Source organism: Ascaphus truei, chromosome 22, assembly GCF_040206685.1.
Source record: "Ascaphus truei isolate aAscTru1 chromosome 22, aAscTru1.hap1, whole genome shotgun sequence".
Classification (NCBI taxonomy): domain Eukaryota; kingdom Metazoa; phylum Chordata; class Amphibia; order Anura; family Ascaphidae; genus Ascaphus; species Ascaphus truei.
Genome location: NC_134504.1, coordinates 14,499,242 through 14,569,910, shown reverse-complemented (window position 1 = coordinate 14,569,910; position 70,669 = coordinate 14,499,242). Strand labels below are relative to the sequence as shown.

The following is a 70,669-nucleotide window of genomic DNA, read 5'->3' as shown; positions in this document are numbered from 1 at the left end:
CGTAGATGACACTGAAAAATCTTGCAAAGTGCTGTGTAGCTAGAGCACCTTATTGCCACTGATACCGGGCTCGCTCCGGGAGTGCGCGTCCGCTCAGTACTCCCACCGCACACGTGCAGCGCTGCCCGAGGTCCGGTGTAGCAGGGATTCCCCTGCGCCTCTGGTATCGGGCGCGCTCCGGGAGTGCGCGTCCGCTCAGTACTCCCACCGCACACGTGCAGCGCTGCCAGAGGTCCGGTGTAGCAGGGATTCCCCTGCGCCTCTGGTATCGGGCGCGCTCCGGGAGTGCGCGTCCGCACAGTACTCCCCCTGCACACGTGCAGCGCTGCCCGAGGTCCGGTGTAGCAGGGATTCCCCTGCGCCTCTGGTATCGGGCGCGCTCCGGGAGGTGCGCGTCCGCTCAGTACTACCACCGCACACGTTACGGTTCCGAAACTTGAACTATTCTGTGTCAATGTCCAAATGTTACATCAGTGATCGCACTGTATAGAATATGGCTCCAGAACCAAGAGCAGTCCTATAGCGCAGCCCCACCTACGCGTTTCGTCGCTAGGGCTTGCGACTTTGTCAGGGGAACTCTAGCTTTACCTCCGTTCCCTATAACATTTGTTAATGGGTAGATATTTTGCTATATTTTAGTCTATTTGGGCGCAGTACTTGTGTCGACAAATCCTAAAAATAAAAACACTCGCCCACTTGGACCCTCAGCTCTCACGTGGACCCAGTGGAACCCACTTTTATTTTCTTATATGTAAGTTCACGTATTTGTTGTGTGTTTTTATATTACATGTATTACTATTCACTTCTGCTGTGCGGGGTCTTTTGTTTTTGGGGAGAAGGGGCGGCTCAGTGATTTTAAAGACACTGACTGGCACTGAGTGTGAAGCAGGGGAGTCTGGTCGGCTCCTTGTGACCTTGGGCAAGTCACTTTATCTCCCTGTGCCTCAGGCACCAAAAACATAGATTGTAAGCTCTACGGGGCAGGGACTGTGCCTGCAAAATGTCTCTGTAAAGCGCTGCGTATTATTATTATTATTATTTTTGATATAATATACATTTCTCTCCCTCCTCTGTCGCAGCTGTTCCCTGCTGAACTGTGAAGTGGTGTTTGAGATGCTGAACCGCTCCCTGGAGGAGGAGAGTGGCTGTGTGCGGATGGTGAGACTCAAATTCAGGAGCATTTTCTTCCCCTCCTTTCAATGTCCCTGCACCCCATAGCTGCTCCCAGCCCCCCGTTATATATTGATGCACAGGATTAGCGCGTTGTGTGTTTGCGTGGCATTGCAGGCCCCGCTGGCGTTATATATTGATGCGCAGGATGACAGCGTTGTGTGTTTGCGTGGCATTGCAGGCCCCGCTGGCGTTATATATTGATGCGCAGGATGACAGCGTTGTGTGTTTGCGTGGCATTGCAGGCCCCGCTGGCGTTATATATTGATGTGCAGGATGACAGCGTTGTGTGTTTGCGTGGCATTGCGTTATAGGGGGTTAGAGCGCTCTGTGCAATCCCATTCGTACAGCATAAAAGCGACACAAACCCCTGTAATACTCTGGGCTCGGAAAAGACGAAATGCACCATTGTTAATGCACAGAGTAACGGTACCTGGGGTTTTATAGCACAGAGTAACGGTACCTGGGGTTTTTGTAGCACAGAGTAACAGTACCCGGGGGTTTTGTAGCACAGAGTAACGGTACCCGGGGGTTTTGTAGCACAGAGTAACGGTGCTCTGGGGTTTTGTAGCACAGAGTAACGGTACCTGGGGGTTTTATAGCACAGAGTAACGGTGCTCTGGGGTTTTGTAGCACAGAGTAACGGTGCCCGGGGGTTTTGTAGCACAGAGTAACAGTACCCGGGGGTTTTATAGCACAGAGTAACGGTACCCGGGGGTTTTGTAGCACAGAGTAACGGTGTCCTGGGGTTTTGTAGCACAGAGTAACGGTACCTGGGGGTTTTGTAGCACAGAGTAACAGTACCCGGGGTTTTATAGCACAGAGTAACGGTACCTGGGGATTTTATAGCACCGAGTAACGGTGCTCTGGGGTTTTGTAGCACAGAGTAACGGTACCCGGGGGTTTTATAGCACAGAGTAACGGTGCTCTGGGGTTTTGTAGCACAGAGTAACGGTACCTGGGGGTTTTATAGCACAGAGTAACGGTACCCAGGGGTTTTATAGCACAGAGTAACGGTACCTGGGGGTTTTATAGCACAGAGTAACGGTGCTCTGGGGTTTTGTAGCACAGAGTAACGGTACCCGGGGGTTTTATAGCACAGAGTAACGGTACCTGGGGGTTTTATAGCACAGAGTAACGGTGCTCTGGGGTTTTGTAGCACAGAGTAACGGTACCTGGGGGTTTTATAGCACCGAGTAACGGTGCTCTGGGGTTTTGTAGCACAGAGTAACGGTACCCGGGGGTTTTGTAGCACAGAGTAACGGTGCTCTGGGGTTTTGTAGCACAGAGTAACGGTGCTCTTGGGTTTTGTAGCACAGAGTAACGGTACCCGGGGGTTTTGTAGCACAGAGTAACGGTGCTCTGGGGTTTTGTAGCACAGAGTAACGGTACCTGGGGATTTTATAGCACAGAGTAACGGTGCCCGGGGGTTTTGTAGCACAGAGTAACGGTACCCGGGGGTTTTGTAGCACAGAGTAACGGTGTCCTGGGGTTTTGTAGCACAGAGTAACGGTACCTGGGGGTTTTGTAGCACAGAGTAACAGTACCCGGGGTTTTGTAGCACAGAGTAACGGTACCTGGGGATTTTATAGCACCGAGTAACGGTGCTCTGGGGTTTTGTAGCACAGAGTAACGGTACCCGGGGGTTTTATAGCACAGAGTAACGGTGCTCTGGGGTTTTGTAGCACAGAGTAACGGTGCCCGGGGGTTTTGTAGCACAGAGTAACAGTACCCGGGGGTTTTGTAGCACAGAGTAACGGTACCTGGGGGTTTTATAGCAGAGAGTAACGGTGCTCTGGGGTTTTGTAGCACAGAGTAACGGTACCTGGGGGTTTTATAGCACAGAGTAACGGTGCTCTGGGGTTTTGTAGCACAGAGTAACGGTACCTGGGGGTTTTATAGCACAGAGTAACGGTACCCGGGGGTTTTGTAGCACAGAGTAACGGTACCCGGGGGTTTTATAGCACAGAGTAACGGTACCCGGGGGTTTTGTAGCACAGAGTAACGGTACCCTGGGGTTTTATAGCACAGAGTAACGGTACCCAGGGGTTTTATAGCACAGAGTAACGGTACCTGGGGGTTTTTATAGCACAGAGTAACGGTGCTCTGGGGTTTTGTAGCACAGAGTAACGGTGCCCTGGGGTTTTGTAGCACAGAGTAACGGTACCCGGGGGTTTTATAGCACAGAGTAACGGTGCTCTGGGGTTTTGTAGCACAGAGTAACGGTGCTCTGGGGTTTTGTAGCACAGAGTAACGGTACCCGGGGGTTTTATAGCACAGAGTAACGGTGCTCTGGGGTTTTGTAGCACAGAGTAACGGTACCTGGGGGTTTTGTAGCACAGAGTAACGGTACCTGGGGGTTTTGTAGCACAGAGTAACAGTACCCGGGGTTTTTGTAGCACAGAGTAACGGTGCCCGGGGGTTTTGTAGCACAGAGTAACGATGCCCTGGGGTTTTGTAGCACAGAGTAACGGTACCCTGGGGTTTTTTAGCACAGAGTAACGGTACCTGGGGGTTTTACAGCACAGAGTAACGATGCCCTGGAGTTTTGTAGCACAGAGTAACGGTGCCCTGGGGTTTTGTAGCACAGAGTAACGGTACCCGGGGGATTTGTAGCACAGAGTAACGGTACCCTGGGGTTTTATAGCACAGAGTAACGGTACCTGGGGGTTTTATAGCACAGAGTAACGGTGCTCTGGGGTTTTGTAGCACAGAGTAACGGTACCTGGGGGTTTTATAGCACAGAGTAACGGTACCCGGGGGTTTTGTAGCACAGAGTAACGGTACCCGGGGGTTTTATAGCACAGAGTAACGGTACCCGGGGGTTTTATAGCACAGAGTAACGGTGCTCTGGGGTTTTGTAGCACAGAGTAACGGTGCTCTGGGGTTTTGTAGCACAGAGTAACGGTACCCGGGGGTTTTATAGCACAGAGTAACGGTGCTCTGGGGTTTTGTAGCACAGAGTAACGGTACCTGGGGGTTTTGTAGCACAGAGTAACGGTACCTGGGGGTTTTGTAGCACAGAGTAACAGTACCCGGGGTTTTTGTAGCACAGAGTAACGGTGCCCGGGGGTTTTGTAGCACCGAGTAACGATGCCCTGGGGTTTTGTAGCACAGAGTAACGGTACCCTGGGGTTTTTTAGCACAGAGTAACGGTACCTGGGGGTTTTACAGCACAGAGTAACGATGCCCTGGAGTTTTGTAGCACAGAGTAACGGTGCCCTGGGGTTTTGTAGCACAGAGTAACGGTACCCTGGAGTTTTGTAGCAGAGTAACGGTACCCTGGAGTTTTGTAGCACAGAGTAACGGTACCCGGGGGATTTGTAGCACAGAGTAACGGTACCCTGTATATCCCCAGCGCTCCATGTGTGCCATCTCTTCCCTCATGACCTCTGACCTCCTGTCACATGACCACATGATGGCGGTGGTCCGGGAAAACCTGCAGAAGCTGAGCCAGGAGACCCCGGGACCCGTGACCGACAAGGCCACCAAGGTGAGAGCACACACGGCGCAGCCTCAGCTCCCGAACGCGTGTGCAAAGTGGCGCTTCCCTTTCTCACCCAGGCGTCCCGCTATCGCACACTCGTGGAAACCCTTAGGGTTCCTTTCTTGGGGCAGATTTGTCCCTTTTTTGGGGCAGTGAGGGAGTAGGGAAAATAAAAGGCACAAAAAATGTCAAACTAAAATTGTGAGTGTGCGTGCAGGTTCCACTGCATTGTACACACACGGAACGTTCCGGGCAGGGGAGAGGCCAGAATTATCCGCAGCTTTCTGATCATTTGGGTCATGCAGAATGTCACAAACCATCGCTGATTTGCCTCCTTATCCCACCGCAGCCTTTCCCAGGAGACCGGAGCCGCTACGGTTTGGGACATTAATGTCTCTTCGGCCTGTTGGAGGTGCAATCCCTCCTAGCTGGCGAGAACAACTCGCGCTCTCCACAATCGAACCGTTTTATTACCTTTCCGTACACACACAGATCATCGGCTGAAAGCCACTATTTCTGCTCCTGCTGGCGCTTCCGTAACGCCCGGCCGTGCGGAGTAGCTGGGTCACGCGGCGGGCGTACGCCTGTCGGGGATCCATGTTACAATGGACAAGAAGTAACGAGAGACGCACAGCGAGGGCTCATGTGCACGTCCTTTCCCAGAATCCCTGGCTGCAGTGTATGCTCAGGGATAATGGGGAAGGGCAGAGGTGCACACCTCTCTGAGACACGTGAATGCACTCACAGGTAGGATTTTTATGCGCTGTCCCCTTTGGAAAGTAAATAATAATATATTTTTGAATCGGGAGCAGCCCCCATCGTCTCTACCAGGGGACAAGGATAGAGAGAGGGGATGGGGGGGGGGGGGGGTTGCCTGCGATTGATTGCTCAACCCACCGTGATATCGGGGAGCAGCCGGAAGGGGAGACCCCCCTCCCAGCCGGGGCTCACCGGGTCATTTTAACATTCTCTGAGGTGTCTGATTTTGTAAACGATAATAAAAAAAAAAGCATTAATCACCCAGGTTTCTCCCTTAAAATATGTCGCTACCATTGGTTCATTTTTGTTTTTCACCTCCCCCCTCCCCCCTCCCTCCCCATCCTCCCCCCTCCCTCCTCCCTCCCCACCCTCCCTCCCCCTCTCCCCCTCTTCCCCTTTCCTTCTCAGATTCTGTGTCAGTTCGAGGCGCACACCCGAAATATACCCGTCCGTCGGGCTCTGCATCATGTGACCGGGCACTGCCGCCTGCCGCCGCCCCCCCGGGACCTGCTGAGTGACGTCGCCCCCCAGCACGCAGGAGGGGGTCTGCTGACACCCGTCAGTCTCCCCTCCTCGCCCACCACCGGCTCCGACACCCCAAACCCTGCAGGGGCCGATTCAGCCGTCAGCGGCGGGTGCGAGGGGAGCTGGAATTGGAACGCAGAGAGCGCGGCCGCAGAGGAAGGCTCGCCGGGTCAGAACTCCGGGGGCACGGAGACCCCCGGGCGGGGGCGCGGAGATGGACACTGCCCCGTGTTACTGTTTGACGGCATGGAGCTGGTCCAACCCGTGAGAAGCAGAGACAGAGGGGACAGAGCGACGGCGAGACCCCCTGCAGCTACGGGAAACTCTGACGCGGCGCCCGAAGAGGAGAGACCCAAGCCAGGGCTGCCGTCCGCCTTCTCCTTCCTGAACTCGTGATGCGGTGTGAGAGGAGGACTGAGGCGGGACGTATTGGGACTGGTTTACAGCCGCCATCCACTTCACTTGGGAATATATATTTATTTTTAAAGTGCGTGACCGGGTTATTGACAGTGGGGGGGCATTTAAACACCCGTGTGAAAAATCTGCGGTTGAAATGGCTTAAAGTAGAGGAAGGAAGAGGTTAAAACGAAGGTGTATGTGTGATCTGGTCCCATCTCGCTTCTCCACTGACTTACTCTGAATGATTTTTTAATGACACGTATTGTGCCCATTACCCCTTCCGCAATGCCCCACACACCTACCGGGCTGCAGTGCAGGGCTGGCCAACTCCAGTCCGCAAGGGCCAACAACAGGTCAGGTTTTCAGGATGTCCCTACTTCAGCCACAGGTGGCTCAGTCAAAGACTGATTGATCCACCTGTGCTGAAGCAGGGACTTGATTGATCCACCTGTGCTGAAGCTGGGGTATATCCTGAAAACGTGGCCCGTGGGACGTGGAGTTGGCCACTCCTGCTGTAGGGGCGTCAGAATGACATTTGTTGCAAGACTCTCCAGCATTGAGGGACATTATTATTATTATTACTATTATTATTAATGCCGTCTCCAGACAGTATTCAGGTAACGTCTTTCGGCAAGGAAAGGGTTAATTTACCATGCGCCAACAGAACCTCATCTTCCGTTATTTATTAGGGTCACAGTGTGTATCGATCTACAAATGTAGTATAAGCCCCTCATTAACCCCTCACTGCCCCTCATTACCCCTCACTGCCCCTCCTGTGCGTGGAGGCACAAACACTAAAGGGCAGATTTACTTGTGCGCGTGTGTGTGTGTGCGTTCGCGTGTGTGTGCGTTCGCGTCTGTGTGCGCGTGTGTGTGTGCGTGTGCGTGCGTGTGTCACCAGATTTACTGTCCTTGAGTGAGCCTGTATTAACCCCTCCAGTGCTGGAGGGGACTGTACCTTTAAACAAGAGGACGTCATCCATCTCTCGGCTTCAATAAAAAGCCGCGCCTGTTTTATCAAAGGAGAGGAAATCCGAGGGGCCGCGCGGTGATTTTTGAACGTAATAAATCTGGTCCGTTTTCCCCGTATTGCGCTGGTTTGGGAGTGCTGAGATTTGTAATATATAACGCTCTCCTCCGCGTGGGGTTCTCCTCCGCGTGGGGTTCTCCTCCGTGTGGGGTTCTCCTCCGTGTGGGGTTCCTCCTCCGTGTGGGGTTCTCCGTGTGGGGTTCTCCTCCGTGTGGGGTTCCTCCTCCGTGTGGGGTTCTCCTCCGTGTGGGGTTCTCCTCCGTGTGGGGTTCCTCCTCCGTGTGGGGTTCTCCTCCGTGTGGGGTTCTCCTCCGTGTGGGGTTCCTCCTCCGTGTGGGGTTCCTCCTCCGTGTGGGGTTCTCCTCCGTGTGGGGTTCTCCTCCGTGTGGGGTTCTCCGTGTGGGGTTCTCCTCCGTGTGGGGTTCTCCTCCGTGTGGGGTTCCTCCTCCGTGTGGGGTTCTCCTCCGCGTGGGGTTCTCCTCCGCGTGGGGTTCTCCTCCGTGTGGGGTTCTCCTCCGTGTGGGGTTCTCCTCCGTGTGGGGTTCCTCCTCCGTGTGGGGTTCTCCTCCGTGTGGGGTTCCTCCTCCGTGTGGGGTTCTCCTCCGTGTGGGGTTCCTCCTCCGTGTGGGGTTCTCCTCCGTGTGGGGTTCCTCCTCCGTGTGGGGTTCTCCTCCGTGTGGGGTTCTCCTCCGTGTGGGGTTCCTCCTCCGTGTGGGGTTCCTCCTCCGTGTGGGGGTTACAGAGACCCCGCGCTTCCCCGAAGGCATTTAAATGAAATGCTGGGGATCGCGCCAGGCCTTTGTAAGGCCGCGCCGACGGCGACACGACGGGTGACGTCACCCGTCGCCGTCACCACCGGTGAAAGTTATATTTCGCCGGGCGGCGGCGTCACAGGTTTCCGGCCACTTGATTGGTTCAAGGGCTGTCACATGAGGCGACAGCCCTTGAAAAATCAAACTTTGCCGGCTACCAGTTTTCGCGACGGCGCATTGTCGCTGTCGCGCTTACTATAAGCGCACGTGGCGGCCGCAATGCATTTGTTTTTGGGAGACGTCACGTCGCCGGCACTATAAGCGCGGCTTAGGGCTGGGAGCTCGAGCGCCATTGGGCGCCATTGGGGGCAAAGGGCAGGGAGGGGCGGGGGGGCAAAGGGCAGGGAGGGGCGGGGGGGCAAAGGGCAGGGAGGGGCGGGGGGGCAAAGGGCAGGGAGGGGCGGGGGGGCAAAGGGCAGGGAGGGGCGGGGGGGCAAAGGGCGGGGGGGCAAAGGGAGGGGTGGGGGGGGGCAAAGGGCAGGGAGGGGTGGGGGGGGCAAAGGGCAGGGAGGGGTGGGGGGGGGGCAAAGGGCAGGGAGGGGTGGGGGGGGCAGGGAGGGGTGGGGGGGGGGCAGGGAGGGGTGAGGGGGGGGCAAAGAGCAGGGAGGGGCGGGGAGGGCAAAGGGCAGGGAGGGGTGGGGGGGGGGCAAAGGGCAGGGAGGGGTGGGGGGGGACAAAGAGCAGGGAGGGGCGGGGAGGGCAAAGGGCAGGGAGGGGCGGGGGGGGCAAAGGGCAGGGAGGGGCGGGGGGGGCAAAGGGCAGGGAGGGGGCAAGGGGCGGGGGGGGAAAAGGGCAGGGGGAGGGGGGGCAAAGGGCAGGGGGAGGGAGTGCAGGGGGCGGGAGGGCAGTGGGCAATGGACAGGGGGAGGGAGGGCAGGGGGCAAAGGGCAGGGGGAGGGAGGGCAGGGGGCAAAGGGCAGGGGGAGGGAGGGCAGGGGGCAAAGGGCAGGGGGAGGGAGGGCAGGGGGCAAAGGGCAGGGGGGATAGGGGGCAAAGGGCTGGGGGGCAGGGGGCTGGGGGGGCAGGGGGAGGAGGGGCAGGTGGAGGGTGGCAGGGGACAAAGGGCAGGGGGGGAGGGAGGGCAGGGGACAAAGGGCAGGGGGCAAAGGGCAGCGGGCAGGGGGAGGGAGGGCAGGGGGCAAAGGGCAGGGGGGATAGGGGGCAAAGGGCTGGGGGGCAGGGGGCAAAGGGCTGGGGGGGCAGGGGGAGGAGGAGCAGGTGGAGGGTGGCAGGGGACAAAGGGCAGGGGGAGGGAGGGCAGGGGACAAAGGGCAGGGGGAGGGAGGGCAGGGGGCAAAGGGCAGGGGGAGGGAGGGCAGGGGGCAAAGGGTAGGGGGAGGGAGGGCAGGGGGCAATGGGCAGGGAGGGCAGGGGGAGGGAGGGCAGGGGGCAATGGGCTGGGGGAGGGAGGGCAGGGGGCAAAGGGCAGGGCGCAAAGGGCAGGGGGAGGGAGGGCAGGGGGCAAAGGGCAGGGGGGGCAGGGGGCAAAGGGCTGGGGGGCAGGGGGAGGAGGGGCAGTTGGAGGGTGGCAAAGGGCAGGGGGAGGGAGGGCAGGGGGCAGGGGGCAAAGGGCAGGGAGGGGCAGGGACAAAGGGCAGGGGGAGTCAGGGACGCGTTAAATAACCCATTCCCCTGCGTTTCCTCACCTTGCACACGGCCGCCCTCCTCCTCCACCTCGGGCTCCTCCGCGGAGAGGCTGAGACGCTCCGGTGAGGAGGTGCTGGGCCTTTCGCGGGGAGAGGGGGAGACAGCCGGAGGAGCGGCCTCTGGGACGGGGAGAGCCGCATGCTCTGTGTGTGTGTGGGGGGGGGGAGGGTGAGCGGGGGGGGGGTGGTGAGCGGGGGGGGGTTACGGGGAGCGGCCTGTGTGAGGGTAGAGCCGCAGAGAACGTGCTCTGTGTGTGTGGGTGGGGGGGGATAAGTGGGGCGGGGGGGTGAGCGGGAGAGAGCGGGGGGGAGGGGGGGAGAGCGGGCGGGGGGTGAGGGAGAGCGCCGGGTGAGGGAGTGGCCTATGGGTGGTGAGAGCCGTGGGGAGCGCTCTCGGGGATGGTCAGCTGGGGGAGCGGCCTATGTGTGTGCCCTTCACTCCGCCTCAGGCCAATGAGAGGTGTGCGGGGGCGGGCGGCCCAAGGGAGCAATCTCATTGGCCTGGCCCAAGGTCCAATGGGATTGCCGCTAGGGACACGGGGAGGGGCACAGGGAGACACATACAGACCCGGACACATAGGACACTTTCAGAAATATATAGTAGATACACAAACACATAGATATATACATATATTCTGTACATTACACACACCGCAACACTTTATATATAAATCATCTGGTTACAAACCGCTGTAGCCCATTTCTTTATGAGAGGCTTTATTAGTGTGCTTGTGTGTGTGTGTGTGTGTGAGTATGAGAGGCTTTATTAGTGTGCTTGTGTGTGTGTGTGTGTGTGAGTATGAGAGGCTTTATTAGTGTGCTTGTGTGTGTGTGTATGAGAGGCTTTATTAGTGTGTGTGTGTGTGTGTGTGTGAGTATGAGAGGCTTTATTAGTGTGCTTGTGTGTGTGTGTGTGTGAGTATGAGAGGCTTTATTAGTGTGCTTGCTTGTGTGTGTGTGTGTATGAGAGGCTTTATTAGCGTGCGTGTGTGTGTGTGTGTGAGTATGAGAGGCTTTATTAGTGTGCTTGTGTGTGTGTGTGTGTGTGAGTGTGAGTATGAGAGGCTTTATTAGTGTGCTTGTGTGTGTGTGTGTATGAGAGGCTTTATTAGTGTGTGTGTGTGTGTGTATGAGAGGCTTTATTAGTGTGTGTGTGTGTGTGTGAGTGAGTATGAGAGGCTTTATTAGTGTGCTTGTGTGTGAGTATGAGAGGCTTTATTAGTGTGCTTGTGTGTGTGTGTGTGTATGAGAGGCTTTATTAGTGTGCTTGTGTGTGAGTATGAGAGGCTTTATTAGTGTGCTTGTGTGTGTGTGTGAGTATGAGAGGCTTTATTAGTGTGCTTGTGTGTGTGTGTATGAGAGGCTTTATTAGTGTGCTTGTGTGTGAGTATGAGAGGCTTTATTAGTGTGTGTGTGTGTGTGTGTGTGTGTGTGTGAGTATGAGAGGCTTTATTAGTGTGCTTGTGTGTGTGTGTGTGAGTATGAGAGGCTTTATTAGTGTGCTTGTGTGTGTGTGTGTGAGTATGAGAGGCTTTATTAGTGTGCTTGTGTGTGTGTATGAGAGGCTTTATTAGTGTGTGTGTGTGTGTCTGTGTGTGTGTGTGTGTATGAGAGGCTTTATTAGTGTGTGTGTGTGTGTGAGTGTGTGAGTATGAGAGGCTTTATTAGTGTGCTTGTGTGTGAGTATGAGAGGCTTTATTAGTGTGCTTGTGTGTGTGTATGAGAGGCCTTATTAGTGTGCTTGTGTGTGAGTATGAGAGGCTTTATTAGTGTGCTTGTGTGTGTGTGTGTGTGTGTGTGTGTGAGTATGAGAGGCTTTATTAGTGTGCTTGTGTGTGTATGAGAGGCTTTATTAGTGTGCTTGTGTGTGAGTATGAGAGGCTTTATTAGTGTGTGTGTGTGTGAGTATGAGAGGCTTTATTAGTGTGTGCGTGTGTGTGAGTATGAGAGGCTTTATTAGTGTGTGTGTGTGTGTGTGTGTGTGTGTGTGTGTGAGTATGAGAGGCTTTATTAGTGTGTGTGTGTGTGTGTGTGTGTGTGAGTATGAGGCTTTATTAGTGTGCTTGTGTGTGAGTATGAGAGGCTTTATTAGTGTGCTTGTGTGTGAGTATGAGAGGCTTTAATAGTGTGCTTGTGTGTGAGTATGAGAGGTTTTATTAGTGTGCTTGTGTGTGAGTATGAGAGGTTTTATTAGTGTGCGTGTGTGTGTGTGTGTGTGTGTGTGTGTGTGTGTGTGTGTGTGTGTGTGTGTGTGTGTGTGTGAGTGAGAGGCTTTATTAGTGTGTGTGTGAGAGTATGAGGCTTTAATAGTGTGCTTGTGTGTGAGTATGAGAGGTTTTATTAGTGTGCTTGTGTGTGAGTATGAGAGGTTTTATTAGTGTGCGTGTGTGTGTGAGTGAGAGGCTTTATTAGTGTGTGTGTGAGAGTATGAGGCTTTATTAGTGTGCTTGTATGTGAGTATGAGAGGCTTTATTAGTGTGCTTGTGTGTGAGTATGAGGCTTTATTAGTGTGCTTGTATGTGAGTATGAGAGGATTTATTAGTGTGCTTGTGTGTGAGTATGAAGCTTTATTAGTGTGCTTGTATGTGAGTATGAGAGGCTTTATTAGTGTGCTTGTGTGTGAGTATGAGGCTTTATTAGTGTGCTTGTATGAGAGGCTTTATTAGTGTGCTTGTGTGTGAGTATGAGGCTTTATTAGTGTGCTTGTGTGTGAGTATGAGAGGCTTTATTAGTGTGCTTGTGTGTGAGTGTGAGAGGCTTTATTACTGTGCTTGTGTGCGAGTGTGAGGCTTTATTAGTGTGTGTGTGTGTGTCTGTCTTTATTAGTGTGCTTGTGTGTGTGTGAGGCTTTATTAGTGTGCTTGTGTGCGAGGATTTATTAGTGTGCTTGTGTGTGAGTATGAGGCTTTATTAGTGTGCTTGTGTGTGAGTATGAGGCTTTATTATTGTGTATGTGTGTGAGTATGAGAGGCTTTATTAGTGTGTGTGAGTGTGAGTATGAGGCTTTATTAGTGTGCTTGTGTCTGTGTGAGGCTTTATCAGTGTGCTTGTGTGTGAGTAGGAGAGGCTTTATTACTGTGCTTGTGTGTGAGTGTGAGAGGCTTTATTAGTGTGCTTGTGTGTGAGTGTGAGAGGCTTTATTAGTGTGTGTGTGTGTGTGTGTGTGTCTTTATTAGTGTGCTTGTGTGTGTGTGTGTGTGTGTGTGTGTGTGGCTTTATTAGTGTGCTTGTGTGTGAGTGTGAGAGGCTTTATTAGTGTGCTTGTGTGTGTGTGTGTGAGGCTTTATTAGTGTGCTTGTGTGTGAGTGTGAGAGGCTTTATTAGTGTGCTTGTGTGTGTGAGGCTTTATTACTGTGCTTGTCTGTGAGGCTTTATTAGTGTGTATGTGTGTGAGTGTGAGAGGCTTCATTAGTGTGCTTTTGTGTGAGTGTGAGAGGTTTTTATTAGTGTGCTTGTGTGTGAGTGGCTTTATTTGTGTGTGTGTGTGTCTTTGTGTGCTTGTATGTGAGTATGAGAGGCTTTATGTGTGTGTGTGTGTCTGTATTAATGTGCTTGTGTGTGAGTGGCTTTATTAGTGTGCTTGTGTTTGAGTATGAGAGTCTTTATTAGTGTGTGTCTCTGTGTGTGTCTGTGTGTGTTCCCTGTAATAACAGGTAATGACTGTCCCTGGGGAATAGGAGCCATGTGCAATACAGGGAGAGAGGCCACGCCCCCCTCTGCAGCGTCCACCGAGCTGCATGTCTCAGCCCCGCTCCTCCACTGATTGACAGCTGGCAGACCAATGGGAAGAACAGATGTAGCCACAGGCAACTGCATCAACCAATAAGCGGCGGGCGTGGGCAGGTTAGGTTGTGATGTGCTTGTTTCTTCAGAGCATCCCTTGTATGTTACATTGTGTCAGTTACAAGTGATTCTCCTGAACCTGTGCCCCCCACAGCCCCGGGAGAGGAGCCTGTGCCCCCCACAGCCCCGGGAGAGGAACCTGTGCCCCCCACAGCCCCGGGAGAGGAGCCTGTGCCCCCCACAGCCCCGGGAGAGGAACCTGTGCCCCCCACAGCCCCGGGAGAGGAGCCTGTGCCCCCCACAGCCCCGGGAGAGAGGAGCCTGTGCCCCCCACAGCCCCGGGAGAGAGGAGCCTGTGCCCCCCACAGCCCCGGGAGAGAGGAGCCTGTGCCCCCCACAGCCGCGGGAGAGGAACCTGTGCCCCCCACAGCCCCGGGAGAGGAGCCTGTGCCCCCCACAGCCCCGGGAGAGAGGAGCCTGTGCCCCCCATAGCCCCAGGAGAGGAGCCTGTGCCCCCCCACACAGCCCCGGGAGAGAGGAGCCTGTGTCCCCCCACAGCCCCGGGAGAGAGGAGCCTGTGCCCCCCACAGCCCCGGGAGAGGAGCTTGTGCCCATCACAGCCCAGGAGAGAGGAGCCTGTGCCCCCCACAGCCCCGGGAGAGGAGCCTGTGCCCCCCACAGCCCAGGAGAGCGCGGAGCCTGTGCCCCCCACAGCCCCGGAAGAGGAGCCTGTGCCCCCCACAGCCCAGGAGAGCGAGGAGCCTGTGCCCCCCACAGCCCCGGGAGAGGAGCCTGTGCCCCCCACAGCCCAGGAGAGAGGAGCCTGTGCCCCCCACACACCGGGGGAGAGAGGAGCCTGTGCCCCCCACAGCCCAGGAGAGCGCGGAGCCTGTGCCCCCCACAGCCCAGGGAGAGCGCGGAGCCTGTGCCCCCCACACACCGGGGGAGAGGAACCTGTGCCCCCCACACACCGGGGGAGAGAGGAGCCTGTGCCCCCCACAGCCCAGGGAGAGAGGAGGCAGTGCCCCCCCACCCCCCCGGAGAGTTGCCCCAGGACCCTCTGAGGGATGCCCCTTCCCGGTGCTAGGTCACCCCTTGTCTGCGGTGGCATCATTCGGGCCTGTCACTTGTAGGGGGCTTTGCAGGGTAAGGGAGGGTCACCTCCTCTCACCCACCCAGTGACTTCAGAGACAGCTGCCAATCTCCCATATTGGGAGCAGACACACAGGTGAGACCTGTATGGGCACCTGAGGTGAGACCTGTATGGGCACCTGCCCCGGGGGCATCACATGGGGGGGGTGCTTTTAGGGGAGGGAAATGCTTTGTGGTCAGTGGCTGCTATTTGTTATTCAGCCCTACACTGCTGTAAGTGCATGCAATGTGTCTATCACCAAGGGGTTAATGCTTTACACCTGCGCCAAGATCCTCCCCAGGGTGGGAGTATAACCCCTGCAGTCCCCCTAGGGTGGGTGTATAACCCCTGCAGTCCCCCTAGGGTGGGTGTATAACCCCTGCAGTCCCCCTAGGGTGGGTGTGTAACCCCTGGAGTGTGTGCAGAGCTGCACATAGGAGGTAATGACACTTTTTAGTTTCATATTCGCCTCCGCAATGCGTTGCAGGCTCATTTGGCAGTGAATGGGTTACTTTCATATAGTGTCCTACATGGGCACTTTAAAGACTTCCTAAATCCTTGACTGGAGAACTAACAATCTCCTTTTTGGGAGGTGATGCCCGAGGCACAGGGAGAAGGAAGCAAGGAGCCTCCACGTCTCCCACTTCCAAGGCCGTGTGCCAGGGTGTGTGAAAGCAGGAGGTGCCCACATCCCCATATTCTGGCTCCCTGTTCCTTAAGGGGTTTAGGAGCAGCTCGTGTGCATGTGTACTGTATATGTGATAATGCACGTGTGCATGTGATAATGCACGTGTGCATGTGATAATGCACGTGTGCATGTGATAATGCACGTGTGCATGTGATAATGCATGTGATAATGCACGTGTACATGTGTACAGTATATGTGATAATGCAGGTGTGTATGTGATAATGCACGTGTGCATGTGATAATGCACGTGATAATGCACGTCTGCATGTGATAATGCAGACGCACGTATGTATGTGATAATGCACGTGTGCATGTGATAATACAGGTGTGCATGTGATAATATAAGTGTGCATGTGATAATATAAGTGTACATGTGTATATGTGATAATGCAGGTGTGTATGTGATAATACAGGTGTACATGTGATAATGCAGATGCACGTGTGTATGTGTACTGTATATGTGATAATGCACGTGTGTATGTGATAATGCACGTGTGTATGTGATAATGCACGTGTGTATGTGATAATGCACGTGTGTATGTGATAATGCAGGTGTGTATGTGATAATGCAGGTGTGTATGTGATAATGCAGGTGTGTATGTGATAATGCAGGTGTGTATGTGATAATGCAGATGCACGTGTGTATGTGATAATGCAGGTGTGTATGTGATAATGCAGATGCACGTGTGTATGTGATAATGCAGGTGTGTATGTGATAATGCAGATGCACGTGTGTATGTGATAATGCAGGTGTGTATGTGATAATGCAGGTGTACAAGACTTTTACATTGAAGTCCCTGGGTGTGTTGTTGTCTCCTGTTACTCCGGTTACTGATGCCTTAGTAACACACGGGGTGTGTATCATTTCCCAACTGTTTTTTTCTTTCTATCCTTCTGGTTTAATTTCCCCAGCTCTGGTAACCCCATCTGCCACATCCAGCGCTGAAAGGGTTAACTGGGTCAGTGTGTAATTAAATACAAAAAATAATTTTCTCCTGGCCCTTTTAAAATATGTCTACCCTTGAGGGTCTCTAAAAAGTGCTTTTCTCCCTGGGCCCTGCAGCGTGTGAATTATTTTGGTTGTTCCCGTGTTTTGGGTCCGAGCGCATAACGAGCGCGGCTTGCGCCATGTGATCGGTAGGATTGCTTGTGTTTAAATGTCGGGCGTTGGAGATGTCTGAAGATCTGTTGCCATGTCCTAGTGGGGTTTGCACCCACACATCCTGCTAAATGGTAAATAGTCTGTTCTCTCTTGTGTTAGTGTTTAAAGCTGAGCACGGTGCTATGCCAGGCTGTGCCCGCTCAGACAGAGGTGCAGTGGGACTAACCCTCTCTTCTGCACGCAGGTACCCATGCAGAGTTCCTGTGGTGCCCCCTGCCATCAGGGTGGGGGAGATAATGGCGATCTCGCCCTCACGGGCTCCCAGCTCTCCGTGACCCGGCGCCCGGGCAGTGCCGGCAGTGCCAGGCACATCTCACGCTCAATCTCCGTCATCACTGACCGCAGGAGCAAAGGGATCTCGCTGGTGAGAACCTGGGACACTGCCATAGCAGCAAGTCACCCACATAGTGTTCTGTGCCACCTCCTGACTTCCCTGTGTCCCCTGTACAGGAGGACCCAGCCAGAGCCATCAACAACCTTCGCAGATCCAACAGCGCCACTCAAGTGACATCAGGGGACGGCACAGCGCCCAGGTAACACGGGAGGGGGGGACGCACAGACTGTATAACACGAACATATGCAGTAAGGCTGGTGAGGGCATTCTCCCACTTCAAAGACTGTGTCTGTGCTGCGGCCGGTAGGAGGAGGCATTGTAAAGTGAGTTTGCAGCTCAGCTTTTGTCCCTGGGGCAAGTTGAGAAATGTGGGCACCTTTTGTATTCTTTGCCTTCACATGTGTTTCCAGCTGCTGCTCCCAGGGGGGGAAGGGGGGGGGGGGTATGATGAGGGTCCTGGGAGTGAGGAGGGGAGGGGGCTTCAGATCTCTCTCTATGCGATGGAATGTGACAGATGTCCTCCTGTGGGTGGAGGGGACCTCTTTGTCCTGCCCTGTGGATTATCCCTTTTCGCTCTTTACACAAGAGGCATCTCCAGCGGCTTTGTTATCTTGGAAGAGAGCGAGTAGAAGAGAGGGGGGGGGGGGGGGGTGCACCACTGCTTTCTTTCCCTCCATCCCCCATAACATATTGTCTTTGTGACGCATGTAACATTGAAAGGTGCGAGTAGCTGTGTTGGTCCCTGGAAGCGTATGATTCTTTGTGGGCTGTGATAGGAATAAGGGAGGTCTCTTCTTCACGTGTACAGAGCTTTCCCAAACCTTACAGGTCTCTTCTTCACGTGTACAGAGCTTTCCCAAACCTTACAGGTCTCTTCTTCACGTGTACAGAGCTTTCCCAGCCTCACAGGTCTCTTCTTCACATGTGCAGAGCTTCCCCAACCTCACAGGTCTCTTCTTCACATGTACAGAGCTTCCCCAACCTCACAGGTCTCTTCTTCACATATACAGAGCTTCCCCAACCTCACAGGTCTCTTCTTCACATGTACAGAGCTTCCCCAACCTCACAGGTCTCTTCTTCACATGTACAGAGCTTCCCCAACCTCACAGGTCTCTTCTTCACATGTACAGAGCTTCCCCAACCTCACAGGTCTCTTCTTCACACGTACAGAGCTTTCCCAACCTCACAGGTCTCTTCTTCACATGCACAGAGCTTCCCCAACCTCACAGGTCTCTTCTTCACATGCACAGAGCTTCCCCAACCTCACAGGTCCCTTCTTCACATGTACAGAGCTTCCCCAACCTCACAGGTCTCTTCTTCACATGTACACAGCTTTCCCAAACCTCTCTACACACAATTGCACTTGAAGAATTCTTACATTGGTCCCTTAGAAAGTCTCACAGCCGTCGGCGAGTCTCCCCTTCTCCAGGCGCTGCGTGGCTGCCGGAGTCTTCCCTTCTCCAGGCGCTGCGTGGCTGCCGGAGTCTCCCCTTCTCCAGGCGCTGCGTGGCTGCCGGAGTCTCCCCTTCTCCAGGCGCTGCGTGGCTGCCGGAGTCTCCCCTTCCCCAGGCGCTGCGTGGCTGCCGGAGTCTCCCCTTCTCCAGGCGCTGCGTGGCTGCCGGAGTCTCCCCTTCTCCAGGCGCTGCGTGGCTGCCGGAGTCTTCCCTTCTCCAGGCGCTGCGTGGCTGCCGGAGTCTCCCCTTCCCCAGGCGCTGCGTGGCTGCCGGAGTCTCCCCTTCCCCAGGCGCTGCGTGGCTGCCGGAGTCTCCCCTTCCCCAGGCGCTGCGTGGCTGCCGGAGTCTCCCCTTCTCCAGGCGCTGCGTGGCTGCCGGAGTCTCCCCTTCTCCAGGCGCTGCGTGGCTGCCGGAGTCTTCCCTTCTCCAGGCGCTGCGTGGCTGCCGGAGTCTCCCCTTCCCCAGGCGCTGCGTGGCTGCCGGAGTCTCCCCTTCCCCAGGCGCTGCGTGGCTGCCGGAGTCTCCCCTTCCCCAGGCGCTGCGTGGCTGCCGGAGTCTCCCCTTCCCCAGGCGCTGCGTGGCTGCCGGAGTCTCCCCTTCCCCAGGCGCTGCGTGGCTGCCGGAGTCTCCCCTTCCCCAGGCGCTGCGTGGCTGCCGGAGTCTCCCCTTCCCCAGGCGCTGCGTGGCTGCCGGAGTCTCCCCTTCTCCAGGCGCTGCGTGGCTGCCGGAGTCTCCCCTTCCCCAGGCGCTGCGTGGCTGCCGGAGTCTCCCCTTCTCCAGGCGCTGCGTGGCTGCCGGAGTCTTCCCTTCTCCAGGCGCTGCGTGGCTGCCGGAGTCTCCCCTTCTCCAGGCGCTGCGTGGCTGCCGGAGTCTCCCCTTCTCCAGGCGCTGCGTGGCTGCCGGAGTCTCCCCTTCCCCAGGCGCTGCGTGGCTGCCGGAGTCTCCCCTTCCCCAGTAGCTGCGTGGCTGCCGGAGTCTCCCCTTCCCCAGGCGCTGCGTGGCTGCCGGAGTCTCCCCTTCTCCAGGTGCTGCGTGGCTGCCGGAGTCTCCCCTTCCCCAGGCGCTGCGTGGCTGCCGGAGTCTCCTCTTCCCCAGGCGCTGCGTGGCTGCCGGAGTCTTCCCTTCTCCAGGCTCTGCGTGGCTGCCGGAGTCTCCCCTTCTCCAGGCGCTGCGTGGCTGCCGGAGTCTTCCCTTCTCCAGGCGCTGCGTGGCTGCCGGAGTCTCCCCTTCTCCAGGCTCTGCGTGGCTGCCGGAGTCTCCCCTTCTCCAGGCGCTGCGTGGCTGCCGGAGTCTTCCCTTCCCCAGGCGCTGCGTGGCTGCCGGAGTCTCCCCTTCTCCAGGCGCTGCGTGGCTGCCGGAGTCTCCCCTTCTCCAGGTGCTGCGTGGCTGCCGGAGTCTCCCCTTCCCCAGGCGCTGCGTGGCTGCCGGAGTCTCCCCTTCCCCAGGCGCTGCGTGGCTGCCGGAGTCTCCCCTTCCCCAGGCGCTGCGTGGCTGCCGGAGTCTCCCCTTCCCCAGGCGCTGCGTGGCTGCCGGAGTCTCCCCTTCCCCAGGCGCTGCGTGGCTGCCGGAGTCTCCCCTTCCCCAGGCGCTGCGTGGCTGCCGGAGTCTCCCCTTCCCCAGGCGCTGCGTGGCTGCCGGAGTCTCCCCTTCCCCAGGCGCTGCGTGGCTGCCGGAGTCTCCCCTTCCCCAGGCGCTTCGTGGCTGCCGGAGTCTTCCCTTCTCCAGGCGCTGCGTGGCTGCCGGAGTCTCCCCTTCCCCAGGCGCTGCGTGGCTGCCGGAGTCTCCCCTTCCCCAGGCGCTGCGTGGCTGCCGGAGTCTCCCCTTCCCCAGGCGCTTCGTGGCTGCCGGAGTCTTCCCTTCTCCAGGCGCTGCGTGGCTGCCGGAGTCTTCCCTTCTCCAGGCGCTGCGTGGCTGCCGGAGTCTTCCCTTCTCCAGGCGCTGCGTGGCTGCCGGAGTCTTCCCTTCTCCGGGCGCTGCGTGGCTGCCGGAGTCTCCCCTTCCCCGGGCGCTGCGTGGCTGCCGGAGTCTCCCCTTCTCCAGGCGCTGCGTGGCTGCCGGAGTCTTCCCTTCTCCAGGCGCTGCGTGGCTGCCGGAGTCTCCCCTTCCCCAGGCGCTGCGTGGCTGCCGGAGTCTCCCCTTCCCCAGGCGCTGCGTGGCTGCCGGAGTCTTCCCTTCCCCAGGCGCTGCGTGGCTGCTGGAGTCTTCCCTTCCCCAGGCGCTGCGTGGCTGCCGGAGTCTCCCCTTCTCCAGGCGCTGCGTGGCTGCCGGAGTCTCGACTTCCCCAGGCGCTGCGTGGCTGCTGGAGTCTTCCCTTCCCCAGGCGCTGCGTGGCTGCCGGAGTCTCCCCTTCTCCAGGCGCTGCGTGGCTGCCGGAGTCTCCCCTTCCCCAGGCGCTGCGTGGCTGCTGGAGTCTCCCCTCCAGGCGCTGCGTGGCTGCCGGAGTCTCCCCTTCCCCAGGCGCTGCGTGGCTGCCGGAGTCTCCCCTTCCCCAGGCGCTGCGTGGCTGCCGGAGTCTCCCCTTCCCCAGGCGCTGCGTGGCTGCCGGAGTCTCCCCGTCCCCAGGCGCTGCGTGGCTGCCGGAGTCTCCCCTTCCCCAGGCGCTGCGTGGCTGCCGGAGTCTCCCCTTCCCCAGGCGCTGCGTGGCTGCCGGAGTCTCCCCTTCCCCGGGCGCTGCGTGGCTGCCGGAGTCTCCCCTTCCCTGGGCGCTGCGTGGCTGCCGGAGTCTCCCCTTCCCCGGGCGCTGCGTGGCTGCCGGAGTCTCCCCTTCCCCGGGCGCTGCGTGGCTGCCGGAGTCTCCCCTTCCCCGGGCGCTGCGTGGCTGCCGGAGTCTCCCCTTCTCCGGGCGCTGCGTGGCTGCCGGAGTCTCCCCTTCTCCGGGCGCTGCGTGGCTGCCGGAGTCTCCCCTTCCCCGGGCGCTGCGTGGCTGCCGGAGTCTCCCCTTCTCCGGGCGCTGCGTGGCTGCCGGAGTCTCCCCTTCCCCGGGCGCTGCGTGGCTGCCGGAGTCTCCTCTTCCCCGGGCGCTGCGTGGCTGCCGGAGTCTCCCCTTCTCCGGGCGCTGCGTGGCTGCCGGAGTCTCCCCTTCTCCAGGCGCTGCGTGGCTGCCGGAGTCTCCCCTTCTCCAGGCGCTGCGTGGCTGCCGCAGCTTTGCACATCGCATGTAATCCTGTAACTACACACACAGGCCGGGAGGCCGTTTATTACCCGCCGGCGACGTTAACCCCTGCAGTGCTGGTTTGTCTGACTGTTCCTCTGTATCTCGGATCAGTGGCGATGCGCATGAGGATTTCCTGGCGTTTTTTGACAGCAGCTCCAGTGGGAGGAGGAAGCTGGCCGGTCTGGCCAAAACCCCCCCGGGAAAGAGAAGCACGTGGAACATCCTGGTAAGTCGGCACTGGGGCTGGCACAGCTCATGTGAAAAAAAGGGGGGAATGTCTAATTACACCTCCTTTCATGGGGTGATTAGCCGCTCCAGGTGAGCGGTTCTGGTTACGCAGGCCCGGTTCTGCAGCTCTTACATTATGGAGCCCAGCGCCGGGGAGAGTTATAAGTGTGGGACTGGCTGGGTGTCTGTGGGAATCTGGAGCAGCTGCCATGTGCTTGGGTATTGCATTGTAGGTCCTCCTCATGCCAGCTGCTGGCTCAGTAGACTGGCAGTGGATGTTGGCTGGCAGTGGTAGTGTTTTGCCAGCTCCAGTCCTGCGGTGCCCTGAACACTACACACAGTCTGCCATCTACTTCTCAGGATGAGAAACCGCGGGTGTTTCCTGTGCCCTCCAGCGCCCGCAGTGCCAGCTCCGTGCAGAGCCTGGGCATGAGGAGGCGAGACATGCCGGCTCTGGCACCCACTTTCCCAGCCAACAACAGGTAACATGCCAGCGGCTCAGGATGGGTTTATTGGAGAGGGTTTTAATCACTCAAGGGGTTACGTATCCATCTCCAGGCTGCAAAACTGGAGCCTAAAAATCCTGTACTATCCCGTGGGATGTTACTCTGGGGTATCTCCTGCAGGGACCTTACTCTGAGGTATCTCCTGCAGGGACCTTACTCTGAGGTATCTCCTGCAGGGACCTTACTCTGGGGTACCTCCTGCAGGGACCTTACACTGGGGTACCTCCTGCACGGACCTTACTCTGGGGTACCTCCTGAAGGGGCCTTACTCTGGGGTACCTCCTGCACGGACCTTACTCTGAGGTATCTCCCGCACGGATCTTACTCTGGGGTACCTCCTGCACGGACCTTACTCTGGGGTACCTCCTGCACGGACCTTACTCTGGGGTACCTCCTGCAGGGACCTTACTCTGGGGTACCTCCTGCAGGGACCTTACTCTGGGGTACCTCCTGCAGGGACCTTACTCTGGGGTACCTCCTGCACGGACCTTACTCTGAGGTATCTCCCGCAGGGACCTTACTCTGGGGTACCTCCCGTGGGGACGTTACTCTGGGGTACCTCCTGCACGGACTTTACTCTGAGGTACCCCCTGCACGGACCTTACTCTGGGGTACCTCCCGTGGGGACGTTACTCTGGTGTACCTCCGGAGGGAAATTACTCTGCTGTATCTCCCGTGGGGACGTTACTCTGGGGTACCTCCCGCGGGGACGTTACTCTGGGGTACCTCCCGCGGGGACCTTACTCTGGGGTACCTCCGGCGGGAAAGTTACTCTGGGTTACCTCCTGCACGGACCTTACTCTGGGGTACCTCCCACAGGGACGTTACGCTGGGGTACCTCCGGCGGGGACGTTACGCTGGGGTACCTCCGGCGGGGACGTTACTCTGGGGTACCTCCCGCGGGGAAGTTACTCTGGGGTACCTCCGGCGGGGACGTTACTCTGGGGTACTTCCCACGGGGACGTTACTCTGGGGTACCTCCCACAGGGACGTTACTCTGGGGTACCTCCCGCGGGGAAGTTACTCTGCGGTACCTCCCGCGGGGACCTTACTCTGGGGTACCTCCCGCGGGGACCTTACTCTGGGGTACCTCCGGCGGGGACGTTACTCTGGGGTACCTCCGGCGGGGACGTTACTCTGGGGTACCTCCGGCGGGGACGTTACTCTGGGGTACCTCCGGCGGGGACGTTACTCTGGGGTACCTCCGGCGGGGACGTTACTCTGGGGTACCTCCTGCACGGACCTTACTCTGAGGTATCTCCCGCAGGGACCTTACTCTGGGGTACCTCCCGTGGGGACGTTACTCTGGGGTACCTCCTGCACGGACTTTACTCTGAGGTACCCCCTGCACGGACCTTACTCTGGGGTACCTCCCGTGGGGACGTTACTCTGGGGTACCTCCGGAGGGAAATTACTCTGCTGTATCTCCCGTGGGGACGTTACTCTGGGGTACGTCCCGCGGGGACGTTACTCTGGGGTACCTCCCGCGGGGACCTTACTCTGGGGTACCTCCGGCGGGAAAGTTACTCTGGGTTACCTCCTGCACGGACCTTACTCTGGGGTACCTCCCACAGGGACGTTACGCTGGGGTACCTCCGGCGGGGACGTTACGCTGGGGTACCTCCGGCGGGGACGTTACTCTGGGGTACCTCCCGCGGGGAAGTTACTCTGGGGTACCTCCGGCGGGGACGTTACTCTGGGGTACCTCCCACGGGGACGTTACTCTGGGGTACCTCCCACAGGGACGTTACTCTGGGGTACCTCCCGCGGGGAAGTTACTCTGCGGTACCTCCCGTGGGGACGTTACTCTGGGGTACCTCCCACGGGGACCTTACTCTGGGGTACCTCCCGCGGGGACCTTACTCTGGGGTACCTCCCGCGGGGACGTTACTCTGGGGTACCTCCGGCGGGGACGTTACTCTGGGGTACCTCCGGCGGGGACGTTACTCTGGGGTACCTCCGGCGGGGACGTTACTCTGGGGTACCTCCGGCGGGGACGTTACTCTGGGGTACCTCCGGCGGGGACGTTACTCTGGGGTACCTCCGGCGGGGACGTTACTCTGGGGTACCTCTGGCGGGGACCTTACTCTGGGGTACCTCCGGCGGGGACGTTACTCTGCGGTACCTCCGGCGGGGACGTTACTCTGGGGTACCTCCGGCGGGGACGTTACTCTGCGGTACCTCCCGCGGGGACGTTACTCTGGGGTACCTCCGGCGGGGAAGTTACTCTGGGGTACCTTTTGGCGGGGACGTTACTCTGGGGTACCTCCGGCGGGGACCTTACTCTGGGGTACCTCTGGCGGGGACGTTACTCTGGGGTATCTCCGGCGGGGACGTTACTCTGGGGTACCTCCCGCGGGATGTTAACAGTATCCTTCTCCTGTTCCCTCTCACTCATCAGGAGCAACAAAGGCGCCGTGGGTAACACCGTGACCACCATGGTGCACAACAACTACTCTCCCGGAGACCGCGGGCTGAGCGCCAAGAGCTCCAATCAGAGGCCTGCGTCACTCAAGTAAGAGCCAGCGCTGCCGGGGCAGCTCAGTCCGCGCAGGGAGTAACAATACCAGGGACGTGGCACAATGTGGCAGTGTTTGCACCTCCGGAGCTGGCCAGTAACGCCCTGTTCTTCGGGGATTATTACTGTTATTGGCTAAATGTAGGATTTATTCATAAATAAGGCTCTTTTGTATAGTTATATAGATTTATTAAAGTAAAATTGTAAATACATTAATGCACCTCCTATATACACTCACACTGCAGCTACCTAGATCTATCTATACACACACACTCACACTGTAGCTACCTAGATCTATCTATACACACACACACACACACACACACACTGCAGCTACCTAGATCTATCTATACACACACACACTCACACTGCAGCTACCTAGATCTATCTATACACACACACTCACACTGCAGCTACCTAGATCTATCTATACACACACACACTCACACTGCAGCTACCTAGATCTATCTATACACACACACTCACACTGCAGCTACCTAGATCTATCTATACACACACACACACACACTGCAGCTACCTAGATCTATCTATACACACACACACACACACACTGCAGCTACCTAGATCAGCGGTGCGCAATCTGTGGGGCGCGACCCCCAGGGGGGGCGCGAGACTGCCGACGGGGGGCGCGGGATTTACAGAGGCCCCGCGCGCTTCCCGAAGGCACTTAAATTAAGTGCCGGGGGAGCTGCAGGGCCTCTGTAAACCATACTTACCCGTGGCTCCGGCGGCTTCCTCCCGGCGTCGCCATGGCAACGCGGCGTCAAAATGACGCTGCGAGGTCATGTGACGTCAACGTGACGTCATTACGCCGGTGCGAGGGTAAGTTGGGGTTGGGGGGGGGGCGCGGGAGTGAGGGGACAGCCGGCAGGGGGGCGCAGGGAAAAAAGTTTGCGCCCCCCTGACCTAGATCTATCTATACACACACACACACACACACACACACTGCAGCTACCTAGATCTATCTATACACACACACACACACTGCAGCTACCTAGATCTATCTATACACACACACACACACACACACTGCAGCTACCTAGATCTATCTATACACACACACTGCAGCTACCTAGATCTATCTATACACACACACACTCACACTGCAGCTACCTAGATCTATCTATACACACACACTCACACTGCAGCTACCTAGATCTATCTATACACACACACTCACACTGCAGACAGACAGACCGACACGTACAAACACACACACTGCAGCTACATCTATCTATCTATCTATCCACACACACACACACACACACACACACACACACACTCTGCAGGCAGACACACACACTGCAGGCAGACACCTACACACACACACACACAAACACACACTGCAGACAGAGACACACACACACACACTGAGAGGATAGCATGTTACACACATAGACAGACACACACACACTGCAGGCTACACACACACATACACACACACACTGAGGGGACAGCACGTCACACACACACAATGCAGGCAGACATACACACTGAGAAGACAGCACGTTACACACACAATGCATGCAGACACACACACTGCAGGCAGACACAGACACACACACTGCAGGCAGACACACACACACACTCTCCGTCCTCACTGTATACGGAGGGAGGGGGAGGAGTCAGTGTCTGGCTGCTGCCTCCTGTCCAATCACCTCCCTTGTCCGAGAGCTGCTCTGACAAAGGAAAAACCGATTGGCTGGAATTAAAACCTTCGCAAGGTGCCAAAAATTCAGGGCCATTACTGAATGATTAATGCCTGGAATTTTAACCAGTCAGAGAGCAGAGATTTAAATTATTGTATGTCTTTATTTATATAGCGCCAAAAGTGTACTCGGCTCTTCACAAAGAATACAGTACTGTACAGGGAATTTAAATGATACAATAAGTTTAGCAAAATCAGACAATTGGAAAGGAAATCCCTGCCCCGAAGAGCTTACAATCTAAGAGGTATGATGGGAGACTTACAGAGACAGCAGGTGAGGGAGTAAGTGCTGTGTATGGCAGTGCTTGGGCACAATGGGAGGTAGGAGTGTGGGACAGTAACTATGAGTGCAGGCTGTTGGGATGCGTAACTTGTGGGGTGCGTTTTAAGGTTAGTCAGTATTAAATCAGAAGGTCAACACCATTTACCAACACCAACACCAATAATGCCTGGAATTCAACACCTTTAGCCTACAATTAGAAGTATTGCCCTGGAGAATGGCCAGCGCCGGCCCATTCCTGTGTCACTGGCCTCACGGTTACGGGAACTGAAGTGCGACACCCCCCTTTCAATGCCCAACGCGGCCACCGCCCACATTATTCTGCCAGATTAGATTGCTAGCTCTTTGCTCCGCGTATGCAGATCAGTGGGTAGGATATGCTGCAGCTTCCCCCTAAGGCTGTAACTTGGAGCTTGCTTGTCCTCGCAGTAACCTCCTGAGGTCTCCTCCGAGCCGGGAAGACGCCGGCGGCAGCTTCCACAAATCCCTGAAGAATTTCTCCAGCACCAACAACCTGGGGCTTAATAAGACGGGGGGGGGCACCCCCCCGAAGAGGCGGGAGGTGACCACCGAGGAGGCAGAGAGGTTAGTGCCACCACCAGCTTCCTCTCGGTCCGCCAGTGTAATGCCCACGGAGGCTCTGGAAGTATCAAGAGAGGCTGCGGTGTGTTGAGATTCCTCCTCCCTTCCTCCTTCACTTCAGCAGTGAGAGAGGGCAGGTTTGTGCTGGAGAAGCAGAAGCCTGGGGGTTGCTGTAGGGAATCTCCCCGCACCGCAGCCTCCGTGTTACCAGTCGCATTACATGATGATGGAGGGGGGGATTCTTGTACCAAAGAGCTCACAATCCAACCCGGTCCATCTCTGCAGATTTATCCAGCAAGTAAACCATGCAGCCGTCACCATCCAGCGCTGGTACCGACGTCAGCGCCAGAGGCGGAGATCAGGGGAAGTGGCATTGAGGCTCATGCTGGCGTCTAAGAAGGAGGTACATCCCGGACTTTAATAACCCCGTGTGTAATTGTGTATCCGGACCATGCCCCATTATATACCTCTCCATGTCTCCATATACCCCCTCCGAGTATCTGCCATGTGCACCCTTTCCTATCATTCCGTGACGCCCATACCCCATGTCCCACTAGTAGCCTTCGCTCGGGGTACACCGTATGGGCATTACCTGAACACCCCCTCGCCTTAAGCCTTGTCTGCAGGAATAAGGCTGCGGCCATAGTGGGAGCGGCGGAGCTCGCGCCGAAAACAAATGCATGATGTTAATGTGCACGGCCATAGTGCGTGCACGTGAGAGACGGCGCTGCAGAAACTTCACGAGACCAATAACATTTGTTTTAACGGCCGGGTCACGTGCGCGGTTGAGCCAATGAGGGCGAATCGCTCGCGTGACGTCACGGCAACGCCCTCGCCACCCCCCCCCCCCCCGTAGCGCAAAACCTGCAGGCCACTGATCGCTGGAAGTACAGGCGTGTGCGGCGTCGCGCTCGGTCGCGGCTTCTACTGACCTTGCCTGAGGCAGCCGCCTGTATCTCTGCCGAATATATTCTTGCAATCACAGGAGAGTTCCCGGCAGCTGCCTCGCGCTATCTCAGGTGCTACTGGCCTCTGAAGTGGGGCCGCTATCGGTCTGCGACGAGTGCCGGCTCCGGCACTAAATGCCCGCACTTGTTCCCCCCGCAGGAGAGGCTGCAGCAGCCGGAGGAGGAGGGCGGCGTCTCAAACACCCAGCCGGCCAAGGAGGAGGAGCGGCGGAGGATCCGCGAGGAGAAGGCGCGCCAGGCCCGACGAGCCGCCATCCAGGTGCTGCCCCCAACTCCTGGATCCCTTTTGTAGTGTTGCACAGTCTCTAAGCTGCCAGTTAGAGCGGAGTTGTGTGATGGTAAAAGGGTGCTCGCCTGGCAGCGTGCGGGGGAGGGGGTGAGCTCTCCCTGGCAGCGTGCGGGGGAGGGGGTGAGCTCGCCTGGCAGCGTGCGGGGGAGGGGGTGAGCTCGCCTGGCAGCGTGCGGGGGAGGGGGTGAGCTCTCCCTGGCAGCGTGTGGGGGAGGGGGTGAGCTCGCCTGGCAGCGTGCGGGGGAGGGGGTGAGCTCCCCTTGGCAGCGTGCGGGGGAGGGGGTGAGCTCGCCTGGCAGCGTGCGGGGGAGGGGGTGAGCTCCCCCTGGCAGCGTGCGGGGGAGGGGGTGAGCTCGCCTGGCAGCGTGCGGGGGAGGGGGTGAGCTCCCCCTGGCAGCGTGCGGGGGAGGGGGTAAGCTCTCCCTGGCAGCGTGCGGGGGGAGGGGGTGAGCTCTCCCTGGCAGCGTGCGGGGGAGGGGGTGAGCTCCCCCTGGCAGCGTGCGGGGGAGGGGGTGAGCTCCCCCTGGCAGCGTGCGGGGGAGGGGGTGAGCTCGCCTGGCAGTGTGCGGGGGAGGGGGTGAGCTCCCCCTGGCAGCGTGCGGGGGAGGGGGTGAGCTCTCCCTGGCAGCGTGCGGGGGAGGGGGTGAGCTCCCCCTGGCAGCGTGCGGGGGAGGGGGTGAGCTCTCCCTGGCAGCGTGCGGGGGAGGGGGTGAGCTCCCCCTGGCAGCGTGCGGGGGAGGGGGTGAGCTCTCCCTGGCAGCGTGCGGGGGAGGGGGTGAGCTCTCCCTGGCAGCGTGCGGGGGAGGGGGTGAGCTCTCCCTGGCAGCGTGCGGGGGAGGGGGTGAGCTCCCCCTGGCAGCGTGCGGGAAAGGGGGTGAGCTCTCCCTGGCAGCGTGCGGGGGAGGGGGTGAGCTCTCCCTGGCAGCGTGCGGGGGAGGGGGTGAGCTCTCCCTGGCAGCGTGCGGGGGAGGGGGTGAGCTCTCCCTGGCAGCGTGCGGGGGAGGGGGTGAGCTCTCCCTGGCAGCGTGCGGGGGGGGAGGGGTTGGTGAGCTCTCCCTGGCAGCGTGCGGGGGGGGGGGGAGGGGTTGGTGAGCCCTCCCTGGCAGCGTGCGGTGGTTGAGCTCTACCTGACGGTGACGTGTTCCTGCCTCAGGAGCTGCAGCAGAAGCGGGCACAGAAGGCGTCGGAGAGCCGGCGGGTGGCAGAGGAGGAGCTGCAGCTGCTGGCACAGAGCGGGAAAGTGGGGAGGAAGACAGCCAGGAATCCCACACCTGCCCCACCGCGGGGCACCACCAAGGCCAATAACGCAGGTGGGAAGAGTCAGTATAGCTATAAGGCACCACAGGAGTTGGGTTATTAGGTAGGGACCCACCAGGCACCACAAGGGAAGTGACCACCCCATGAGACCGTTTACTGTATGTAATATATGGAGGGAGCTAAAGGCGAAGGTCATATATGGCTGAAAGTTGCTGTCTTTGATGTGGGTGAAACTGGTACCTCTTGACTCCACAAAGGGTTAATGGGCTGGCCTCCCGTGGCAGGTTTGGAGTGGGGTGTTGGATGTGTCATTAAGGTGCCGTGCAGAGTGTCTGTGTCTTTCCCAGGTAACGGAGTCCCGGCCACAGGGGAACAGGACGGAGCTGGGGTCCCACCCTCACCGGGAAGTGTTAGAAGCAGCCAGCAGAAAGCACAGCTGTGCCCAGAACCCCCCCGGCTGCACCAACAGGTGTGCCCACAACCCCCCTCCCCCGGCTGCACCCACAGGTGTGCCCAGAATCCCCCCTACCCCGGTTATACCCACAGGTGTGCCCAGACCCCCCCCCTCCCCCGACTACACCCACAGGTGTGCCCAGAACCCCCCCTCCCCCGGCTACACCCACAGGTGTGCCCAGAACACCCCCTCCCCCGGCTGCACCCACAGGTGTGCCCAGAACACCCCCTCCCCCGGCTGCACCCACTGGTGTGCCCAGAACCCCTCCCTTCCTTCCCCAGCTGCACCCACAGGTGTGCCCAAACCCCCATCCTCCCCCAACTAAACCCAGAGGTGTGCCCAGAAACCCCCCTGGCTGCACTCTCATGCTTGTCCTTGTTCCTCAGGGTTTCTCCCCCCCAGAGCGGGGATCTGGGGATCTGGATACTGTGGTCTCTGCCAGCAGAGCCCAGTCCAAAACCACTCTGACTGAGCTGCTGGACACCCTGAAACAGCTAGAGGAACCCGAGCGTCTGCCAGAGACCCGGACCGAGCCCAAGGATAAATACCAGTGGATAGAAGGGGTGAGGGGGATCTGTGTGTGCATGCGGTGGGGGATCTGTGTGTGCGGTGCGGGGTCCGCGTGCAAGGTCTGTGGGTGCGGCGCGGGGTCTGTGTGTTGGGGGGGGGGTCTATCCATGTATGCCGCTCTCTGACTGGTTCCCCCGCAGGACTCGGACACCTCGCTGACCGCTGATAACCTGGAGCGCCTGGGTCACTTGACGCACAGCAGGCAGAGGGAGCAGAGCGAGGCGCAGGACGGGGTGCTGCTCTCTGAGGCCAAACTGCAGAACATCATCAGCTTCCTGGATGAGATGGAGAGATCTGAGCAAGAGAGACCCCGTTCAGTAGCGTCCAATCCACAGCGAGGGGTAACTATATATATATATATACACACACACACACACACACACACACACACACACACACACACACACACACACACACACACACACACACACACACATATATACACACACACACACACACACACACATATACACACATATAGATAATATATATACACACACACATATATATACACACACACACACACACACACACACACACACACACACACACACACACACACACATATATAGATACACACGTACAGTTGTGTGAAAAAGAAAGTACACCCTCTTTGAATTCTATGGTGTTACATATCAGGACATAATAACAATCACCTGTTCTTTAGCAGGTCTTAAAATGTGGTAAATACAACCTCAGATGAACAACAACACATTACATATTACACCGTGTCATGGTTTATTTAACTAAAATAAAGCCAAAATGGAGAAGCTATATGTGAAAAACTAAGTACACCCTTACTGCTTCCATAGGAATTAAGATGCTAAGTAGCAGACAGGTGCTGCTAATCAACTGCCCTTTGATTAATTGATCATCAGCAAGTGTGACCACCTCTATAAAAGCCAAAGTTTTAGCAGTTTGCTGGTCTGGAGCATTCAGGTGTGTGTTAACACAACGCCAAGGAGGAAAGACATCAGCAATGATCTTAGAGAAGCAATTGTTGCTGCCCATCAATCTGGGAAGGGTTATAAGGCCATTTCCAAACAATTTAAAGTCCATCATTCTACAGTGAGAAAGATTATTCAAAAGTGGAAAACATTCAAGACAGTTGCCAATCTTCCCAGGAGTGGATGTCCCAGCAAATTCACCCCAAGGTCAGACCGTGCAATGCTCAGAGAAATTGCAAAAAAAAAACAAAGAGTTACATCTCAGACACTACAGGCCTCAGTTAGCATGTTAAATGTTAAAGTTCATGACAGTACAATTAGAAAAAGACTGAACAAGTATGGTTTGTTTGGAAGGGTTGCCAGGAGAAAGCCTCTTCTCTCTATAAAGAACATGGCAGCACGGCTTAGGTTTGCAAAGTTTCATCTGAATAAACCACAAGACTTCTGGAACAATGTCCTTTGGACAGACGAGACCAAAGTGGAGATGTTTGGCCATAATGCACAGCGCCACGTTTGGCGAAAACCAAACACAGCATATCAGCACAAGCACCTCATACCAACTGTCAAACACGGTGGCGGAGGGGTGTTAATTAGGGCTTGTTTTGCAGCCACAGGACCTGGGAACCTTGCAGTCATTGAGTCGACCATGAACTCCTCTGTATACCAAAGTATTCTAGAGTCAAATGTGAGGCCATCTGTCCAACAGCTAAAGCTTGGCCGAAATTGGGTCATGCAACAGGACAATGATCCCAAGCACACCAGCAAATCTACAACAGAATGGCTGAAAAAGAAAAGAAAATCAAGGTGTTGCAATGGCCCAGTCAAAGTCCAGACCTCAACCCAATTGAAATGCCGTGGCTGGACCTTAAGAGAGCTGTGCATAAACAAATGCCCACAAACCTCAATGAACTGAAGCAACGTTGTAAAGAAGAGTGGGCCAAAATTCCTCCACAACGATGTGAGAGACTGATAAAGTCATACAGAAAACGATTACTTCAAGTTATTGCTGCTAAAGGTGGTTCTACAAGCTATTGAATCATAACGTATACTTAGTTTTTCACACACAGCTTCTCCATTTTGGCTTTATTTTTGTTAAATAAATCATGACACGGTGTAATATGTCACGTGTTGTTGTCCATCTAATTTTTAGGATCATTAGAGACTTGTAGTTAATGATTTTGGCGGTGAGTCACTGACCGTCCTAATGTCCGGCCTCAATGTCATGTTCCAGTCACTATTTCCATTTCCACTATTTCCAGTGTTCTCGCTGGTGCCCCCGGTTTCTCCCCTCCCCTTCACCCCCCCTCCTTGGTGTCTCGTGTCTCCCCCCACTCTGACATGCTGCCTGCCCCCCTCTTCTCCCCCCCCCCCCCTCGGTGTCTCATCTCTCACACCCACTCTGACATGCTGCCTACTTGTGTCCCCCTCCCCCCCCCCTCGGTGTCTCGTGTCTCCCCCCACTCTGACATGCTGCCTGCTTGTGTCCCCCCCCCCTCCCCTCGGTAACTCGTGTCTCCCCCCACTCTGACATGCTGCCTGCTTGTGTCCCCCTCCCCCCCCCTTGGTGTCTCGTGTCCCCCCCCCCCCTCTCTGACATGCTGCCTGCTTGTGTCCCCCTCCCCTCGGTGTGTCCCCCCACTCTGACATGCTGCCTGCTTGTGTCCCCCTCCCCCCCTCGGTGTCTCGTGTCTCCCCCCCTCTCTGACATGCTGCCTGCTTGTGTCCCAATCCCCCCCCCCCTCGGTGTCGCGTGTCTCCCCCCCTCTCTGACATGCCTGCTTGTGTCCCCCCCTCCTCGGTGTCTCGTGTCTCCCCCCCACTCTGACATGCTGCCTGCTTGTGTCCCCCTCCCCCAGGCTTTGCTTTCTGAGGAGCAGCTCACACACCTGGAGCAGGCGTCCGCTGTCGCCACGGAGGTGACGAGCTCCATGCTGAAGCTGCGCCTGGAAGTGGAGGAGAAGAGGAAAGCGATGAGCCTGCTGCAGACAGCACTGGTACACGCTCCTCCCCCCACCCCCCACAGCCTCTCCCAGTGCTACCCCCCACGGTCCATCCCTCTCCCTCCCTCAGAGGTTAGATGGGCCCGGGCACCTCTAGGGCTGGACAGTGTTGGAATACGGCCCAGACACCTTGGGCTGATTGCACACTAACATACACTAGTTTCGTACCAGTGGGTTTTTTTTGGGGGGGGAAGGGTCTCTGTGCAGTGTTGGGGGAGGGGGGGGGGGTGTCTCTGTGCAGTGTTAAGGGCGGGATGTCTCTGTGCAGTGTTTGTCTCTGTGTAGGTGGGGAGGGTGTCTGCAGTGTTTCAGGGGGAGTGTCTGCAATGTTTGGGGGCAGGGGGAGGGTTTCTCTGTGCAGTGTTGGGGGGGGGTAGGGTATCTCTGCAGTGTTGGCGGGGCATGTCTCTGCAGTGTTTGAGTGGGAGGGTGTCTGCAGTGTTGGGGAGGGGGTCTCTGTACAGTGTTTTGTCTCTGTGCAGTGTTGGGGCGGTGTCTCTGTGTTGGGGGGAGGATGTCTGTACAGTGTGGGGGGGGGATGGGGTCTGTGCAGTGGGGGCGGGGGTCTCTGTGCAGTGTAGGAGGGGGTCTCTGTGCAGTGTTGGAGGGGGTCTCTGTGCAGTGTTGGAGGGGGTCTCTGTGCAGTGTTGGGGTGGTAGGGTGTCTCTGCAGTGTTGGGGTGGGGCATGTCTCTGCAGTGTCTGAGTGGGAGGGTGTCTGCAGTGTTGGGGAGGGGGTCTCTGTACAGTGTTGGGGGGGGGGGGAGGGAGGGGTAGTGTCTGTGCAGTGTTGGTGGGGTGTCTCTGTGTTGGGGGGAGGGTGTCTGTACAGTGTTGGGGGGGCAGGGGTCTCTGTGCAGTGTTGGGGGGGTGTCTCTGTTGGGGGGAGGGTGTCTGTACAGTGTTGGGGGAGGGGGTCTGTGCAGTGGGGGAGGGGGTCTGTGCAGTGGGGGCGGGGGTCTCTGTGCAGTGGGGGCGGGGGTCTCTGTGCAGTGGGGGAGGGGGTCTGTGCAGTGGGGGCGGGGGTCTCTGTGCAGTGGGGGAAGGGGTCTGCAGTGGGGGCGGGGGTCTCTGTGCAGTGTTGGAGGGGGTCTCTGTGCAGTGTTGGGGGGGCAGGGGTCTCTGTGCAGTGTTGGGGGGGGTGTCTCTGTGTTGGGGGGAGGGGGTCTGTGCAGTGTTGGGGGGAGGGGGTCTGTGCAGTGGGGGCGGGGGTCTCTGTGCAGTGTTGGAGGGGGGGAGGGAGGGAGTCTTTGTTCAGTGTGCAGCTGATATCTCACCCGCCCCTCCTCACAGGCCCAGCAGCGTGAGCTAACCATGCGGCACGTGAAGCAGACAGAGAAGGAGCTGGGTCACCAGCTGGAGCAGCAGAGGGAGCAGTATGAGGCCACCATCCAGAGACACCTGTCATTCATTGACCAGGTAATAAGGGGACAACCGTCATTTACTGACCAGGTAATAAGGGGACACCGGTCATTTACTGACCAGGTAATAAGGGGACACCCGTCATTCACAGGCTAGATAATGGGGGAGGGGGAGAGGTGTCTGTGACTGGTTACTACATTCAGCCAACTTGCCTCCCCTCTGGCCCCTAAAATGAGTAATATCTCCCCCGAACATGTCACACTCCACTTCGCTGCCACCACCAGGGATAGGTTAAACTCTTACCTGCATAGTCCGTGGTCTCTCTTTATTAGGGAAAAAAATGTCATTTAAAACAGAACCCAATGTAGCAATGTGTCCTAACACGCAGGCAGTCTCTTCATTTACAGCCAGGAGACAGAACTTCTTCTTTTTAGATTTTAATATACAAAAATAGTACAAAGCTTGGCTACAGAAAATCTAATATTACAACAAACCTACAATATAGAAATGCAGACCGTTGAATAAAATAAACACAATAAAACGTCTAAGCTAAAACGTCAGCCTAAATAGAATAACACATCACAATATCCGGTCCTTCAAAGAGCCTCGAAGTTTGGAAATGAGAGACGCCACATGGGTGTGTCGGCAAAACACGCCCTGTATGTGGAATTCTAGTTTTCGTATACCAGAACATGCTTTTTAGCCACAAACTTGTGATGGGTCCAGAATAAGCCTTCCCTCCTGCACATGTCCTAGTATCCCCACTTACCCGTCTCTGGGGACATTTATGTGGAAGGGAACATGAATCTGAGTATGGAATATTTATGGCTTTAGTTGAAAATGCCTCATTGTATTAAAAATAAGCGATAACTTTCCCTCCGTAACCCCTAGAACAATGAGACCCACATCATTGCATTGGGATGAGTTTGCCGGATGCATAGAAATGAGTCTTGCTCGGGCGACTCCTAATTTTGAGGGGCAAACAAAAACCTGACCTTTGCACACTCCGAATCGGGCATATTTGATGTTGTTTAATTCGCCTGATTTCACACACCACAAAGCTGTTGTTCGTTATTCTTGTGAATCAGATCAGATCCAAGATATCTTTATTTATAGTAAAAACCTGGGAATGAAGTGAGTGACCATTTTTGTCGCCTTCTCTGCTGCTCAAAGAGGCGAGGGGGTCGTTCAGCAATGTATGGCCCCTTTTCAGGATGAGTTCTGGGTACTGTCTCCAAACCTCCGTAACATAAACCTATCGTTCTTCTGTGGTTTTATTGCCCAATCAAGTTGGCCCATTCAGTTTGGCCAGATCGCACTTCTCATCCCCTCTGAGCCACAGGGGGAAAAACAGGCACTTTTAAAATGTCACATTCATTCCAGCTGACTTTAACCCTTTGTGCACTATATAATTAAAATACTGAGCATTTGAATGGTCTTATCATGGCAGGGGGCATTACCTGACCTAAGGAGTGTCTGTCTGTGCCGCTGTCTCCCCCCTCTCTGCAGCTGATCGATGATAAGAAATCTCTGAGCGAGCGATGTGAGGCTCTGGTGAGTGAACTGAAGCAGGTGGACCAGAAATATGGCCGCAAGATCAGCCAGATGCAGGAGCAGCACGAGCTGGTGAGAGACGGGCCGAGTTTCCGGCGGGGGGGGCGAGTGTCCACTGGGGCGGGCGGGGCGGGCTGACTGTTTGCGGGGGGCAGGGCCCTGTGTTTCCACCATTGGCGGGGGGGGGGGGAGGGGACTGTTCCCTGGTGGCGGGATGCAGAGTACCTGCCTGGGGTGCGGGCAGGGCATGTAATGTGTAGGAGGCCCTAATGTAGTACTGACACTTCAGGGTGAAACACAGACACTGTTAGCAGATAAGGATCACTTGCCCTTCCCAGTGACCTGTGAAGCCTCAGATCCAGTTTGACCCCCTTCCCAGATTTTGGATCCCCTGGTCCCTACCAGTTCGGCGGTCCTCTCCTGACGTATGCTTGAGTTTATTCCGAAGTGTAATAATCTCTGCCACAAGGTGGCGCCAGAGAAGCAGGAACCTTGGGCACTTGCCCTACCTGATGCTCTGTATCACTGTGCCTAATAACGTTGCTACTGAATGGTCTCTTCTCCTTTATTGTTCTTCTGTTGGGTTATGATTTTCCTCTTCTCTCCTCCCTTTCTCCTCCTCCTCCCTCTTTCCCTCTCCCCAGGTTTGGCACACACTGGGCCCTGTCTGTGAGGTAACATCCCCCCTCTCCCCTCTCGGTGTATGAGAGTCACATCCTGACCATCTTTCTCTCTTCTCCGCAATAATAACGGCCGGTCCCTGATCCCCCTGCAGTGTGTGTGTGTGTGTGTGTGTGTGTGTGTGTGTGTGTGTGTGTGTGTGTGTGAGATATAATAATAATAATAATAATATATATTATTATTATTATTATCAAAAGAGGGCGTATGAAACGTTTTATTGGACCAACAAGCAGTTGATCTGTTACAAGCTTTCCAACCTCTCGGGGTATAAACCAATGAAGAACCCTGAGAGATGGGAAAGCTTGTAACATATCAACTGCTTGTTGGTCCAATGGAAGGTCTCATACCCCCTCCTCCCTCTCCCTCCTGTGCTATAGTGTACATGGAAGAAAGGACACACTGCCCCCCACCACTCTTTCCAATATATAGCTTTCGTAAAATATAACCGTAAGTAATGAAAACGGCAATATATATATATTTGTCGTTTTCATTTATTACGAGTATATTCTAAGAAATACTTTCTAATTCCGATCCAGACATTTAAAATATATATATATTATTATTATTATTCCAACACCCGCACTTTCGTTGTGTGTGTGTGTGTGTGTGTGTGTCGCCTTTTTCACCCACCATAACCTAAAATGTGTGCGCGCGCTACGGTTTCCTGGATACAAACCTACTGACCGCCTGTGGGATTGGCGAGGCCGCGGTGCTGGCGTATTCCTCCCGCGCTGTTTAACGTGAATGTCGGTTAACGATATCATGCAGAGACTCTTAGTGAATCGCCCCCATTGTTACTGTCGCACTGAAACTTAAACCCCTGACCGGTTTCGCACCGTGTGTCCGGAAGACCTTGCTGTCCTAACATCCCGCGTCCACTTTCCCAAACAGGAAATGAAGAAGCTGCAGGAGCTCATGGCGGCCACGGAGAAAGTGCGGAGAGAGAAGTGGATTGACGAGAAGACAAAGAGAATTAAAGAGATCACCGTGAAGGGTAAACAGGAGTTTGTACTCACACCCCAACCTCCCCCGTCTCCTCTCCTTCATACCTCCACCTCCACCTGTCCCTGGCACCCCAACCTCCCACTGTATCCTCCCCTTCATACCTCCACCTGTCCCTCTGTCCCCCAACACTCCCCTTCATACATCCACCTGTCCCTCTGTCCCCCAACACTCCCCTTCATACCTCCACCTGTCTCTCTGTCCCCCAACACTCCCCTTCATACCTCCACCTGTCCCTCTGTCCCCCAACACTCCCCTTCATATCTCCACCTGTCCCTCTGTCCCCCAACACTCCCCTTCATATCTCCACCTGTCCCTCTGTCCCCCAACACTCCCCTTCATACATCCACCTGTCCCTCTGTCCCCCAACACTCCCCTTCATACCTCCACCTGTCTCTCTGTCCCCCAACACTCCCCTTCATACCTCCACCTTTCCCTCTGTCCCCCAACACTCCCCTTCATACCTCCACCTGCCCCTCTGTCCCTGGCATCCCAACCTCTCACTGTCTCCTCCCCTTTATATCTCCACCTGTCTCTCTGTCCCCCAACACTCCCCTTCATACCTCCGCCTGTCCCTCTGTCCCCCAACACTCCCCTTCATACCTCCGCCTGTCCCTCTGTCCCCCAACACTCCCCTTCATACCTCCACCTGTCCCTCTGTCCCCCAACTTCCCCCTGTTTCCTCCCCTTCATACCTCCACCTGCCCCTCTGTCCCTGGCATCCCAACCTCCCCCCTGTCTCCTCCCCCTTTATACCTTCACCGGTCCCTTGGCCCTCATCCTCCCCCACCCCCCCATTTCCTCCCTTTCATACCTCCACCTGTCCCTCTGCCCCCGTTGAACCTATCTGTGTACAAACCAGCCCTTGAATGCCTTCTTCTCGCACGTTGCGGGGGAGGGACCGTGACCTGTTGCGGGGGAGGGACCGTGACCTGTTGCGGGGGAGGGACCATGACCTGTTGCGGGGGAGGGACCATGACCTGTTGCAGAGTTTAAATGTGGGCGGCGGCCACGAGCGAGTATAACTTTCATTGCTAACCACAATCTGTGGCAGGTTCCACCGTCCCACGCCAAGCTCCTGCCGCCAAAGGGCGTCGCTCGTCCCCATCGCTGCCTGCGCTCTGTATTTTGTGTCTGATGAACATTATTAGCCGATGTGCTTGAATTGGGGGCGGGGGGGGGGTTCAGAATACCCCTGCTTCAGCACAGGTGGCTCAATCAGTCCCTGCTGCAGCACAGGTTGCTCAGTCTTTGACTGAGTTACTGATAGAGCCACCTGTGCTGAAGCAGGGGCATCCTGAAAACCTGACTTGTTGGGGAAATCTTGAGGACTGGAGTTGAGACCCCCCCCCAACGGCAGGGAGTCGGGTAGGACCCCCCCAGCGGCAGGGAGTAGGGTAGGACCCCCCAGCGGCAGGGAGTAGGGTAGGACCCCCCCAGCGGCAGGGAGTAGGGTAGGACCCCCCCAGCAGCAGGAAGTAGGGTAGGACCCCCCCAGCAGCAGGGAGTAGGGTAGGACCCCCCCCCCCCCCAGCGGTAGGGAGTAGGGTAGGACCCCCCCCCCCCCCCAACGGCAGGGAGTAGGGTAGGACCCCCCCCCCCAACGGAAGGGAGTAGGGTAGGACTCCCCTTTCCCCAACGGCAGGGAGTAGGGTAGGAACCCCCCCCCCCCCACCAATGGGAGGGAATAGGGTAGGACCCCGCCCCCAGCGGCAGGGAGTAGGGTAGGACCCCGCCCCCAGCGGCAGGGAGTAGGGTAGGACCCCCCCAGCGTCAGGGAGTAGGGTAGGACCCCCCAGCGGCAGGGAGTAGGGTAGGACCCCCCCAGCGGCAGGGAGTAGGGTAGGACCCCGCCCCCAGCGGCAGGGAGTAGGTTAAGAAGAGTCAGTGCAAACAACCTCCATGTAACCATCTGCTCGCCAGCGCACGTTAGTCATCACAAGTGTTACCTTTGCGCTGTTATGTCTGCAGGGTATTTATGGGTGAATGGACTGACGTCCGCGGCTGATCTATTTGCGTATTCTTCTTACCTGAAACGCTGCGTCATTATTCACACGCGGGAGCGGAGGAAAACTGCAACAAGCGGCTCGTTTAAATGCCGCGGATAATACCACAATGCGAGTACCTTCAATACCGCAATGCGAGTACCTTCAATACCGCAATGCGAGTACCTTCAATACCGCAATGCGAGTACCTTCAATACCGCAATGCGAGTACCTTCAATACCGCAATGCGAGTACCTTCAATACCGCAATGCGAGTACCTGTAATACCGCAATGCGAGTACCTGTAATACCGCAATGCGAGTACCTGTAATACCGCAGTTGGAGTACCTCATACCACAGCGCAGATTGCCGTTCCCTCTGAGCGTCCCCCCCACCCCCCCTCTCCCCACAGGGCTGGAACCTGAGATCCAGAGACTCATCGCCAAACACAAGCAGGAGATCCGCAAGCTGAAGGCGCTGCACGAGGCGGAGCTGCTGCAGTCGGACGAGCGAGCGGCGCAGCGTTACGTGCATCACACCGAGGAGCTGCGGCAGAACCTGGAGCGGGAGAAGGAAGAGCTGAGCCAGAGGGAGCGCGAGCTGTCCAAGCAGAGGTGAGAGCGCGGCGGCGGCGAGAGATGTATGGTTCTTATTGCAATGAATGACTAAGGCTCCAACATATACCCCAGCGCAGTACAGTGAGGATGCCAGAACAGGAATGTAAAATACACAGTTAGAGCTGCAACCCCCACACAGCCGGACAGTGGAGTCTCCTAGGGGTCTCTGAATGGGGGGGTGTTTGTCGAGTGTATCCTTTCCCCTTATCCCCCCCCCCCCCCCCCCTTGTCCTTATCAGGAAATCGTTAGCAATGTAACGCTCGGAATATACCACAGAGCAAGTAACAGGAAATCGTTAGCAATGTAACGCTCGGAATATACCACAGAGCAAGTAACAGGAAATCGTTAGCAATGTATCGCTCGGAATATACCACAGAGCAAGTAACAGGAAATCGTTAGCAATGTAACGCTCGGAATATACCACAGAGCAAGTAACAGGAAATCGTTAGCAATGTATCGCTCGGAATATACCACAGAGCAAGTAACAGGAAATCGTTAGCAATGTAACGCTCGGAATATACCACAGAGCAAGTAACAGGAAATCGTTAGCAATGTATCGCTCGGAATATACCACAGAGCAAGTAACAGGAAATCGTTAGCAATGTAACGCTCGGAATATACCACAGAGCAAGTAACAGGAAATCGTTAGCAATGTATCGCTCGGAATATACCACAGAGCAAGTAACAGAAAATCGTTAGCAATGTATCGCTCGGAATATACCACAGAGCAAGTAACAGGAAATCGTTAGCAATGTATCGCTCGGAATATACCACAGAGCAAGTAACAGGAAATCGTTAGCAATGTATCGCTCTGAATATACCACAGAGCAAGTAACAGGAAATCGTTAGCAATGTAACGCTCGGAATATACCACAGAGCAAGTAACAGGAAATCGTTAGCAATGTATCGCTCGGAATATACCACAGAGCAAGTAACAGGAAATCGTTAGCAATGTAACGCTCGGAATATACCATAGAGCAAGTAACAGGAAATCGTTAGCAATGTATCGCTCGGAATATACCACAGAGCAAGTAACAGGAAATCGTTAGCAATGTAACGCTCGGAATATACCACAGAGCAAGTAACAGGAAATCGTTAGCAATGTATCGCTCGGAATATACCACAGAGCAAGTAACAGGAAATCGTTAGCAATGTAACGCTCAGAATATACCACAGAGCAAGTAACAGGAAATCGTTAGCAATGTAACGCTCGGAATATACCACAGAGCAGGTAACAGGAAATCGTTAGCAATGTATCGCTCGGAATATACCACAGAGCAAGTAACAGGAAATCGTTAGCAATGTAACGCTCAGAATATACCATAGAGCAAGTAACAGGAAATCGTTAGCAATGTAACGCTCAGAATATACCATAGTGCAAGTAACAGGAAATCGTTAGCAATGTAACGCTCGGAATATACCACAGAGCAGGTAACAGGAAATCGTTAGCAATGTATCGCTCGAATATACCACAGAGCAAGTAACAGGAAATCGTTAGCAATGTAACGCTCGGAATATACCACAGAGCAAGTAACAGGAAATCGTTAGCAATGTATCGCTCGGAATATACCACAGAGCAAGTAACAGGAAATCGTTAGTAATGTATCGCTCTGAATATACCACAGAGCAAGTAACAGAAAATCGTTAGCAATGTATCGCTCGGAATATACCACAGAGCAAGTAACAGGAAATCGTTAGCAATGTAACGCTCGGAATACAATGTATCGCGTCTTGATTCTCTGTCCTCGTCAGCGCTCAGGTTCTGCTCTCATTTCATTTGCTTAGAAATGTAAATCGTCGGAACACAGTCCTCAAGGGCCACCAACAAGCCAGGTTTTATGGATAGCCCTGCTTCAGCATAGGTGGCTCAATCAGTGGCTCAGCTGAAGACTGGGCCACCTGTGCTGAAGCAAGGACTGATTGACCCATCTGTGCTGAAGCAGGGATATCCATAACATCTGACCTCTTGGTGGCCCTTGAGGACTGTGTTTGAGATCCCTAGTATAACCTGACGCTCTGTCTGTGTTTCGGCTCAGGTATGAGAAGCAGCTGGAGCAGGAGGAGCAGTCACTGCAGCAGCAGCGCCGGCGTCTGTACAGCGAGGTGGCCGAAGAGAAGGAGAGGCTGACGCAGCAGGCGGCCAGGTGAGGGAGCAGGGGTCCCCAGGTGAGGGAGCAGGGGTCCCCGGTGAGGGTGCGGGAGGGGGCCCCAGGTGAGGGAGCGGGATCCCAGGTGACGGAGCGGGGTCCCAGGTGAGGGAGCGGGGTCCCAGGTGAGGGAGCGGGGTCCCAGGTGAGGGAGCGGGGCCCCAGGTGAGGGAGTGGGGGCCCCAGTGAGGCGGCCAGGGGAGGGAGTGGGGCCCCAGGTGATGGAGCGGGGGCCCCACGTGAGGCGGCCAGGTGAGGGAGCGAAGGCCCCAGGGGAGGGAGGGGGGCCCCAGGTAAGGGAGCGGGAAGGGGGCCCCCAGGGAAGGGGGCGGGAAGGGGGCCAGGTTAGGAGGCGGGGCCCCCCAGATGAGGGGGTGATGGGGCAAGTCCCTAGGTGAGGGGGCCCCAGGTGAGGGCAGGAGCGGGGCCCCAGGTGAGGGGGCAGGAGGGGGGTCCCAGGTGAGGGGGCAGGAGGGGGCCCCAGGTGAGGGAGCAGCCTCCCCCTGGTCAATGTGGTCACTTGCTGCTGATCCCTGTGTCCACGCTGGCTCTTACACTCATGTATCCAGGATCTCAAACCTTACATTTCAGAACACCTTTTTTTTGGTACCTTTTTATAGCTTCTGTAGGATTAAAAGATGCAAATTCCTCTATATCATACTTAAGGCTGCATACTGATGATCGATTTGTTATCTCCTAATTGGCATCTTTAATGCTTGCACTCCTGTACCCATTATATTTATAGCATTGTTGCTTGCCCGTGTCATTTTGAGGCCTCTTGGGTTATAAGATGGTTGGGGAAGGGTTTCCCATAGCCACACATTGAGCATCTCTGCAGATAGTAAAGTGCCGAGCACATTGTCAGGGCGCTGCAAGTCTTCTACGGCAATGACGGCAATTTAAAAGCAAGTGCTAAATCAGAGCGTAGAGTGCAGCAGAGACACGGAGCAGGATGCCGGAGCTGCCAGCTGGTCACAGTAACAATGGGCCGGGGGTTCCTTTCATCTGGGTCCCTGTAACTTGTGAGTGACGGGGACAGAGAGCCAGTGGGGCGCGAGGTCCCTTCTTTTTCTGTGATGTAGCCATTTATTATGAGTTGGACTTGGGTGAAAGTTTAAGCCTAGAAAACTCTACTCATAAAGGGGTCTGTTTATCAAAGAATCGTGGCTCCCAAGGATAGCGAGACCAGAGCAATCAAACTCACAGAATCCTGGCCCCCAAGGACAGCGAGACCAGAGCAATCAAACTCACAGAATCCTGGCCCCCAAGGACAGCGAGACCAGAGCAATCAAACTCACAGAATCCTGGCCCCCAAGGACAGCGAGACCAGAGCAATCAAACTCACAGAATCCTGGCTCCCAAGGACAGCGAGACCAGACCAATCAAACTCACAGAATCCTGGCCCCCAAGGACAGCGAGACCAGACCAATCAAACTCACAGAATCCTGGCCCCCAAGGACAGCGAGACCAGAGCAATCAAACTCACAGAATCCTGGCCCCCAAGGACAGCGAGACCAGAGCAATCAAACTCACAGAATCCTGGCTCCCAAGGACAGCGAGACCAGAGCAATCAAACTCACAGAATCCTGGCTCCCAAGGACAGCGAGACCAGAGCAATCAAACTCACAGAATCCTGGCCCCCAAGGACAGCGAGACCAGAGCAATCAAACTCAGAATCCTGGCCCCCAAGGACAGCGAGACCAGAGCAATCAAACTCACAGAATCCTGGCTCCCAAGGACAGCGAGACCAGAGCAATCAAACTCACAGAATCCTGGCTCCCAAGGACAGCGAGACCAGAGCAATCAAACTCACAGAATCCTGGCCCCCAAGGACAGCGAGACCAGAGCAATCAAACTCACAGAATCCTGGCCCCCAAGGACAGCGAGACCAGAGCAATCAAACTCACAGAACCCTGGCTCCCAAGGACAGCGAGACCAGAGCAATCAAACTCACAGAATCCTGGCTCCCAAGGACAGCGAGACCAGAGCAATCAAACTCACAGAATCCTGGCCCCCAAGAGCAGTGAGACCAGAGCAATCAAACTCACAGAATCCTGGCTCCCAAGGACAGCGAGACCAGAGCAATCAAACTCAGAATCCTGGCTCCCAAGGACAGCGAGACCAGAGCAATCAAACTCACAGAATCCTGGCCCCCAAGGACAGCGAGACCAGAGCAATCAAACTCACAGAATCCTGGCTCCCAAGGACAGCGAGACCAGAGCAATCAAACTCACAGAATCCCTGTGAAATCCTGTTATTTGTTTCTTTAATAAGTTCCTCCCCCCCCCCTGACCATGGGGAGCAAGGCAAGGGTTAAAACAGTAACCCAGTCCCTTTTCACCTTTTGGGTGAGGGGGTGCAGGGGTACCTGCGTGTTAAGGCAGCAAAACACCTTGCAGTACATTTTTTTTGGTGATAAGTTTGAAGCAGGGGGTCTCCGGAGCCGAATCCTGGTAATTTCAGCACCGGGGACCCCCTGCTTCCCCAGATACTTACCTCCTGTAGAGGGCGCCGGTATCTCTGGAGTTTTAATGTCCACGCGGGCCAATAGGAAGCCACAAGGGATGACATCACAGCTTCCTATTGGCTCGCATGACGTGGGACATTTAAATGCTGCCGATTCGTTAGGTACACAAGTTCAGAATGGGCCTTTTGTCTGCAACCAAAACGCCACTGGGACACTTTGCCGCGGGGCAGCTCGTCGCGGGACATTTCACAGTGATGTCTACACCTGTGCCCGACCCGCCAAGCCAGGTCTGCCGCTCCGACAACTGCATGTCCCGACCCCTCGCTCCGACAACTGCTTGTTTAAATGTCCTGCGCGGGACCACTACCCCGCCTAGATAGGCCGTTCCGACCCACCATTTTTAAATGTCCAGCGGGACGTTTAAACATGCAGTTGGGTGCGGCGGGCGGACGGCGATCGGGCAAAGGAGCGGACATCGCAGTGAGATGTCCCAGACCGCACAAAGTTCCCTGGCTGCAGAGAAGCCGGCTCCCCCTACGGAGGCAAGTATCGCTGGAATAAGGGGGTCCGCGGAGCTGAAATGAACGGGGTTCAGCTCCAGAGACCCCACTGCTTCAATCCTAGAACAAAAAACAAAGAGGCTGTAGTGCGAGGGGCTTGGCTGCGCTGACAGGCCGGGCCCTCTAAGGGCTGTTCTGTAGTGTGTGCGCTGGCTGCGCCGTGCGCGCGCGGCATTTATAGTTGGCTGAGGTTAGTCAGCCATTCTATAATAGGACCGCGCGCGCACGGCAGTGAGCGTGGAACCGGCCGACGGGGGGAAGATGAGCAAAATAATGAATTTGCGCCGCTTGTGTGTGTGTGTGTGTGTGTGTGTGTGTGTGTGTGTGTGTGTGTGTGTGTGTGTGTGTGTGTGTGTGTCAATAAGTGCACAAATAAAAAATTTTTTATTTATCAAACATTTTTTTTTTTCTTTTAAAAATCTTATTTAAGTAATTATTCACTCGCACAATCTATACTCACACAAATACACACACACAACATTCCCAGCATGTCGATCCCGGCAGCACGGACTCTATACACACAAACAGCGTGCGGCACGCGCACGCGCCTTCGCACAGGCCCGCGCGCACGGCCGCACACAGTATATATTACGAGCCTGTGTGTGAGGTTTTGTGGCTGTGTCTCCGACAGGCAGAGGTCCGAGGTGGACGACTTGAGGCGGCAGCTGGAAGAGAGCAGCTTCCTGGCCACCAAAGCGATGAAGGAAGAGTATGAGAAGAGCCGCGCGGAGCAGGAGAGGAGGCACCAGGTCACCCTCACACCCCTGCATGCTGGTGTCTGTTGTAGATGCGTCATAAGCTTTTGATGGACCAACATGGTCATTCTTTTATATGTGGTACTTGTACAGAGATTTCCAAACCTCACCGGTCTCTTCTTCACTTGTACAGAGATTTCCAAACCTCACCGGTCTCTTCTTCACTTGTACAGAGATTTCCAAACCTCACCGGTCTCTTCTTCACTTGTACAGAGATTTCCAAACCTCGAGTTGGCAGCAGGGTATTCTCACGCAACGACGTCAGAGAATACGGATAGGAATTTACATGTGGTATTGTGGGTACTTTCCAAACCTCGCAGGTCTCTCCTTCATGTGTAGAAAGAGAAGGGTGGGTAGTTGTGGTGGTCCTCTCTCCCAGCTGGTAAAGTAACAAATAATGGTGGCGGAGGAGTTAGTATGATGCATTTCGTTGGACCAGCTACAAACTTTCAACCCTCTCTCCTCTGTGTTTGCAGACCTGTGAGGGTTGAAAGCTTGTAACTTATCAAGTGCAATAAAAGGTACCATTCTACCTACTTACCATGTACAGAGGTTTCCAAACCTCACAGGTCTCTTGTTCACTTGTACAGAGATTTCCAAACCTCACAGGTCTCTTCTTCACTTGTACAGAGCTTTCCAAACCTCACCGGTCTCTTCTTCACTTGTACAGAGATTTCCAAACCTCACCGGTCTCTTCTTCACTTGTACAGAGATTTCCAAACCTCACCGGTCTCTTCTTCACTTGTACAGAGATTTCCAAACCTCACCGGTCTCTTCTTCACTTGTACAGAGATTTCCAAACCTCACCGGTCTCTTCTTCACTTGTACAGAGATTTCCAAACCTCACAGGTCTCTTCTTCACTTGTACAGAGATTTTCAAACCTCACAGGTCTCTTCTTCACTTGTACAGAGATTTCCAAACCTCACAGGTCTCTTCTTCACTTGTACAGAGATTTCCAAACCTCACCGGTCTCTTCTTCACATGCACAGAGCTTTCCACACAGGTCTGCACACATGAAGAGGGGTTTGGAAAGCTGTGTACACTGTACTGTATTACATCCAGAGAATGCTTATATAGTTACATATAGTTACATATAGTTACATAGTAGTTACATATTACATAGTAGATGAGGTTGAAAAAAGACGTACGTCCATCAAGTTCAACCTATGCTAAATTTAGACAACAGATACTTTATTCTATATCTATACTTATTGATCCAGAGGAAGGCAAACAAAAAAACCCATTAAGGGGAAAAATTAATTCCTTCCTGACTCCAAATATTAGGTATATCTCTGTATTCCTTTCTCCCAATGCGGCCGGAGCGTCTTCTCTCCCTGTGCCGGAGCGTCTTCTCTCCCTGTGCCGGAGCGTCTTCTCTCCCTGTGCCGGGGCGTCTTCTCTCCCTGTGCCGGGACGTCTTCTCTCCCTGTGCCGGAGCGTCTTCTCTCCCTGTGCCGGAGCGTCTTCTCTCCCTGTGCCGGGGCGTCTTCTCTCCCTGTGCCGGGGCGTCTTCTCTCCCTGTGCCGGGGCGTCTTCTCTCCCTGTGCCGGGGCGTCTTCTCTCCCTGTGCCGGGGCGTCTTCTCTCCCTGTGCCGGGGCGTCTTCTCTCCCTGTGCCGGGGCGTCTTCTCTCCCTGTGCCGGAGCGTCTTCTCTCCCTGTGCCGGGGCGTCTTCTCTCCCTGTGCCGGGGCGTCTTCTCTCCCTGCGCCGGGGCGTCTTCTCTCCCTGCGCCGGGGCGTCTTCTCTCCCTGTGCCGGGGCGTCTTCTCTTCCTGTGCCGGGGCGTCTTCTCTCCCTGTGCCGGGGCGTCTTCTCTCCCTGTGCCGGAGCGTCTTCTCTCCCTGTGCCGGGGCGTCTTCTCTCCCTGCGCCGGGGCGTCTTCTCTCCCTGCGCCGGGGCGTCTTCTCTCCCTGTGCCGGGGCGTCTTCTCTCCCTGCGCCGGGGCGTCTTCTCTCCCTGTGCCGGGACGTCTTCTCTCCCTGTGCCGGGGCGTCTTCTCTCCCTGTGCCGGGACGTCTTCTCTTCCTGTGCCGGGGCGTCTTCTCTCCCTGTGCCGGGGCGTCTTCTCGCCCTGTGCCGGGGCGTCTTCTCTCCCTGCGCCGGAGCGTCTTCTCTCCCTGCGCCGGGGCGTCTTCTCTCCCTGCGCCGGGACGTCTTCTTTCCCTGTGCCGGGGCGTCTTCTCTCCCTGTGCCGGGGCGTCTTCTCTCCCTGCGCCGGGGCGTCTTCTCTCCCTGCGCCGGGACGTCTTCTCTCCCTGTGCCGGGGCGTCTTCTCTCCCTGTGCCGGGGCGTCTTCTCTCCCTGTGCCGGGGCGTCTTCTGTCCCTGTGCCGGGGCGTCTTCTCTCCCTGTGCCGGGGCGTCTTCTCGCCCTGTGCCGGGGCGTCTTCTCTCCCTGTGCCGGAGCGTCTTCTCTCCCTGCGCCGGGGCGTCTTCTCTCCCTGCGCCGGGACGTCTTCTCTCCCTGTGCCGGGGCGTCTTCTCTCCCTGTGCCGGGGCGTCTTCTCTCCCTGCGCCCCCTGCGCCGGGGCGTCTTCTCTCCCTGCGCCGGGGCGTCTTCTCTCCCTGCGCCGGGGCGTCTTCTCTCCCTGTGCCGGGGCGTCTTCTCTCCCTGTGCCGGGGCGTCTTCTCTCCCTGTGCCGGGGCGCCTTCTCTCCCTGTGCCGGGGCGTCTTCTCTCCCTGTGCCGGGGCGTCTTCTCTCCCTGTGCCGGGGCGTCTTCTCTCCCTGTGCCGGGGCGTCTTCTCTCCCTGTGCCGGGGCGTCTTCTCTCCCTGTGCCGGGGCGCCTTCTCTCCCTGTGCCGGGGCGTCTTCTCTCCCTGTGCCGGGGCGTCTTCTCTCCCTGTGCCGGGACGTCTTCTCTCCCTGTGCCGGGACGTCTTCTCTCCCTGTGCCGGGGCGTCTTCTCTCCCTGTGCCGGGGCGTCTTCTCTCCCTGTGCCGGGGCGTCTTCTCGCCCTGTGCCGGGGCGTCTTCTCTCCCTGTGCCGGGGCGTCTTCTCTCCCTGCGCCGGGACGTCTTCTCTCCCTGTGCCGGGGCGTCTTCTCTCCCTGCGCCGGGGCGTCTTCTCTCCCTGCGCCGGGGCGTCTTCTCTCCCTGCGCCGGGGCGTCTTCTCTCCCTGCGCCGGGGCGTCCTCTCCCTGTGCCGGGGCGTCTTCTCTCCCTGTGCCGGGGCCGGGGCGTCTTCTCTCCCTGCGCCGGAGCGTCTTCTCTCCCTGCGCCGAGGCGTCTTCTCTCCCTGTGCCGGGGCGTCTTCTCTCCCTGTGCCGGGACGTCTTCTCTCCCTGCGCCGGGACGTCTTCTCTCCCTGCGCCGGGGCGTCTTCTCTCCCTGTGCCGGGGCGTCTTCTCTCCCTGTGCCGGGGCGTCTTCTCTCCCTGTGCCGAGGCGTCTTCTCACCCTGTGCCGGGGCGTCTTCTCTCCCTGTACCGGGGCGTCTTCTCTCCCTGTGCCGGGGAAGCTGTAACCGTCTCCTATGTGGTTACTTTCAGGCTGAGATAAAAGCCCTGAAGGAGCGGTTAGAGATTGAGAAGCAGGTGTGGGAGCAGAACTACATGAAGAAGGAGGTAAGGACTCATCTCTGTCCCTCTCTGTCCCTCTCTGTCCCCGTCTGTCCCTCTCTGTCCCCGTCTGTCCCTCTCTGTCCCTCTCTGTCCCCGTCTGTCCCTCTCTGTCCCCGTCTGTCCCCGTCTGTCCCTCTCTGTCCCCGTCTGTCTCCGTCTGTCCCTCTCTGTCCCCGTCTGTCCCCGTCTGTCCCTCTCTGTCCCTCTCTGTCCCCGTCTGTCCCTCTCTGTCCCCGTCTGTCCCCGTCTGTCCCTCTCTGTCCCCGTCTGTCCCTCTCTGTCCCCGTCTGTCCCTCTCTGTCCCCGTCTGTCCCTCTCTGTCCCCGTCTGTCCCTCTCTGTCCCCGTCTGTCCCTCTCTGTCTCTGTCCCCGTCTGTCCCTCTCTGTCCCCGTCTGTCCCTCTCTGTCTCCGTCTGTCCCTCTCTGTCCCTCTCTGTCCCCGTCTGTCCCTCTCTGTCTCTGTCACCGTCTGTCCCCGTCTGTCCCTCTCTGTCCCCGTCTGTCCCTCTCTGTCTCTGTCCCCGTCTGTCCTTTCTGTCTCTGTCCCCGTCTGTCCTTTCTGTCTCTGTCTGTCCCTCTGTCTCTGTCTGTCCCTCTGTCCGTCTCTGTCTCTGTCCCCGTCTGTCCCTCTCTGTCCCCGTCTGTCCCTCTCTGTCTCCGTCTGTCCCTCTCTGTCCCCGTCTGTCCCTCTCTGTCCCCGTCTGTCCCTCTCTGTCTCTGTCCCCATCTGTCCCCGTCTGTCCCTCTCTGTCCCCGTCTGTCCCTCTCTGTCCCCGTCTGTCCCTCTCTGTCTCCGTCTGTCCCTCTCTGTCCCCGTCTGTCCCTCTCTGTCCCCGTCTGTCCCTCTCTGTCTCTGTCCCCGTCTGTCCTTTCTGTCTCTGTCCCCGTCTGTCCCCGTCTGTCCTTTCTGTCTCTGTCTGTCCCTCTGTCCCTGTCTGTCCCTCTGTCCCTGTCTGTCCCTCTGTCCCTGTCTGTCCCTCTGTCCCTGTCTGTCCCTCTGTCCCTGGTTGAGAGCAGGGATTAGAGTGTAGCGGTGCGGGGTAGAGAGCAGGGATTAGAGTATAGCGGTGCGGGGTAGTGAGCAGGGATTAGAGTATAGCGGTGCGGGGTAGTGAGCAGGGATTAGAGTATAGCGGTGAGGGGGAGAGAGCAGGGATTAGAGTGAAGCGGTGAGGGGGAGAGCAGGGATTACAGTGTAGCGGTGAGGGGGAGAGAGCAGGGATTAGAGTGAAGCGGTGAGGGGGAGAGAGCAGGGATTAGAGTGTAGCGGTGAGGGATAGAGAGCAGGGATTAGAGTGAGGGGTAGAGAGCAGGGATTAGAGTGTAGCGGTGAGGGGTAGAGAGCAGGGTGTCTGTGTATAAAGATACCCCATTACAAAGGTATAATATTTCATTATGAGACACAACCTTCCCCCTAATTGTATCCCATGTAGGAAAATATCGCGCGCCCTTATATTCCCTGAGGCAGGAAGAGAGGGGAGCACAAAGTTCCCATGTCTATTTAGGGTTCAGTTGCATTACAGCGCATCCTGGGGACCCTTTATGGGTGTAAAAAAAATAGCATTGAAGCAGGGCGTCTCCGGAGCTGAACCCCAATAGTTTCAGCTCCAGGGACCCCGTTTCCTGAGATACTTACCTCCGTGGCCAGCGCCGGTATCTCTGAGCGGCTTAAAGATCCTGGTCACGTGGGCCAGAAGGAAGCCGCAAGGGATGGCGTCACGGCTACCTCTCAGCCCGCGGGACATTTAAGCCGCCATTATGTTAGCCCATACTAGCCCAGCCAGAGCGTACCCTTTTCCGAGGTAAGTATCCGGAGCTGAAATCAGCGCGGTTCAGCTCGGGGGACCCCCTGCTTCAAAGAAAAGTGTCTCCAGGACCCCTGCATCTTTGGCTTAGGAAATTCTCATTCACTGGCTCCAACTCCGCTCTCCCCACCCCATAGCCTCACACGGTGACCCCCCCAGACCCTCCCCCTCTCGCCCCCCCCCCCCCCACGCAGGAGGCCTGGCTGCTGTCCCGAGAGCGGGAGCTGAAAGAAGACGTTCGGAAGGGGAGGGACAAGGAGATCGAGCTGGTGATCCAGCGCCTGGAGTCCGACATGTCGGGGGCCAAGGAAGAGTGTGAGCGAGCGGCCGAGAGCAGGTGAGCGAGCAGGGAGTGTGCGGGCAGCGCAGGGGGCGCCACACGTCAGGGAGGAGGGGAGCTTCATTGTTATTAACCCCTGCACAGCCAGACAGTCCTGCAATGTGTTGCTGGGACAGTGAAAGGGTCTTAACTAGTGGTCGTTGCAATGCGACGAAGACGACTACACCAGGCGCCTACTTAAAGGAAAAATGATTTATTTTAGGAATTCCCTCTCTGATTTTGAAGCATAAATAGTGTTTTTTTTTTTTTTAAATATTTCCTGGGCAGAATGAGCATTTCCTCCCAGTCATTTGCCCTAAGGCTTGGTCCACACTGGCTGCTGCAGCGCTCGCTATGGCGGGTGCTGCAGGGACAAGAGCCGTCCCTCAATGGGGCCGGACCCGCTGCGAGGGGGGGGCCGCCGCACTGCGCTGCAAGTTTTTCTTCCAGACCCGAAAATTGAGATGGACACGGGCGACGGAGCGAGGTGCAGAATACAAGCACTTATTGGAGAAGGAGCGGCTCAGTGAGTAAAGACTCTGACTGGCACTGAGTGTGCAGCAGGAGGAGCAGCTCAGTGAGTAAAGACTCTGACTGGCACTGAGTGTGAAGCAGGAGGAGCGGCTCAGTGAGTAAAGACACCGACTGGCACTGAGTGTGAAGCAGGGGAACCTGGTTCAATTCCCAGCGTCGGCTCCTTGATGTCACTTTATCTCCCTGTGCCTCAGGCACCAAAAAAATAGATTGTAAGCTCCGCGGGGCAGGGACCTGTGCCTGCAAAATGTCTCTGTAAAGCGCTATGTAACACTAGCAGCGCTGTACAAGAACATGCTGTTATTATTATTGTACAAAGTAGAACTTAAATATTCTATCCTTTGTATATTTAGGCTGTAAGAGCATTACACTGATGTGGAACGGGTGTAGAATGTCACAGTACCACTGCTTTATATAACTTCCCTCCTGATTGAGGCCTCTGCCCCCTGGCATTGCAGAATAAAACGGGTGCGAGAGAAGTACGAGTCGGAGCAGCAGGAGATGGACCGGTCCGAGAGGAAACTGCAGGAACGCTGCAACCAGCTGAAGGAGCGACTGGCGGAGCTGGAGGGGGCGCACATCCGACTGCAGGCTCTCCTGAGGCAGAGGGAGCAGGAGGTGGAGGACATCCGTAAGGTGAGGGGGGGGTCATCACGGTGTGAGCGGGGCAAAGTGGGTGAGGGCAGTACCGGGAGGAAAGGGTGTGCAGGGGCAGCAGGGAGATGTAGGTGGGAAGGGGAGTCTTTGTGGACATGCCTATTTTATCTGACTCAGTAGTTCATATCCAAAATATCACCCTGAAAATGCGGCTCTGAATACGCAGGCCTTTATTTTACCCTTAATGCAGGGGATACAATGTGTGTTGTTGCACACGAGTGGATACAATGTGTGTTGTTGCACACGAGTGGATACAATGTGTGTTGTTGCACACTGTGCGTGTGTAGCATCATGCTTGGGATAGGCACGAGCATCCTACACGTATCCCTAAGGCCTGTACTGATGTTCCAGGCGTGCCCGTGATGTCACCTGAGCGGTTCGCCCTCATTGGCTGAACCGCGCGCATGACCCGGCCGTGGCGCGGCGAATCGTGAGGGTACATACATTTGTTCCGGAGGCGGGCGGCGTCGCCGCTATAACCGCGGCCTGAGACGTGTTCTTCATATCGCAGGTCACAGACCGGCTGAGCGAGGAGCGGAAGAGCCTGTCCGAGGTGGTCCGCCAGGAGTTCGCCGACCGGCTCGTCGTGACCGAGGAGGAGAACAGGCGCCTGAAGACGGAGGCGTCCGAGGGGCGAGCGCGGCATCGGCTGGAGCTGGAGCGCGTTAACCGTGAGAAGGAGGAGGAGCTGGAAGAGGTGCACAAGAGGTGAGCGCTTTCTCGGCAGGGCTGGGAGCTGTAACCCTTTCACAGCCGGAGGGGCTTGCAACGTACTCTACATCAGTAGTAACCCACCCCGGTCCTCAAGGGCCACCCACAGGTCAGGTTTTAAGGATATCCCTGCTTCAGCACAGGTTGGCTCAGTTGTTCTGATTAAGCGACCTGTGCTAAAGCAGACATGTCCTTAAAACCTGACCTGTTTTGTGGCCCTTGAGGACTGGAGTTGGCCACTCCTGATTGCTCTGTAATGTGTTGCTGGCCCTTGTGGCAGTGACAGGGTTATTGTGGCTATTGTGTAATATATAACCTGTTGTCACAGTGAGTGCTGAGTACACAGAGCTGCTTTTTTCCGTGTCCCGTGGTTGAGACGCTTTTACTGCGCGAGAACCCGGTAGCCATGATCACACTTAATAATAATACCGCGTTGCAGGCCGCGCTGAGAGGCGCCCGTTATATATCCCCTTCTCATCCCGCTAATATAAATCGGGGTCTCGGGAAGAATGCGGAGATGGAGAATGCCCCGTACCTGTGGGTGAATGCCCCGTACCTGTGGGTGAATGCCCCGTACCTGTGGGAGAATGCCCCGTACCTGTGGGAGAATGCCCCGTACCTGTGGGTGAATGCCCCGTACCTGTGGGAGAATGCCCCGTACCTGTGGGTGAATGCCCCGTACCTGTGGGTGAATGCCCCGTACCTGTGGGTGAATGCCCCGTACCTGTGGGAGAATGCCCCGTACCTGTGGGAGAATGCCCCGTACCTGTGGGAGAATGCCCCGTACCTGTGGGAGAATGCCCCGTACCTGTGGGTGAATGCCCCGTACCTGTGGGTGAATGCCCCGTACCTGTGGGAGAATGCCCCGTACCTGTGGGAGAATGCCCCGTACCTGTGGGAGAATGCCCCGTACCTGTGGGAGAATGCCCCGTACCTGTGGGAGAATGCCCCGTACCTGTGGGTGAATGCCCCGTACCTGTGGGTGAATGCCCCGTACCTGTGGGTGAATGCCCGAATGCCCCGTACCTGTGGGAGAATGCCCCGTACCTGTGGGAGAATGCCCCGTACCTCTGGGGGAATGCCCCGTACCTGTGGGAGAATGCCCCGTACCTGTGGGAGAATGCCCCGTACCTGTGGGAGAATGCCCCGTACCTGTGGGTGAATGCCCCGTACCTGTGGGTGAATGCCCCGTACCTGTGGGTGAATGCCCCGTACCTGTGGGTGAATGCCCGAATGCCCCGTACCTGTGGGAGAATGCCCCGTACCTGTGGGTGAATGCCCCGTACCTGTGGGTAAATGCCCCGTACCTGTGGGAGAATGCCCCGTACCTGTGGGTGAATGCCCGAATGCCCCGTACCTGTGGGAGAATGCCCCGTACCTGTGGGTGAATGCCCCGTACCTGTGGGTAAATGCCCCGTACCTGTGGGAGAATGCCCCGTACCTGTGGGTGAATGCCCCGTACCTGTGGGTGAATGCCCGAATGCCCCGTACCTGTGGGAGAATGCCCCGTACCTGTGGGTGAATGCCCCGTACCTGTGGGTGAATGCCCCGTACCTGTGGGTGAATGCCCGAATGCCCCGTACCTGTGGGAGAATGCCCCGTACCTGTGGGTGAATGCCCCGTACCTGTGGGTAAATGCCCCGTACCTGTGGGAGAATGCCCCGTACCTGTGGGTGAATGCCCCGTACCTGTGGGTGAATGCCCCGTACCTGTGGGTGATTGCCCCGTACCTGTGGGTGAATGCCCCGTACCTGTGGGTGAATGCCCCGTACCTGTGGGAGAATGCCCCGTACCTGTGGGAGAATGCCCCGTACCTGTGGGTGAATGCCCCGTACCTGTGGGTGAATGCCCCGTACCTGTGGGTGAATGCCCCGTACCTGTGGGTGAATGCCCCGTACCTGTGGGTGAATGCCCCGTACCTGTGGGTGAATGCCCCGTACCTGTGGGTGAATGCCCCGTACCTGTGGGAGAATGCCCCGTACCTGTGGGAGAATGCCCCGTACCTGTGGGAGAATGCCCCGTACCTGTGGGAGAATGCCCCGTACCTGTGGGTGAATGCCCCGTACCTGTGGGAGAATGCCCCGTACCTGTGGGAGAATGCCCCGTACCTGTGGGAGAATGCCCCGTACCTGTGGGTGAATGCCCCGTACCTGTGGGTGAATGCCCCGTACCTGTGGGTGAATGCCCGAATGCCCCGTACCTGTGGGAGAATGCCCCGTACCTGTGGGAGAATGCCCCGTACCTGTGGGAGAATGCCCCGTACCTGTGGGTGAATGCCCGAATGCCCCGTACCTGTGGGAGAATGCCCCGTACCTGTGGGTGAATGCCCCGTACCTGTGGGAGAATGCCCCGTACCTGTGGGAGAATGCCCCGTACCTGTGGGAGAATGCCCCGTACCTGTGGGAGAATGCCCCGTACCTGTGGGTGAATGCCCCGTACCTGTGGGAGAATGCCCCGTACCTGTGGGAGAATGCCCCGTACCTGTGGGTGAATGCCCCGTACCTGTGGGTGAATGCCCCGTACCTGTGGGTTAATGCCCCGTACCTGTGGGTTAATGCCCCGTACCTGTGGGAGAATGCCCCGTACCTGTGGGAGAATGCCCCGTACCTGTGGGTGAATGCCCCGTACCTGTGGGTGAATGCCCCGTACCTGTGGGTGAATGCCCCGTACCTGTGGGTGAATGCCCCGTACCTGTGGGTGAATGGAGCAATTTAAGAACGGTTTTATCCAGGACTAAATAAACACCTCTACTGAGTATGTACCAGGCACCTCGGAACTAGGGTGACCAGACGTCCCAGGGTTTTCGGGATTGTCCCGTTTTTTTGGCATTGTCCCAGTGTTTCGGTTTTTGGCATTGTGTTCCGGTGTTCCTTTTTTTTTTTTTTGGCATTTTGTCCCGTTTTTTTGGCATTGTGTTCCGGTGTCCCGTTTTTTTGGCATTGTGTTCCGGTGTCCCGTTTTTTTGGCATTGTGTTCCGGTGTCCCGTTTTTTTGGCTTTGTGTTCCGGTGTCCCGTTTTTTTGGCATTGTATTGCGGTGTCCCGTTTTTTTGGCATTGTGTTCCGGTGTCCCGGTTTTTTGGCATTGTGTCCCAACGATTTTTTTATTTTCTTTAAATGCCAATATGTCCCAAAAAAAATTTGGGCCGTTGGCGCATGCGCGGCTAGAGCTGATTCGGCGCATGCGCGAATGGCCAGAGTAGACTGCGCATGGACGAACGGCACGCACCGATCGCGAATGCACTTTCTGCCAGAGCCAATTGCGTATGCATGGCCGAGCCAATCCAGCGCATGCGCGTCAGTTGTCCCGGTTTTACACTGGGGAAAAAATGGTCACCCCACTCTAACCACACTTACACTAGGGTCTGTGTTTACTCCGCACGCTGAGCCATGAACACACCGTGTTGGTGCTAGGAGGGGCCTTATGAGTTAGCACAGCCTGGTAAATATGGCCCGACATCTCCACGTCAGGAAAGTGATCCCTGTAAACAGCGCGTCGCGTCTCAGGCGCAGACCAGCTTGGATTAAATACATTTATATTGTATTAAAGGAGCCGGCCAAGCGGCATTGTTGTTTTGTAATAGGATTGAAGCTGGGGGTCACCGAAGCTGAACCGCGTTGATTTCAGCTCCAGAGACCCCCAGCTTCTATTGTTACAGTTTGCAGCGCAAACTGCTGGGAACATTGGCAACAAATGATCCCAAACAGCAAAGTGTTGCACAGATCGTGCGCTGCTGGGGAGGTGGGCTAAACCTGCTATAGGAATCAAAGGATGTTTTAAAACCCATTAAAAATGGCATGAAGAGTTGAATAATAAAAAAAATGCAGTAAGTATTATCTAGCACTGCAGAACTGATTTTATTGTAAACTAGCTGATATACCCGGCGTTGCTCGGAGGCAGGGAGGGGACGGGGGGCAGGGAGGGGACGGGGGGCGTGAAAGGCTGGGGTGGGGCGTGAAAGGCAGGGGTGGGGCGTCAAAGGCAGGGGGGGTACGTCAAAGGCAGGGGGGGCGTCAAAGGCAGGGGGGGCGTCAAAGGCAGGGGGGGCGTCAAAGGCAGGGGGGGTACATCAAAGGCAGGGGGGGGCGTCAAAGGCAGGGGGGCGTCAAAGGCAGGGGGCGTCAAAGGCAGGGGGGGGGTACATCAAAGGCAGGGGGGGGCGTCAAAGGCAGGGGGGGGTACGTCAAAGGCAGGGGGGGGGCGTCAAAGGCAGGGGGGGGTACGTCAAAGGCAGGGGGGGGCGTCAAAGGCAGGGGGGCAGCGTCAAAGGCAGGGGGGGGGGGCGTCAAAGGCATGGATTCCTCCCCCTGCATTTCCTCACCTGGCAGCATGCCGCGCTCCTCCTCGGGCTGCCACTAGTTCCCCCCTCGTGGCCTCCGACGACTCCCGGTGGCACAAAGGAGGTATTACGTTGCCGCAACTCCCTGCCGCCCTCCTCCTGCTCCTCGGGGATGTTGAGTGTTGAGCCGTAGAGAGCGTGCTCTGGGGGTGGGGGGAAGTGGGAGACCGACACACCCACACACACCTCTACTTCCGGGCGCCGCCATCTTAGGCCGGGGAGGGAGGTGAGTGGAGCGCCGGGGAGGGAGGTGAGTGGAGCGCCGGGGAGGGAGGTGAGTGGAGCGCCGGGGAGGGAGGTGAGTGAGCGCTGAAGAGGGAGGAGAGAGGAGGGAGGTGAGTGGAGCGCCGAGGAGAGAGAGAGGGGGAGGGGGAGAGGCAGGCCGAGGGGGAAGACAGTGGCAGTTGGGTGACGTCAGACCCAACAATCTGATCAGCCAGAGGCTGAGGACCAATCGGATTCACCGCAGATAGCACTAACCTTTTGATTTTATATATTAAGATAAATATTTACAATGTCACATGTTTTGTTGCTTTTAAGCACCCAGATAGGGAATACCAGAACACACCCAGCACTGGTGTTTAAATAAACACAAATCTGAGTTTCCAAACTTGACGCATTGTTTCCAACGATGGGAGGTGTGGAAAGGATTAAATATTGACTCTGCGACTGACAGACAGCACGGCAGAGTAATACCAGTTACTGTCCTGTGGCAATCGTCTTACACGGCTACGCCTGTCAGCCCCGGGGGCCGTGTCCTGTGAAGGGATTATCTCCCCTGTGTGGCACGTAACAATGTTCCTGTAAACTCCTGGCAATGATTGCTCTGTGCCGCTCTTGTCTTCTCCTCGTTTACTGGACGCTCGTTCCCACCTCTCGAGGACGATAGATGCTCGGCCAATGACTGAAGCTGTAGCAATGCAGAACGGCCACAAGGAAGTCCTGACCACAGAATATATTTGGAGAGGTTAGCGTTCTGCGCTCAGCGGGAAACGTAGCAAAGTCATTTATAAAATGTGCTTAAAGCTGCAGACCAAGCAATATCATACATGTGTGTTTTTAAAAACAACTCTGGATAACATTTGTAATGTATTGTAAGGTAACAAGCATTTTTTGTTTCTATAGCAACCATTTGCAAAGTCACATCCCCTTCCTCTTCTGAAACAGGCTCCGGCACACCCCTTTCTGAGCCCCGCCCTCTCTCTAGCAGTGCACCAATTGTATCTAGTGACTTCCTGGTTGCATGATCTTCCCCAGAGAACTTTACATCTTTGGTCCTCTTCTGCTGCACTGACAGCCATTTAGTGAACCCCCGAGCCGACGCCGATCGATCACAGGAGAACGGATCGATCAGCAGCGTGGCCAATTACTCATCATTTTGTATTGATGCGCATATTAAAGGGAAAATAAAATGTGAAAAATAAATAAATAAACCCGGCAGATGGACTGCTGCTTAAATCTGTCCATGCTTGTAAAGTGCAGAACAGGTGTGAACGTGTGGACACCGACACCGTGACACACACAAACCTCGCTCGTCTTCTAAATGAACTTTCCCGGCTGACAGCAGAACGAGGCGCGTGGCTTCTAGCTCGGGGCTCTCCAGCTGGTTCTGCGCGGGGCGCGTTCACGCTTACTGCAATGTCATTTTACACACACGTAAAGACGAACCTTTGTATATTCCCCCATCTTGCACTATATATACTTGTATTATCTTAGCTGACCAGTGAGTGTCGGTGTGGAAACGCGGCGCTTTGCCCCTCTTAGTTCCGTCCGGGTGTCTTGCTGAGCGTCTCGTGGCGGTGCTTGGCCTGCGTGCTGAATGTTCGCCTGCGGGACACATCCCTGCTTCAGCTTGAGCCGGAATGTAAGCGCGGTTTTCCCCGGTGGCTGGAAACCTCTCGCCTTTCAGCATTTTACAAGCGCAGAACTTTTAGTTATGGTCCTTAACCCCTTCAGTGTCCCAGGCCTGCAACGCGTGGATCTGAAGGGATTAAACCAGGGGTGATCAACTTCAGTCCTCAAGGGCCACCACCAGGTCAGGTTTTCAGGATATCCCTGCTTCAGCTCAGGGAGGTCAATCAGTGATTGAGCCAGCTGTGCTGAAGTGGCTGCCTTTGAGTCATCTGTGCTGAAGCAGGGATTCCTGAGCTGTTGGTGGCCCTGGAGGACTGGAGTTGCCTACCCCTGGGTTAAGCACGTGCATTCCCCTGGCTGTGGATGGTTACAATATTCTGTCATTTGCACCGTGTTTTTACAATTGCCTTCCTGGTAATTGGGTGTTGAGACGTCCGCTGAGTTTTGCTTCTCTGTGCGCAGGGTGAAGACGGCAATAGTGCGGAAAGAAGAGGCTGTGAACAGCCTGCGGAAGCAGTGTGAGGTCAGGACCCCCCCACTAACCCCATTATACCCCCTCCCAATGTATAGCAACACGTTCCAGTACCCCAAATACACCCCTCTGCACCCCAGAACACCAGGGAAATTGCAAAGTGTTTGAACAATATATGCACAATTCCTAGCACTTTTCCAGCACGTGGCACAAATTCCTTTTGCTCTGCAATGCGTAGCTGTCAGGGAAGGGGTTAACATACGATGTGTGCGCATGCGCGTACGCACGGCAAACAGCACAAACATGCAGTATGCTATAAACACGACTGTAAAAACATACGCCATAAAATATGTGGGGATGTAGATAGCTGTGCGCTAACACTAGATGTAACAGTAAACACGGGGAGCAGGATGTGCCTGCCCCAAAGAGCTTGCAGTCTAGTTTCACAAAGCTTTGTGTTTTTCTGCAGGCGGCTGTGAAGAGAGCGGATCACCTGGAGGCGCTGCTAGAGCAGCAGCGCAAACAGCTGCTGGGGAAGTAACCACCTGCCCCGGTGTACCTGTCCTCCCCAATGTACCTGTCCTCCCCACTCCCCGCCCAGGCTCTCCCTGCTTCCCCCCTTCACGCTCAGACACTCCGGAATCCCACCCCCCCTCGGACTCTCGTGATTTCCCCCCCCCCCCCCCATTCGGACTCTCCGTGCCCCTCCCCGGTCAGACGCTCCGTGCTCTCCCCCTCCCCGGTCAGACGCTCCGTGCTCTCCCCCTCCCCGGTCAGACACTCCGTACTCCCCTCCCCCCTTCCCGCCCGGACTCTCCCTGCTTCCCCCCTTCACGCTCAGAAACTCCGGAATCCCACCCCCCCTCGGACTCTCGTGATTTCCCCCCCCCCCCCTCCCCCATTCGGACTCTCCGTGCCCCTCCCCGGTCAGCCGCTCCGTGCTCTCCCCCTCCCCGGTCAGACCCTCCGTGCTCCCCTCTCCCCGGTCAGACACTCCGTACTCCCCTCCCCCCTTCCCGCCCGGACTCTGTGCTTTTCTCTCCCCCCATTCGAACTCTCTGTGCCCCCCCCCCAGTCGGACGCTCCGTGTACACCCCCCCTCCCCGCTCAGACGCTCCGTGCTCCCTCCAACACACCACTGATAGATTTTAGCGTGTGCTTTGGCCCAGAACGTGTCCCTTGCTGCACATTTTCTCTTTGCGCCGTTCCAGTTTTTAACAGTAAAACCAGACCTTTTTCTAATTGTAACGCGCGTCTGACGTGTGCGATTTGCGTCTCAGCCGGTCCATATTATTGCCGGGAATGTGACTGGCTCCAAGTGACCAGAACTGGCAAAGTCCACACGCGCAAGCTGCGAGTTTGACTATTATCATTTTTAACCCCTTCAGCAACCGTTAATGAAACAAAATGGTAGTAGATTACGTATCAAAGTCTTCTGACTACAAATAGAAATAATACCCGTATTTGCCCACCAATGTCCAACACATCCTGCCAGCGGGGACCTGGAAACAGTCCCACAAGGTCGCGGCCTGCAGCCAGGGTCGGGGTACCTTTCCACAAAGCATTTGGGGTATGAGAGGTGCTGTATTTTGCACCCAAGATAAATGTAATTCAATATAAAATACAACGGAGACGCACCTGGATCGCAGTACGGTGCCAGGTACAGAGAGGTCAGGTGCCGTGGCATCTGTTTATTACATAGGGAATGGTATACTCGGCTGTACTACTTGACTACAGTGTGCCCGGCTCTTCTCCACACCTCTTTGTAGTCTGACATTCCCAAATCCAGTGAAATACAACACAACACGCTTATCATCCCTCCATTATATAGTAAAGCCTGTGTGTGTACACAAACATTATTATGTGATGTTTGTGTACACACACTTTGCACGATCGGCCGAATGTTGGTGGCAGAGTTCTGAAAAACAGCCACGCTCGCACCACTACATGCCACGGCAAACACACACCTTTTCCAACTCGGTGATTTCTATTCATATTGTTACCATCTTTGGCAGCAGATATTGAATTATACCCAGGCCATGCTATTTTTTTTAAGAAGCTTTCCTGTCACAGCCATGTCCCTTTCAAATCTCCAAAAAGTCTGTTGCCCCTACACATATTTGTAGCCTAATGCCCAAAGCAGATGAATTAAAGGCACAGTGTTTTTTTGTATGCGCCGAAAGCCATCATTCTGAAACAGGGCGCGGCCCAAACCTCTTGCTGCATCGATCTCCATTCATAATTATTTAGAAAACATTTGTCTGAGGATAAGGGGCGTTCTTTTATATGAAAGATTCCTGGAGTTGGTTGTTGCTAAATAACCCTTATAGCCCATCTTCTTCATGTGAAAACTTGGGCCCAGCTCTGCGAGGCCTAATTATCTTCAAAGGCCGGGTAACATGAAGGCATGTTAATTCAGTCTATCCAACCTTCTGCAGCGATGATCCTTTCCCTTACGCACAGAACAATTACCCGCTGATCTCCTCCTTAAATCTCTCGCCAGGGTTCGCGTCAAGTTTCGGATTACCTACAGAGTGACACAACACGAACACTATATGAGACGTAACATGCAGAATCTACAAAAAAATACTCCACGGTGATAAAGTTAGAAAATGCAAATCTTATACTATATTAGTGAAAGCACTGTATGTTTGCCTGCCTGCCTGCATGCATGCCTGCCTGCTGGATGTCCGGTGTCCCTAGGGGAAATCTCATTGGTCCCTTGGGCCGCCCCCGCACACCTCTCATTGGCCTGAGGCGGAGTGACGGCCCAAAGGACACACAGGGACACACACACACACAGGGACACACACGGACACACGGACACACGGACACACACACGGACACACACACACAGGGACACACACACACACACGGACACACGGACACACACACACACACACACACAGGGACACACACACACAGTAGGGGGTGTGTGTACATTAGCAGCATGTATAACCCGGGGGGGGGGGGGGGGCCTCACATACCCGCCGGAGCCTCCGCCTCTTCCTCCCCGAAATCAGCCTCCTCCTCTCCCCGTGTCTCCCGCGCTTTCAACCCCCCCCCCCCCCCGGCGCCGCTACAGTCAGCGGAGCAGCGAGCGCCCGGGACACAGCGGGGGAGCGGCCACAACAAGCTGCCTCCCGCCTCAGACCACGTGGGACCTTCCGGACGGGTGAGTGAGCGGCCTTCACCTCCCCTTCACCCCCCTTCACCTCCCCTCCACCCCCTGGCGCCGCTACAGTCAGCGGAGGAGCGAGCGCCCGGGACACAGCGGGGGAGCGGCCACAACAAGCTGCCTCCCGCCTCAGACCACGTGGGAGCGGCCGGACGGGTGAGGGAGCGGCCGGACGGGTGAGGGAGCTGCCGGACGGGTGAGGGAGCGCCCTTCACCTCCCCTCACCCCCCTTCACCTCCCCTCACCCCCCTTCACCTCCCCTCACCCACCCCTCACCTCCCCTCACTCCACTTCCCTTCCACCTCCCTCCACCCCCCCCTTCACCTCCCCTCCACCCCCCCTTCACCTCCCCTCCACCCCCTCCCCTCCACACACCCCTTCACCTCCCCTCCACCCCCCCCCTTCACCTCCCCTCCACCCCCACCTTCACCTCCCCTCCACCCCCACCTTCACCCCCCCTTCACCTTCCCTTCACTCCCCCCTTACAACCTCCCACCACCTCCTCACCACCTCCACCCCCCAAAGCCAACCCCACCCCCCTTCCCAACTCCCCACCACCTCCCCCCCCTTCCCACCACCTCCCCCCCACCCCCCCCCCCTTCCCACCACCTCCCCCCCACCTCCCCTTCCCCCCCCTCCTTCCCATCACCTCCCCCCCACCCCCCCCCCCCCTTCCCTGAGGCGGAGTCACGGGCCAAAGGACACACAGGGACACAAACACACACAGGGACACACAAACACACACACACGTAGACACACACACACACACAGACGTAGACACACACACACACGTATACACACACACACGTATACACAAACACACACACGTAGACACAAACACACACACGTATACACAAACACACACACGTAGACACACACACACAGACACACACGTAGACACACACGTACACACGTACACACACGCACGTAGACACACACACACGTACACGTAGACACACACACACATGTACACGTAGACACGTACACACACACACACACACACACACACATGTACACATACACACACACACACACACATGTACACGTAGACACGTACACACACACACACATGTACACATATACTCACACACATGTACACGTACACACACACATGGAGACATACACACACACACATGGAGACATACACACACACACATGGAGACATACACACACACACATGGAGACATACACACACACACACATGTACACATACACACACACGTATACACTCACACACGTATACACACAGGTATACATACACATAATGTATACACACACACACACATGTATACACACACATGTATACACACACACGTGTATACACACACACACACGTGTATACACACACACATGTGTACACACACACATGTGTACACACACACACATGTGTACACACACACACGTGTACACACACACATGTGTACACACACACATGTGTACACACACACACATGTGTATACACACACACATGTATACACACACACATGTATACACACATACACATGTATACACACACACACACACATGTGTATACACACACAAACATGTGTACACACACACAAATGTACACACACACACACACACACACTTATACACACACACACACATACAATGTATACACACAAACATGTATACACACACACAAACATGTATACACAAATGTGTATACACACACACGTGTATACACACACACACGTGTATACACACACACGTGTATACACACACACGTGTATACACACACACGTGTATACACACACGTGTATACACACGTGTATACACACACATACGTGTATACACACACACGTGTATACACATACACACACACGTACACATACACACACACACATGTATACACACACACACATACAATGTATACACACAAACATGTATACACACACACCCCCCAGCACCACCACATCAGCACACCGGTATCCCATGCCCCCCCAGCACACTGGCATTCTCGGCTCCCCACCATTCCCAGCCCCCATCAACACCATCAGCACCCACACATCGCCACCTTTGCACCTCCCCCATCGGCACACCCACATCCGCACCCCCACATCAGCACCAAACCCTCCCAAATCAGCACACCAATACAATCACCATCAGTACAGCCACAGCAGCACTACCACCGCACATGGGCCGCGTGGACCACTCCCCACCCAAATGCCACACCCACACCACAAACATCCCGGGCAACGCCGGGGCTCTCAGCTAGTAGAATATAAAGAAATACAATTTACAGAGACAAACAGATTCATCTCAGTTGCATAAGTATTCAACCCCCTTTGCTACTGCCGCCCTAAAGCAGCGCTGGTGCAAATGAATTGTTTAGAAGGGCACAAAGTTAGTGAAAATGTTACAGCCTGTGTGTAATCGCAGTGCTTTCATTTGTAGATCATTTCCCTCAGATATATAAAGACTTTCAAGCTGCGACTAGGTGACCCAACAAGGCCACCATGAGACCAAGGAGCTCTCGGAACAAGTCAGGGATAAAGTGGTAGAGAAGCTCAGCGTAGGAGCCGGTTCTCTCTCTCTCTCTGCACAGTGACGTCCATTATTAGGAAGTGGGAGATGGATCATCCCACCCAGATTAGGTCACCCCCTCGCCCCCCGCCCCCCAAACTGAGCAGCCGGGCGAGCAGGAAACTGGTTTGTGACGTCACTGTGCAGATCTCTCAAGGTTATCGTTGACTTCAAAGTTCTGTGTCTGAGATAGGAGTCAGTGTTCTCACATCAACAATAAGCCGGTCCCTACACAAAGCTGGGCTGTATGGGCAGGTGGTCTGCTCCCAATCTGTATAACAAAGCTATGTTACCTTGACTCGGAGGATAATATAATTTCCTATCACCACAGCACTAATTGCTGTTCTAGGTTATATAGCACCAGACGAGGTATACGATTTGCGACCACTTTACTCCCCTCCCTGGCCAGGGGGGAGTACAATTACTCATATATATCAATCTGAGCAACTAGACACTGCCACCTCTAGAGACCGACAATAGGGGTCTAAATCAGTAGCGACTCGCTACTACTGGCATCGTTCCAGTTATCTGACATATTGAGTCATGTTTTATTTTTTATCCTATCCACCATTTATTGTAATAGTTAATTCAAGTAAAGATAATTTTAATATTGACATTTCCCACAAGTGATATCTGAGTGCTATATCTAAGTGCGTTCTTTTTTTTCTTTCGGTTTATCTTATACTATATTAGTGAAAGCACTGTATGTTTGCCTGCCTGCCTGCATGCATGCCTGCCTGCTGGATGTCCGGTGTCCCTAGGGGAAATCTCATTGGTCCCTTGGGCCGCCCCCGCACACCTCTCATTGGCCTGAGGCGGAGTGACGGCCCAAAGGACACACAGGGACACACACACACACAGGGACACACACGGACACACGGACACACACACACAGGGACACACACGGACACACACACACGGACACACACGGACACACACGGACACACACACACACACAGGGACACACACACACAGTAGGGGGGGTGTGTACATTAGCAGCATGTATAACCCGGGGGGGGGGGGAGGGCCTCACATACCCGCCGGAGCCTCCGCCTCTTCCTCCCCGAAATCAGCCTCCTCCTCTCCCCGTGTCTCCCGCGCTTTCAACCCCCCCCCCCCCGGCGCCGCTACAGTCAGCGGAGCAGCGAGCGCCCGGGACACAGCGGGGGAGCGGCCACAACAAGCTGCCTCCCGCCTCAGACCACGTGGGACCTTCCGGACGGGTGAGTGAGCGGCCCTTCACCTCCCCTTCACCCCCCTTCACCTCCCCTCCACCCCCTGGCGCCGCTACAGTCAGCGGAGGAGCGAGCGCCCGGGACACAGCGGGGGAGCGGCCACAACAAGCTGCCTCCCGCCTCAGACCACGTGGGAGCGGCCGGACGGGTGAGGGAGTGGCCGGACGGGTGAGGGAGCTGCCGGACGGGTGAGGGAGCGCCCTTCACCTCCCCTCACCCCCCTTCACCTCCCCTCACCCCCCTTCACCTCACCTCCCCTCACCCACCCCTCACCTCCCCTCACTCCACTTCCCTTCCACCTCCCTCCACCCCCCCCTTCACCTCCCCTCCACCCCCCCTTCACCTCCCCTCCACACCCCCCTTCACCTCCCCTCCACCCCCCCCCTTCACCTCCCCTCCACCCCCACCTTCACCTCCCCTCCACCCCCACCTTCACCCCCCCTTCACAACCTCCCACCACCTTCTCACCACCTCCACCCCCCAAAGCCAACCCCACCCCCCTTCCCAACTCCCCACCACCTCCCCCCCCTTCCCACCACCCCCCCCTTCCCACCACCTCCCCCCCACCCCCCCCCTTCCCACCACCTCCCCCCCACCTCCCCTTCCCCCCCTCCTTCCCACCACCTCCCCCCCACCCCCCCCCTTCCCTGAGGCGGAGTCACGGGCCAAAGGACACACAGGGACACAAACACACACAGGGACACACAAACACACACACGTAGACACACACACACACACACAGACGTAGACACACACACACGTATACACACACACACGAATACACACACACACGTATACACAAACACACACACGTAGACACAAACACACACGTATACACAAACACACACACGTAGACACACACACACGTAGACACACACGTAGACACACACGTACACACGTACACACGTACACACACGCACGTAGACACACACACACGTACACGTAGACACACACACACATGTACACGTAGACACGTACACACACACACACACACACACACACGTACACATACACACACACACACACACACACACATGTACACGTAGACACGTACACACACACACATGTACACATATACTCACACACATGTACACGTACACACACACATGGAGACATACACACACACACATGGAGACATACACACACACACACATGTACACATACACACACACGTATACACTCACACACGTATACACACAGGTATACATACACATAATGTATACACACACACACACACATGTATACACACACACGTGTACACACACACACACGTGTATACACACACACACGTGTATACACACACACATGTGTACACACACACATGTGTACACACACACATGTGTACACACACACACATGTGTACACACACACACATGTGTACACACACACACATGTGTACACACACACGTGTGTACACACACACACGTGTGTACACACACACACGTGTGTACACACACACACACGTGTGTACACACACACACGTGTGTACACACACACACGTGTGTACACACACACACGTGTGTACACACACACACACGTGTGTACACACACACACGTGTGTACACACACACACACGTGTGTACACACACACACATGTGTGTACACACACACACATGTGTGTACACACACACACACGTGTGTACACACACACACACGTGTGTACACACACACACGTGTGTACACACACACACGTGTGTACACACACACACGTGTACACACACACACACGTGTACACACACACACACGTGTACACACACACATGTGTACACACACACATGTGTACACACACACATGTGTACACACACACATGTGTACACACACACGTGTACACACACACGTGTACACACACACACGTGTACACACACACACATGTGTACACACACACACATGTGTACACACACACACATGTGTACACACACACACATGTGTACACACACACACGTATACACACATACACGTATACACACATACACATGTATACACACACACACACATACAATGTATACACACAAACATGTATACACACACACAAACATGTATACACACACACAAACGTGTATACACACACACGTGTATACACACACACACGTGTATACACACACACACGTGTATACACACACACGTGTATACACACACACGTGTATACACACACACGTGTATACACACACACGTGTATACACACACGTGTATACACACACGTGTATACACACACATACGTGTATACACATACACACACACGTACACATACACACACACACATGTATACACACACACACATACAATGTATACACACACACACATACAATGTATACACACACACACATACAATGTATACACACACACACATACAATGTATACACACACACACATACAATGTATACACACACACACATACAATGTATACACACAAACATGTATACACACACACACCCCAGCACCACCACATCAGCACACCGGTATCCCATGCCCCCCCAGCACACTGGCATTCT

General features: G+C 55.8%; 2 protein-coding genes across 7 annotated transcripts in view; both read left to right on the top strand.

Annotated features, from left to right (window-relative positions):
- The window catches only part of TEPSIN (TEPSIN adaptor related protein complex 4 accessory protein), a 15,634-nt gene extending 9,206 nt beyond the window's left edge, over positions 1-6,428 (top strand). Inside the window, exons 10-12 of the mRNA XM_075579811.1 lie at positions 1,080-1,158; positions 4,529-4,663; positions 5,825-6,428. Of these exons, the coding sequence (XP_075435926.1) occupies positions 1,080-1,158; positions 4,529-4,663; positions 5,825-6,337 (727 nt within the window). The 3' untranslated portion in view covers positions 6,338-6,428. The remainder of the gene's footprint in view (positions 1-1,079; positions 1,159-4,528; positions 4,664-5,824) is intronic.
- An 8,026-nt stretch (positions 6,429-14,454) lies between these two features.
- On the top strand, positions 14,455-63,413 carry CEP131 (centrosomal protein 131). 6 transcript variants are annotated; one of them, XM_075580055.1, is made up of 27 exons: positions 14,455-14,836; positions 16,777-16,957; positions 17,044-17,126; positions 21,647-21,761; positions 22,124-22,245; positions 24,671-24,784; positions 27,226-27,381; positions 27,664-27,781; positions 28,486-28,605; positions 29,789-29,945; positions 30,240-30,361; positions 30,733-30,909; positions 31,057-31,257; positions 33,720-33,857; positions 35,156-35,281; positions 36,734-36,850; positions 37,423-37,452; positions 38,351-38,453; positions 40,858-41,059; positions 43,100-43,207; positions 46,869-46,986; positions 50,479-50,553; positions 52,550-52,692; positions 53,667-53,844; positions 54,377-54,573; positions 61,232-61,292; positions 61,711-63,413. In XM_075580055.1, the coding sequence occupies exons 2-27, from the start codon at positions 16,784-16,786 to the stop codon at positions 61,780-61,782; spliced, it is 3,327 nt and encodes a 1,108-aa protein (XP_075436170.1). In that variant the 5' UTR covers positions 14,455-14,836; positions 16,777-16,783; the 3' UTR covers positions 61,783-63,413. The 6 variants fall into 6 exon arrangements, with proteins under 6 accessions (XP_075436170.1, XP_075436168.1, XP_075436169.1 ...); XM_075580053.1 differs by having other exon boundaries at positions 14,455-14,839; positions 16,778-16,957; XM_075580054.1 differs by having other exon boundaries at positions 14,455-14,863; positions 16,778-16,957.
- The last annotated feature ends 7,256 nt before the right edge of the window (positions 63,414-70,669 follow it).

Excerpts from the sequence above, each read along its gene's own strand:
- CEP131 (XM_075580052.1), top strand. Across the intron at positions 22,246-24,670 it reads ACTTTCCCAGCCAACAACAG|GAGCAACAAAGGCGCCGTGG; the intron begins GTAACATGCCAG and ends CTCACTCATCAG. Across the intron at positions 24,785-27,225 it reads CAGAGGCCTGCGTCACTCAA|TAACCTCCTGAGGTCTCCTC; the intron begins GTAAGAGCCAGC and ends TTGTCCTCGCAG.